Source organism: Protobothrops mucrosquamatus, unplaced genomic scaffold (assembly GCF_001527695.2).
Source record: "Protobothrops mucrosquamatus isolate PMUCROS unplaced genomic scaffold, P.Mucros_1.0 scaffold_186, whole genome shotgun sequence".
Classification (NCBI taxonomy): Eukaryota; Metazoa; Chordata; class Lepidosauria; order Squamata; family Viperidae; genus Protobothrops; species Protobothrops mucrosquamatus.
The window spans coordinates 1562871-1634959 of record NW_015386262.1 but is presented as its reverse complement, the minus strand read 5'-3'; the positions used below and the strand labels follow the sequence as shown (position 1 = coordinate 1634959).

At 37.4% G+C, this 72089-nt stretch overlaps 2 protein-coding genes across 2 annotated transcripts in view; both read right to left on the bottom strand.

Moving 5' to 3' along the window:
- Positions 1–29900: 29900 nt before the first annotated feature.
- Positions 29901–43337, bottom strand: CATSPER3 (cation channel sperm associated 3). Its single transcript, XM_029285790.1, has 8 exons — positions 43222–43337; positions 40388–40541; positions 38036–38275; positions 34590–34772; positions 32971–33111; positions 31297–31416; positions 30321–30478; positions 29901–30009 (listed from the first exon to the last, which is right to left on the bottom strand). The coding sequence occupies exons 1-8, from the start codon at positions 43335–43337 to the stop codon at positions 29901–29903; spliced, it is 1221 nt and encodes a 406-aa protein (XP_029141623.1).
- Positions 43338–52043: 8706 nt separating this feature from the next.
- The window catches only part of PCBD2 (pterin-4 alpha-carbinolamine dehydratase 2), a 28657-nt gene continuing 8611 nt past the window's right edge, over positions 52044–72089 (bottom strand). The window contains exons 3-4 of the mRNA XM_029285786.1: positions 55328–55408; positions 52044–52259 (exon numbers count right to left, since the gene is read on the bottom strand). Of these exons, the coding sequence (XP_029141619.1) occupies positions 52149–52259; positions 55328–55408 (192 nt within the window). The 3' untranslated portion in view covers positions 52044–52148. The remainder of the gene's footprint in view (positions 52260–55327; positions 55409–72089) is intronic.

The following is a 72089-nucleotide window of genomic DNA, read 5'->3' as shown; positions in this document are numbered from 1 at the left end:
ACCAGCAAGTCCTTGTCAACAGCAACAAAAGATGGCCACTTAGTGAAAATCTCAAAGCTGTCTATTGTTTGATAGATGACCCTGAAAGACTCCTAGTTAGTGCAATTAAGTGAGTTTGGACTGGGGGGGAGGAGTTTGACTTAAATTTGAGATTTACCACACTGAGAAGGGAGAGGTGTTTGTCCCTCAATGTTCCCCACATTCAAAGCTCCAAGCTTAAAGTCTGGAGTCTGTGTGTATGTATGTGTGTGTGTGTTTCAGAAAAGATTAAATTTCATCTTGCAGGATTATGGGGAAGACTTTTAGGGGCTCCTTTCTGGGGGCAAAAACAAAGCAAAGCAGCTGGGAGGGATTAGGCCAAGCTGCATTTCCAACGTGATTCAATTTAGTTCCACAAGACATTGTACCTGAATCCTACTCAAAGAAAATTGCAAAACAAAATAAAAAGGTACAAGCACTGTTCTTCAGTGGAAGTATCTTTAACAAAAGGACAAATTCAGCTTGCTTTTACAATTTCTCCCCCCCCCCTCCACACACACACACCTAAAAATAACAGATAAGAATCCTGACATGACTGCATCAAGGTCTTGCAGCTCTTAGTTATGTTTTCAAAGGGTTGCCACCAGTTATCAGATGGCTTTCTATTTTTGTTTTGCATAAATACAACAACTACAAAAAGAGATGAAAGCTCTCGTGCGTTGTGTGATCAAAAAGGGAAGGAAACACGCTTCTTACTACATTCCTGTGACAGCTAATATTGTTTTCCATTGGGTCAATGGGAAAGCAGGCAAAGAAATCACCTCATAGTAGTCTATGCAAGGGAATAAGTTCCCTTCCTTTCCTCCCTTACCAGCTGCTTGGTTAATCATGACAATGGGCATTTCCTCAAGGCCCCCTTGATATGCATTCTTTCTGTCCTTGAATGGGCAGACAAGTACGTCAACATAATTTGCACTACTCTCATAGCTGAGCTTTACAGTTTCTCAGCAATGAGGCTGGGGAGGGGGGCACTTTCTCAGGATTTAATTTTCAGGCAAATGTGTTCCCACCCAGAATCATCTATCAGCAGAAAAAGCAACCACCAATCAGGCTGCATCATTGGGCGTTTCCCTTCTTGACCGTGTCAGCAACGATACAGTCTGGCAGCAGATGGGCACTGCATAAATAAGAGAAAATGCAGGAAAAAATACCTACAGTGGTATGACCATGTTCTATGACCATGTTCTATCCCCCACTGTGACCTGCATTACATACCACTTTCAAATACCCTCATGAAAACCAAAGCAAAGATGGCAAGACACAATTAACACGGAAATGAAAACCATCCAGTTGCTGCATTTCATTGCATGAAATGGCATTTGTTGGTCTAAAAAGCAAACTTTGAACCTGTGGGAAAATGCTAGGATAAAGTAGAAGCCAGTTTAGTGATTTACCCAGTCTTGAAAGCGGGAGACCGTGAGTTCTAGTCCTGCCTTAGTCATGAAAGCCAACTGGGTGACCCTGAGCCAGTCCCTCTCTCTCACCTCACAGGATTGTTGTGGGGTAAATAGGTGGAGGAAAGGGTATTAGATATGTTCACAATCTCAAGTTATTTGTAAAAATAATAAAGGTTACAAATAAACAGATAAATAATGTGAGGTGAGATGAGATTGGAGAATTCTACAACCATTCTCCTCTTTGCCCCCTGGCCTCCTATGCCCATCAGTGAACCACCTGGATTTATCTCCCCTTATTGGCCTTCCAGATCAATAGTCCTCTTTCAAAAAAGTAAAATAAAAAATAAAAAGCATGACTTGTCATTTGGGATAGATAAAGCCACAACTCTCTTCTGCTTCAGCCAGGTCTCCTCATAGGCCCTTCCAAATCAAGCAGATTTGATTCAATTATAGGACAGTTCTGGGGTATTGCCAGCCCTGTATCATATATATGGCAAATAAACACAGTGTTCGGTGCAAGGCAAGAGGATAGATTGCTATTCTTAAAAATGTATTCTTGAGCAGGGCTTTTCAACCTTTTCATAGCTTGTATCAATTTTAGGACATGACTATATTCGAGTACCACCAGTGCTTAGCAAAGTGTCAAAAACATGATGACCAAAAATAGGGGGGAGGGGATTTGGGGTTTTACTGATTAGATTCATTTGTTGTTATGGAAATGGCTAGTTTATACTATTATGGAAAAATAAGGTTCGATGTTAATGCTTCATTCTACTGCAGCAGAGGAAGTCGGGCGTCAATGCCTTTTCTTTTTCCCTTCTCCCCCTCACTTTTTTCCCCTTCTTCCTCCCCACTATGTCCTACTATTTGCTTTTGTATTTTTGTATTTTATTCTATAATCTAATAAAATGTTACAAACAGTAAAAAAAAAAAAGCGGGGGGGGGGAGGAGAAAGTACCGGTTTTAATTTCTTCGGTAGCGGTTCCCTTTGCTGAATCACTTTCCCTTTGCACTGACAAATGTATGATGAATTTATCCATATTTATTAATACCACGTTTCCCCCAAAATAAGACTAGGTCTTTTTTATTTTACCTCCAAAAGAGGCACCAGGTCTTATTTTCGGAGGGTGTTTTTTCCACAGTCTCACCTTGCGGTGGCGGCACCCCAGCTCCGCCCAGCTGGCCCACTTCTTCTGCAGCCGAAGGAAATGCCTCTGCAGCTGAGAATGGAGCTCCGGCCTGCATTTTGCCATCAGCTACAGATTCAATCCGTAGCTCGGTTCTTGGCTGCAAAGACCTTTCCGGAAGGCTTCTGATGGTGAAATGCAGGCCAGGGGGGCACCACAGAAGAAGTGGGCTGGCAAGGTGAGGCAGGTGTCGATTGATGGAAGGCCTGGTTGCAACGGTAAGCAGGTGCAGGGCACATGGGGCAGCTCCACTCCCCCATCTCCACCCTAGCTTGATTTTTAGGTGTGTGCCTCACCTCAAACCTAGGGCTTATTTTTGGGTAGGGCTTATATTAGGCCCACCCCCAAAAAAATTAAGCTAGGGCTTATTTTCAGGGTAGGTCTTACTTTCAGGGAAATGCAGAATGCATCACTACCTTGGTGGTCAGCTGGCTGGTCAGCCCTTCTTCCTCTCTCCCTCTCCTATCTCTTTTTCCTCCCTGACTGCTGGGCTCTCTTTCCACAGCTTCTTCTCCGTCCCCTTCTCTTTCCCTGTTGTCTTTTTTTCCCTCTCCCTTTCCCACCAAAACCTCCTTTTATATCCTCTCCTCTCTCCTCCCCTCCTCCTTTTCCCTTTGGTGCACTTCCAGCTATGTGCTGCTTCCGGAAGCACCAATCAGCTGGAGCCTGGCACTGATCCTGGGGCTTCTGCCAAACCCCGATAGCCCTGCAGCTCCAGCAGTCTCTCCCTCAGGCTTGTGCGGCACTGCTGCCACTTCAGCTCATTCGCCTCCCCTGCTACACTTGTCTAGGATGGTTGAGTACCACCTGCCAGGTGCCAAAGTACCACCAATTGAAAAGCCCTGTTCTAGAAGACAGATACCTCCATTATAAAAAAAAAAACCAAACTCCTTGTTCTGTCATTTAGGAAGGTACTCACAGAGAGATTGATATATCTCCTTCCTGCTTCCTTTATAGTCCCTCCCAACTTCTACTAACCTAACAGCCAGAATTTTTTTTTTTACACACTTGGAATTCAGCAGTCCTATTTAAAATGACCCATGCCTTTCTAGGGAAGATATGGCAGAAACTGGTTATCAAGCTAATGTGATGAGTTGGAAGACATCTGGAAGATAAAATCATATTTGTTGGCTGCCAGATGCCAGTTGGGTAAATCTAATGAAGACGAAAGAGGCAATCCAAGGACAACAAACAGAAATTAAACTTGTGAGTAAGGTCATCTGAGTCCTCAGCTTCACCACTTATGGACTGTATATTTGTCCTAGTTAGTGAAAGCTACCAGGGAAGCTATAGAAAGTTGGATAATGAATGTGCATCCTTGGAAGAGAGAATAGTATTGCCTGTCTTGAAGAAGAAACCATCATTCACCCAACTGTTTTAAATAGGAATCTGCCTGTCTCTAACTTTATCTTCCTGTGGAATGTTGCAAAGAAGTGTTTGGCACTGCAATTTCAGAGAACCCTGGCTGAAATAGATTATCTGGACCCTTTTCAATCAGGGTTCAGGCCAGGGCATGGGACTGACATTTTCACTAGAAAATAATAATAGAACAGAACAGAACAGAACAGAACAGAACAGAGCTGGAAGGGACCTTGGAGATCTTCTAGTCCAGCCCGCTGCTCAAGCAGGAGAACCTATACCATTTCAGACAAATGACTGTCTAGCCCAGTGGTTCTCAACCTGTGGGTCGGGACCCCATTTGGGGTCGATCGACCATTTCATGGGGGTCGCCAAGCAAGGCTGTCTGCCATTTTTTTTGTCCGCCATTTTTTTTGTCCGCCATTTTTTTCCCCTTTTCCGGTGGGTGCCTTACCTCCCTTGGGCTGGGCCAGCTGGTGGTCGGCCTGCTCCGTCTCTGCCGCTTGCCAGCTACGCCTCGGCCGGCGCAGGGGGCGGAACCACGCATGCGCGGTGCTCCCGGGCAGGGAAAGTCCTCGATTTACGACCGGTTGGGTAGTCCTCGACTTACGACCGGTTTAGTCCTCGACTTACGACTGGTTTAGTCCTCGACTTACGACCGGTTTAGTCCTCGACTTACGGCCGGTTGGGGTCGCGGCATTAAAAAGGTTGAGAACCACTGGTCTAGCCTCTTTTTAAAAATCTCCAGTGATGGAGCGCCCATGATTTCTGGGGGCACGTAATTCCACTGGTTAATTGTCCTCACTGTCAGGAAGTTTCTCCTTAATTCCAGGTTGCTTGTGGTACCCCACTGCTTACTTCTCTCCATGTGGATGTAGTGCCGTTGAGGACTGCTTATTGAGTTCAGTTTGCCAGGCAGCTACAGATCCATCTGGTGGTGATGTTGTCTCTTCCACCTTTTTCTAGCTTACCAAGGAGTAGGTTGTGGTCTACTTTATCAAATGCCTTACTGAAGTCTAAGTATACTACGTCCACAGTATTTCGCTGGTCTATTAGCTTAGTCACTTTGTCGAAAAATGAAATAAGATTGGTTTGGCATGATTTGTTTTTAACAAACCCATGCTGGCTACTAGTTATGACTTTGTTTGCTTCTAGTTGTTCGCAGATCTGTTTTTTGATTATCTTTTCTAGGATCTTCCCAGGTATTGATGTTAAACTGATTGGTCTGTAGTTTCCTATGTCCATTTTTCCCCCCTTTCTTGAAGATAGGAATGCCATCAGCCCTTTTCCAATCCTCAGGTACTTCCGCTGTGCTCCAGGATTTTTTAAAGATGTGGTGCAGTGGTTCTGAGATAACATCTGCCAGCTCCTTCAGGACTCTGGGATGTAATCTATCGGGTCCTGGTGATTTATATTTGTCAAGGTCAGATAAGTGTTCTTACCATTTTCTTGCTTATTTTAATTTTTGTTTCTAATTTGTCTTTTTGTCTTTTGGTTTTTTTGGGCTATGGTTTCTTTTTATGTGAAGACTGATGTAAAGTATGAGTTAAGTAGCTCTGCTTTCTCCCTGTTGCCTGTTATTTCCTTGCCATCTTCTCTCTGTAGTAGACCTTGACTTTTTTCTTGTTGTTAATATGTTGGAAGAAATTTTTTCTATTATCCGTGATTTCTGTTGCAAGTCTTTGTTCATTCTGAGCCTTTGCTTTCCTGACTTCATCTTTACATGTTCTGGCTGTCTGGTGATAATCAGCCTTAGTTATGTGCCCCTCTTTCCATTTTTTGTATTTGTCCTTTTTGTCTTTCAGTTTGTCAGAGAGATCTCTGTGCAGCCATGCTGGTTTCTTCTTGAATTTCTTCTTTTTCTTTTTCAGTGGTATTGTGCTGGTATGGGCTTTTATGATTACATTTTTGAGAGTTTCTCATGCTTCTTGGGTTGTTTTCTGCTTTAGGATTTTCATCCATGGGATTTTTCCTAGGTTCTCTCTGAGTTTGTTAAAGTCAGCTCTTTTGAAGTTCAAGACACTGGTTGGATTGTTTTCTGTTGCTAGTGTTTGTGTTATATTAAATTCCAGTATGACATGATCACTTTTTCCCAAGGTTCCGGCAACTTCAACTCCCTCTATCATTTCTTCTCTATTAGTTAGAATTAAGTCCAGTATGCTTTACGTCTAGTTCCCTCCTCCACCTTTTGGATGACAAAGTTGTCGGCTAGGTTGATTAGGAATCTGTTTGATCTCCCACTCGCTGCAGAGTTTGTCTCCCCATTGATATCTGGATAGTTGAAATCTCCCATTACTATTATGGTATACTTGCTACATACATTTGTTAACTGGTTGGCAAAGAGTTCATCTATTTCTTCTGATTGGTTGGGTGGTCTGTAATATACATCTTTTTGGTAATGTCACTTTTTTTTCTCTTTTATATTGACCCATGTGCATTCTGGAGAGATTTTATCTTTGATCATGTGCATTTCTGTAGATATGTAGTGTTCTCTTACATATAGTGTAACTCCCCCTCCTCTTTTTTTAGACCTATTTCTTTTAAACAATTTGTATCCATCCATCAGTCCATTCCATTTATGGATTTCATCCCACCAGGTTTCTGTAATACCAATTATGTCATATCCACCCTCGTGTACTATTGCTTCTAGTTTGCGCTGTTTGTTCCCCAAGCTTTGAGCATTTGTATATAAGCATTTAAGGCTTTTGTGCCTCTGCGGGGTATGTTTCCTGCACCTCCTGAATGTTGCTTGAGTTTTTCTTTTTCTTTTTATCTCTGCCCACCTCATTGTTTGATTTGTTTTCTTGGGATTTATGATTGGTTTTGGGTTTTAGAGATTCTGAAGATTGGTCACCCTTCCCTCTCAATTTTAGTTTAAAGCCCTCCTGATGAGTTGGACCAGTCTTTTTCCAAGTATATTTTCCCCTGTTTTTGTGAGGTGCAGCCCATCCCTTGCCAAGAGTCCTTCACAAAGGAAATGTAATCCGTGATCCAGGAAACCAAAGTTTTCCTGGTGACACCAATCCTTTAGTGGTTTATTTCTAGAATTCTTTTTTCCTTCAATGGGTGTTGGCCTTTCTTTGGGAGTACTGATGAGAACACTACTTGTGCTCCTAGCTTCTTAACTTTATTGCCTAGTTGTTTGTAGTCACTCACTATTGTACTCAGGTTCTTTGTTATGTCATTCATCCCAATGTGGAGGAGGAGGAAGGGGTAGTCATCTGTAGGCCTAATTATTTTGGTTAGGTACTCAGCCACATCTTTGATTTTTGCTACAGAGAGACAACATACCTTCCTGGATTTAAATGTCCAGTCTGCAGATGGATGATTCCGTTCCTTTGAGGGTAGAATCTCTTATTACCAACACTCATCTTCTTTTGGGAGGGGGCTGCAGTCTGGGGTGCTTTTCTGTTTATCTCTGGCTCTTGTCATTGACCTGGAGCAGGACTAGGCTATGGATAGAGCAATCTTCCTGCTTTCTTTCCGAACCATCTTAGAAGGTTGAGAATGAGAGGCATAAGAGGTTTGGAGTATTCTCCTTCTTCCTAAGTAGGCAGTTTCCATCAATAGAATTCAAGAGGAGAGGTTGAATCCTTGGGCTCCCCAATGTGAGATGGCTTAGGACTCAAACTTTCCCCTGCTCCTATGTAACATCTTCAGGAAGCTACAGGGAGAGATCATCTGTTCGAATTGGGTGACAAATACCATCAGGTTCCTATCTCAGTATCTGAAGGCTGTTAAGATATGGATGAGGAAAAACAGGCTTAGGTGCTCCAGGATACAAAAAAAAAAAAAAACCACCTTGATTTCAATAGAATTTCATTTTTGTTCCTGGCTAAGATTGTGCTCCTCTGTTCAGAACAGTTCCATAATTTGTGAGCTCAGTCTGGTATGTTCATTTCACACCTCTAGTGTACTTTTAGAATTGCATTGGTTTATAGTAGATTTCCAGACCTTGGTTGATCACACTCTCTCTCATCCCTAGGAAGCAGGCAATGGGAAACCACTTCTGAAATCTTGCCAAGAAAATTGCAGGGACTTGTCCAGGCAGTTGCCAGGAGTCAACACAAACTCAAAGGCACACATACATATATGCATGACTTACCGTAGTACCTAAATACAGTATGTTCAAGAAAGCCTTGCCCAAATGAAATCTGCCCATCTGGTGTAATCTAGTTGGGATTTGCCGTGAATCCAGACCCCCTGAGAATGTTGTCCACAGAGACCTTAAGGGCAAGCCTTCTCTGTGGTTTCTGCTACTCCTCTTTAAGAAAGCATACCTCTAACCCTGGTCTTATTCCACAAAAGAATCACAACCTTACTTGCTAGATAGTTGAATGGTTTCTGAAAAAAACTCTGTCAGATTATAAAAAGAACTGCATGAATCATATGGTAAGAGATATTTGATTGTGTGCTATTTTATTCCTGAACTGTTCTTGTTACTGTTTTTTTAATCATGTTGTTGTAATGAAGAGTTATTCTGATTGGAGCACTCCTAGCAAATAAACAAAACCACACTGAAAAGGCTGTGCAAGTCAGGAGCCTAGTCCTTTACAAATCAGATCAAAATGCCCACAGAGGGTATTGCCCAATAATCAGATGGGAAGGAGGAATGGTCACTGCAGATCCAAGCAATCAGAAGTCCCAGAGACCCCTGTCCAGCCTTGTCAGGGTGGCATCATAGATTGATTATGTAGTAAGTATTGGTAGAAGGTAACAGAACAGCTAAATTTATTTAAAATTAGCAGAACAGCTAAATATTGCTACTGCTGCAGCAAATTGAGGAATGAGATGAAGATGACATCATAAGGGCATGCCCTGTATCAAATTCATTCCTTTATCAAGTTCAAACAAGTCTTTTATCGAGGCCATCAGAATAGGAGGATGAGGCCCTTAGCCAGATCCTGTGGAGTCATAGTGCAGTAGAACTCCAATGGCCACATAGACCATTAAGTCCAAGCCTTTGCTTAATTAAAGCAAAGTATAAAATTAAAGTATACTTGGCAAATGTGATTCCAGCCTCCTCTTGAAGACTGCAGTGGAGAGGAGTAGGATTGGTTGGGCTGGTTAAATAATGTTGCAATGTCATTTTGCTAATAGGCTTTCTATTAAAAAAAATGCAAAAAAAAATGAAGCCTTGCCAAGTTTCCTAATTTATCCTTAAACCAAGTTACTGGGCTGCACTGGTTTCCTAGTCACTCTATTCTCCTAGTCTGTTGTTCACTACAGACCTTGGAAAATGGGACACTTGATCAGATGTCTTCTCTCATTCAGTGCCTCATTAGGCGCAAGCTGCAGAGCTGATACCATCCCTGGCTAAGGAAGTGTTGACACCTGTGGTTTACCCAAGTATCAAAAAATATTTGGCAGCCATTCTCAACTCTCATGTTGTCAGAAAACAGAGACTTTCTGTGGTAAATTTTTCAATGTCAGCACAGTCTGAATATAAAGGCAGCAACTGATATACTTTCTAAACCACGGTGGTAGCCTACAGACTGTCCTTGGGAGAGTTATGATGTAGTGCTGGGGACAGATCAATATAGTGAGCATTTGGCAATTACCAATTACCAGGAGTAGAGTCCACCTAACTGGAACCATAACTAACTAAATGTGTTAGACCACTTAATACCTCTCCATCTCCACATTCAAGACTGTCAAAACCACAGTTGCTTAGACAGGGGTTGTGTCTCCCAGACCTGATACCTAATACCTAGCAGCTGGCTCCTGGCTAATAGCAGGACAAAATTTAGGAAATTAACATGTGGGAACAATCCCAGCTAGAGTGAGCAAGGAGGGGGGGGAAAAACCATTGGAACTCGTTAATCAGGCTTTGTATAGGATCCTTTGGAATAGGAAGAGGAAAAACTACATTGCCTGTTAATCTGCTGAAAGGTTTCTTCCCCTATTATCATTTCTTAACTGTCTCCTGAAATTACAAAATCCTTGGAACGAGACTGATGAATGAGATTTAAGATCTGTATTTTATGAGATTAGAATGTAGTACCGTCTTTAACTTGCTAAGGGGAAAGAGAAGGTTCACATGGAGACATTGATTTTCACTTTATTGAGTCACAAAAAATAATAGTGATCACAAGGAAAAAATGGAAAAGTAATTGGAAAGTCTCTTCCAACTTTCTTTTATCTATATTTTTTTATAACTGTAACTATTCTATACTTTTAAAAAATTGGTCACCATAATCTGTGTTTTTCAAGATGCAATGATTCCTTTCATACATACATTTTTCAAACTTTTGCCCTAGAAATCAGTGCTGGTAGTGCCATTGCTTAATAGTTCATTGTCATAATTCAGTAACAATGGCTCCAAAAAAAAGATTCAGGGAGTTTGAGAAACTCCATGCAGCTCTCAAATTGTATGTTGCTCACCCTCATTTTCCAACGATCACTAAGAAAAAGTGCTTCCCCCCCCCCGCTGAAATTAAAAACAAAAAGTTTAGTCTTGAACCACGTCAAGTCCAAAATTATAAACTATAATCCAATCAATAGTATATAAAAATTTTAGTTCAATTTTAATTTAGTCATGACTACAACTAACAATATTGAGCAGTCTTCATTTGCCAAGTCTGACGTAACCCCAGGTTAAACCTGGAAAATCATGAAAATGTATTTGAAAGCTCAAATGTAATTTAATAAGATATGTTAGGCAAAACATTTTCTTTAATTAATCAAAATAAGATAGTAAATCTGACTTTTCAATGGCCCCATGATGCATTCATATATCTTAAGTCTAGTTTTTAAACATGTCAGCCAACACCTATTTAAAATACTCATGTAGGTTGTTAACATATTTAAACATGCTAGTTCAGCCTCGGATATAATCCTTTTTATAGGATTATATCCTATAGAAGCCTGTCTATAGGATTATACCATAGCCTATAGCATTATAAATATTCATTTTAGGAGTTACTATACAAATATCTATAGCTGGCTGAAGAATCAAATGCACATGAATATTATACAGTATGTGCAATTCCTGCCCAAATTATTTGCCAAAATGTAAAACAATGGGTGAAGAGCACTAGGCTCTTGATTATTTCAGAATGGCTTTTCTCAATTCATTATTTTTCATGTTTGTCTTCTTTGCAGAATTGCAAAGAGCCTTGCACATACATTTTTTTTGTTTTTTATTGTACCACCCATACCAGTAAGCAGATTGTGTCACAATGTACTTGGACCTCTGCATAACTATCCCATTTATGTCAGCTTCTTTTTCTTTCCAATCATCACTTACACTGTGGTGGTGGTTAACAAGCATGTAGAGGTTCAATATAGCTCCATTTAATAACCCATTAAAAACAATCAGCATTCATGTTTTCAAACACATCGTCATGATTTCTCTGGATTTCTCTAGCAATGGGGAAAAAAACCACCTATGATCTGCAACACTGATTAACCTAGGAGAAGATATAGTTTGAAAATAGAAGCCTTTCAAACATTTAATGATAAAATGAGAATAGGTGTTCAGAATGACTCTTTAAAAAAAAAAAATCTGCAGCTGAGAGCCACAGAGAATGGGCTGATCATTTATTGACATCATAAGAAGTCACAAGGAAGGGATGGTCAGGCTAGGGTCCTCCTAACTTTCAAGATGTGTTATGCTAATTTGAGGTGTATTAATTAATACACTCCTTCCTTCCTTCTTTCCTTCCAATTTCCAACACATAGGACTAGTGGGATAGTTTGCTGCAGTTTGCTAGAGATGGTCTTCGACTTACAATTAATCATTAGTAACGGTTCGAAGGTTCAATGACAGCAAAAAATGACTTATGACTGTATTCTGTACTTATAACCATTGCAGCATCCCTGTGGTCATGGGATCAAAATGCAGATGCTTAGCAGCTGGCATGTATTTATGACGGTTGCAGTGTCCTGGAGTCAGGTGATCACCTTTTGTAAGCTTCTGGCAAGCAAAGTCAATGAGGAAGCCAGATTCACTTAATAACCATGTTAACTAACTTAATAACTGCAGTGATTCACTCAATAACTGTGGCCAAGAAAGGCTGTAAAGTGGGGCAAAATTTACTGAACATCAGTCTTTCTTAGCAACAAAAATTTTGGGCTCAGTGGTGGTCAGAAGTTGAAGATTATCTATATTAAATCTTGGCAGTTATCCAGGAAGGGTGTTCCAGGGACTGCAAAAAATATAGAGTGGGGGAGTCAAGGCGTGCAGTCCAGAAGTCGTACATGCATGTTCACAAGGACCAATTTGTTGGACGGAGTGATGGTCATTTCACCTGTTCAGCATCATCCTGCTTCTCCCCCACCCTCCAGAAAGAAAAGAAGATCCTAAAAGAAAAAAAATCCACCAATACAGCTACATTTCTGGAGCATTGTACTTCTGCTTTGGGTCTTTAGACCTAAATGGATTATCCAGATTATAGGATAACGGCTGCAAGTGAGACAAAACATAAGATGATAAGTAAAGGATGATATTTTCATTTGTGTGCTCAATAGATCTAACACAATGAACTCCTAGTTAAGATTATATTATCTGGACCAGAAAATTAATGCTACTTGGTTTGGCTTCTATTCTTTGTTTTTAAATCTAGCACAACATATTAAATTATCCCTAAGGATCTTAATATAAATGTTATCTAGTTTCCCACAATTTCTGTTTCTCCCTTACCTAAGAACTTATATGTTTTCCTGAAGGAAATGAGCAAGATTGAATAAACAGGTAGAATTTATATTTTCAGAAGTAGAAAATGAAAATTTCCTAATCTTGGAAAGATCCTAATTTCAACCAAAATTATTTTTAATCAGATAAGATCCATTGTACAACTTTACAGTCCACTCTAAATAGTTGATATGTGTATGAGCTTGTTCATAGGTCGTATTTTCCTTTCCCCTCCTTCCTACTTCTTTTCTTTCCCTTTTTAAACCTATCACACTTAGTGAAAAAGTCTTGGGAAAACTGAAATTGAAAATTACTTCATTACTTTGATTTAACCTTTACAGAACATTACAGATCATCACAGAATAACAGAGCTGGAAGGGAGCTTAGAGGTCTTCTAGTCCAACCTCCTGCTCAAGCAGGAAAGTATATCATTCCAGACAAATGGCTGTCCAATCTCTTCTTAAAAACCTCCAGTGTTGGAGCACCCATAACTTCTGGAGACAAGTCACATTACATTGATTAATACTTTATTTAATAACCTAATATGATGTTGCTTTTACACAGATTTTGGATTTTCTTTCTTACAACCAGTGCTGCTTTTTTTAAAAAAAGGAAAAATGATAGAAATGAGCTATTTCTTTTTAAGTACCATGCTTCTTAATGTTATAGCTGAAGTGAGGCTCATTCAATAGAAGGCAGGTTTTTTTAAATATAATTCCTGTGGTAAATGCAGTGCATATTGTGTTCAAATTTTGCCATACATTCATATGAAAGCAATTCAAACCTATAGATTTTCACAAGCAATATGTCTACAATATACGGAAATAGGACTATCTTATCTATCTATCTATCTATCTATCTATCTATCTATCTATCTATCTATCTATCTATCTATCTATCTATCTACTATCTATCTATTTTTATCCATCTATTTCCTTATACCTTGTAGTTGGCATTCTTTCAAAAATAATAACAAATCCTCTACATCAAATGTAAATCTAGTTCTATTAGTTCAGTTCAAGGAAACTATTTTTTTTTTTTGTTGAACATCACCATTGTCTTCACCAAAACAGTAAAACCTATTCATAAACAAGAACATTAAAATTCCATGGAAGTAAGGTAACTGGACTTTGCCTGAAGGCCAGGTAAGATAAGAGAAGAAACATCCTTCAATAATGAGGAGATGTTTTTAAAAATGGGACATGGTAGGATAATTTGTTTGACAAGCATTGTGTTGGTGAAGTAACTAAGATAGAGGGCAAAGGGTAAAAACTTCAAAGAAGGATAGCAGATATGGTAGTTTCAAGGCACATTTAAGCAGCTTTAATTCTACTCACAGAGTACTAATAAGATTCTTCAGTGCAGGAGAGATGCTAGCTCTAGATTGCAAATACCCAGATTATCACTTTGTTGTTGTTAGTTGCAAAGTCGTGACTGACCCATCATGACCCCATGGACAACGTTCCTCCAGGCCTTCCTGTCCTCTACCATCTTCTGGAGTCCATTTAAGCTCACGCCTACTGCTTCAGTGACTCCATCCAGCCACCTCATTCTCTGTCGTCCCCTTCTTCTAGTGCCCTCAATCTTTCCCAGCATTAGGCTGTTCTCGTAGCAACAGGATACAGCCAACTGGCTTTTTTAACAGTCCCAATTCAAAGAGTCATATCTATTCCATCTCAGTTATCTTTGCAATAATCCCATTTTGTAGGCTGGTACTAATGGATTGCAAAAATGGCCAAAGTTATAAAAAAAATCCTGAAAGTAGGGAAAAACCTACTGACTTCTCCATCCATAGTAAAATTTAAACAATAAGATAGAACAACGTCCACATAATAGAGTAACATAATAACAGAGTTGGAAGGGACCTTGGAGGTCTTCTAGTCCAACCTCCTGCTCAGGCAGAAAACCCTATACCATTTCAGACAAATGGTGGTCTAATCTGTTCTTAAAAAAAAAGAAAAAAGGAGAAAATACATGAAAAACACAATAATTTTAATATTGGAAGCATGGCTTTTCTGCAGGCTCTCAGAATCACTTAAATTCTCATTCATTTCAAACATACAAATTTAAAAGCCATCTATGTGCCATTTGGCTCCTGCTCTATCAATGCATTTGATGAATAGAAAACCAATCAGCAGGACAAGGAACTTCATATCTCTATCAAAGCATTGATATCTGAACAGCAATAAAGAATCAGCAGTTGTGCTGCTTGTTAAATATGTTGTAGAAACTTTACTGCTTGGAAAAAAGAAAAGCATTCTTGCCAGAAATAACCAAATTAGACATGGCTGCATTAAAATACTGTTCTCCGGTCCCAAAGTCAGTAGAGAAGTAAGCCAGTATAAATTGCTGTGCTTCTACTGCTGAGGCCCTTTCTACCTTACCACACAAGGCAAGCAAGTGGTATTGTCCTTAAACTTTTAGTATACCTTAAGACCATATTTAAAAAGACAGTTCATCAGCCATTTTGTTGCTCTATCAGCTCATCCTAATCACAAGCTTTCTAACAGTATTTTTTTATTTGTTTAAATTATTTATATACCTAGTTATTACAATATATCTCATGGCAATAGCTCTGGGCAACATAGAAAGATTAAAGCCAATAAGAAAAATCAAGAATCAAAATATTAAATATCCGAGGTTACAAAAATCATTGCAACTACAGAAAAGTACAAGAAAAACTAACCAACCAACAGTACTTGTTCTATCTAACTGCCAAATATTTTGGGGAACAGCCAGGTCTTCAAAGTCTTACCAAAGGCTAAGAGGTTGGGTCATTGGGATCTCTGGAGGGTTGCTGTTCCACAGGACAGGCATTGCAATAGAGAAGGCTCCTGGATCCAGGAAGACAATATTGCTTAATAAAAAAGGTCCAGAGCTTGCCCATCCTCTTAGTTCTGCCTGGGCAAGCAAAAACAATTGAAGACAGGTGGTCCCCAAGATAGCCCAACCCTGTCCATAATGAGCTTTATAAGTAATAACCTCATCTTGAATCACACTTGGAAGCCCATTGGGAGTCAGTGCAGCTTACAAAGCCCCATGAAACTCTCTCATAGCAAATCCCACACCATCCAGTCAGAGCTGAAGAAGCTTCTTGGATGAGAAGCAAAATGTCTTCCAAAAAAAGCAAGGAAGTCCAGCTACCTCCTGAAAAAGCACTTTTGGGACAACCATATGTGGATGACTGAGAATCTCTCATAGACATGTCTCATGCTACCGGGAAGAACCCAGCAGAGAGTCCTCCTTAGATCTTCTCAGGGAGAAACTCTTAGGGAATTGACCTCAGCAACCTGAAGCTAAGATGTTGGACAGATTTCCCTCTAGAGTGCATTGGGCAAACACCCTAAAATTGTTATTTCTTTATGCATCCCTTGCCTTTACAGTAAACTCTCATTAAACCCATATAGGTCATGGCTACACATGTGAGGAGGCACTGGAGAGAAGGTTAGAGGTCATCATCAAGAACATCTTTTTCAGTTTCTTCCTACAGCTGTGCTCTAAAGTAAATAAGATTATGCATATAATAATATAATATAATAATATACATAGAATCATGGGGAATCAAGTTGAAACTTAAGGCTTGGAATTCATACATTGGCACAGGCTATTGACATTTGTTTACTGTTTTATGGTGCATTGTTTCTTTATTTTATTTTTTGGAGTTCTTGGGATTCTTACTGTCAGCTTTTCACCAAAGAGCAAAATTCTAATGAACTTTGTCTCTTCATTTTTCTTCATCCAGGCATTAGCTCTCCCATACACAAAGCAAGTAGAAACCAAAACCCATTAGGTCTCACAGGAAGCTTCTACTTTGAAGCATATTGTCAGCTGCAGGACTTACCCTGATCTTCAGTATAGATTTGGGGGGGGGGAGGTGGCATTGAGGTGTATTGTTAGACCTTTAACTTGACAAATATGGGACAAGTTAATGGGAATAATTGTTCAAGTCTCCCAGTGTCAATTTATCTGCCAACAAGTGTCAGCAGGAAAAACATCCACCAGTCACGCTTCTTAATATGGGGCTGGGGGGGGGAGGTAGAGCTGGGCAAGAGTAGGTGGATGTTTGGAATGAAGAGCTGAGCCCTCTTTCAAATTGCTTGAGTGACAGCAGCTCCCAAGTCCAGAAGCACTGTTTAAAAAAAGGACCTAATACTCCACTGGATGAGAGTGGAAAAATAGCCAAATCAAATCCAAAAATAGCCAACCATCACTGGTATGGCACTTATAAGGCAAATTGGGGACCACCCTTTCACTTTACCCATCAGCCATGGGATTATTTCTGGCAGGAATTCAGCAATGATTCATTAGGAATATGTATATGCAGATGAATATGTCACTGGACATCTCAGATTATTCTGCAGGTTTCTGCAAGTTGCAATGCTGACAGAGAGAGGCCTTGACCTTGAATCTATCAGTACCATGTAGTAAGCAGCACATTACCCAGCCAGACTAATAAAAATGACAGTGATGTGAAATCCCTTATAGGCCAAAATTGCAGAAAACGTACAATGCACTCATTTGCAGAACCAGCACCATGCATCTGGGTGAATCCAGCTCTCATTCCTACTTCATGCAACTGTGGTTTTTTTTTTTCAAAACAGCACTAAATTCATGAATGTACACAGTCTGTGTAATGACTGGCTGGTGCTCTCCTATGGGCTGCTCAGGGATAACAAGCTCAGACAAAAAGATGCTCCTCCTCTTTTGATTTTTATTTCATTTTATTTATGAATCTTATGCGACCCATCTCATCAATCATTCTGTGCGGCTTACAATAAATTAACTTTTCCAAGTTAATTGCAAACACAATCTTTGCATCCAATATTAAAAAAGAGTTTGAAAGTTAGTTTTGTAAGCCTAGGATTAATAATGCCATTATTAAAGCTGCCATGTTTTAAAAACACTGAGTTATATCAACATTTTTTTTCATCCATGCTGATAGCCATTTTCATTCTCCTCTAGCTGTTGGATACATCATCTCCATTCATCAAATTGTTCCCTTTATGCTACAAGGAATCACCTGGTGTCCTCTGTTCTGCTGCTGTTATATAAATAAAAGGATTAAAGCTGAATCATCAAAGGCCCCTCCCTTTGGGATTTTCCATGCTAATTGCCCATAATATTGTTTCCGGTGACTCTGGAAAGTTTTGTATCATTTTAATATATAAATAACATTTCCCCCCCCCCCCCGTTTTTCTTTCTCTTTTTCTTCTTTCTTTTTCTTTCCCTCCTGCTTTGCTAGTCAACTGTCTTTGTTTTATTTTATTTTATTTCTGATGTTTTACAAATAAATATGAAGTTATATAAATGTTGCTAACTGATCTGAATATCATGGGTGCCTACTCTGATCTAGATATAGGGAATATGAAAATGAAAATACTTTTAAATGCAAAGAGAAAAAGAAGGCAATTTGGAAAATATTTGCTTAAAAGGATACCAAATATCACATATGAATAATTTTTTAAAAGCTCATTATTGGCTGTTCAAAGTACAATCAGAGACTGGACTTATTGGAAACAGAACTAATAAGAAGCATTCAAATCTGTATAAAACTTTTTAATTTCAAACATCCAAAGGCAGAGTACTGGGTCAAGTGGGAATGTACTGGGTGCAATATAATGTGGAAATTATCCATAATAATTGCCTGACACTATTGAGATATTGTAAATTTATGAAGTATTTAATAATGCTTCCTCAGGGGTTTTTTTTCTTTTTAGTATCAATTATTAGATCTCTCAGAACTTGTAAAAATGTACTCTGCCTTTGGATGTTTGAAATTAAAAAGTTTTATACAGATTTGAATGCTTCTTATTAGTTCTGTTTCCAATAAGTCTAGTCTCTGATTGTACTTTGAACAGCCAATAATGAGCTTTTAAAAAAATATTCATGTGTGATATTTGGTATCCTTTTAAGGAAATATTTTCCAAATTGCCTTCTTTTTCTCTTTGCATTTAAAAGTATTTTCATTTTGCTTCATTTTTTGGCTTTGCAAGCACAAATTAACTAGAAGATTGCTTAGTTTAATCAAATTCATGATAATAACTCCATATAAAATTGGCCATCCATTAATAGATGATATCTTCTGTGTAATCTACCATGCTGACATATCAATTTAAACAGAAAGTGTAAGAGTTTTCTATATACTTTAATTTGTTTTTTTAAAAAAAACTGGGACATCATTACATCTTTACTATTACGTAGGGCGTTTTTTTTTTCCTTTTTCAAAAGTCCTTTAAGGGAAACTCATTGGTATCAGTAAGTAAACAAGTAATACCTGTTAGTTTACAGACCTATTAATGCAATCTTTCTTAATCTGGGGCCCTTGAAATATTGGGGCCAACTCCCATATTTTCCTGACACTTGGAAGGAAGCAAACGCATCTGAAGATCACGAGACTAGGGAAGACTGCATTGATGCAATGAGGTGGCAGGTTATTATTAATACTTCATTCTACTATTAGAAACCTTCCTACAACCTAAATAAATCATATGAATCTCACATATCAAAAGAAATTGATGAGAATCTGCAGAATATTGGCTTTATCCCCTGCCTCGCTCAACCGGGAGAACATTTTTTTTCTGTACAAAGGATGCACATTGTGGATGAGACTTTCTCAGTAGAACTGGTTTCAAAGATTTTGTGAAATAATCACATCTCTCTCTCTCTCTCTGTCTCTCTCTCTCTCTCTTTCTCCCTCTCCCTCTCCCCCTCCCTCCCTCCCTCCCTCCCTGTGTGTGTGTGTGTGTGTGTGTGTGTGTGTATGTGTAAAATGAGCCCAAATTTTTGAATAGTAGGGATTATCTCAGGCATAATCTTTTGCAATGGCATTGATTTATAACTAAATTGTAAAGAATTTAAAAGTCTTAGGACAATTAAAAAAGAAACATCTATCCCTTAATACAGTGGTTCCTAAACTGTCTGATCCAATTACCACTTTTCTGGGTCTGAAATAGATAGTTTGCCTTCCAGAAGTTCTGGGTCAGGGGTAGGCAAACCTTGGCTCTTTTAGAACTTCAACTCCCAGAATTCCTGAGCCAGCCATGCTGAGGGGAAAGGGAGAGGTTTCCAAGCTGAACCATGCTGGCTCAGGAATTCTGGGAGTTGAAGTCCACGAGTCATAAAAGAGCCAAGGTTGCCTACCCCTGTTCTAGGTGCCCCATCGCAGGAGGTTTTCAAGAAAAGATTGGCCAGCCATTTGTCAGGGATGCAATATGGTCTCCTGCCTTGGGCAGGGGGTTGGACTAGAAGACCTCCAAGGTCCCTTTGTCTGATATAATTCTCTTACTATTTTTTCCCCAATATTTTTTATTTAGAACATTAAAATACGAACTCCAAAAAAGGGATAAAAAACCAAAGGAAAGTAAAACTATAAACAAGACAAAAAAAGAAAAAAATGTATATAAAAAAAATATACACATAAATTGTTCCCCTTAGTCACATACTGATAAATTATTTCAAGAATAACCATTTTCCCCCCTTGGGAAAAAGGCACATAGTTTATGAACTTCTACAACTCTGTTTATCCAACCCATTTAACCTGACATCTATGTACTATATCAAAAAGCATAGTTAACAAGTAAAACCAACAACAGAGTTAGACTTCAAAGCCTTTGTTAACAATCTATTGTATTTCACACACAGAAAGTCCACAATGGCTTCCAATATACCATAAGCCAGCACAATTGTTGTCTCGGCTCCATCCAGGATCAAATATACTTGATTGATTCATAACAACAAAGCTTTTCCTTAAAATTGTAACCCAGTTTTTTCCCAACTATTGGATCCCATTTCCCCAAATCATAAGTCTCTAATATACCCATAGCATTTGTTGTTCTAAAGACCTTCTACAATTGACTCTCAACATTTCTTTTCCACTTAGATATAATAAGTCCATTCCCCAATCTTAGAAATGTTTAGTTCATCACTCATCTGTCTGTCAATTTTGAATCTTTAGAATCCATGCTCCTTTCAGCCTTCTCCAAGCAGCCTGCATTTTTCAGACCAGACTCCTCCTCCTTCAAATCCGCCAGCAACAAATTAAATTCCAATCCATCCAATTGTAGGTTTGGTTTAGCTGCTGTTACTTGTATCTGAATATCATCTTTGGGTTGATTTAAAACCATTGTTATTTTATCAAACTTTTTATCTAAATGTTCAATTTGAAGTTGTAAGTTGAAAAGCATTTTTTTCAAAGGCTTCCCAGAGGGCTTTGTCCTTAAGTTGATGCATTGTTTGCATTTTAGAAATAGCATAAGACTCCTCTGTAACTGAACTTTTCCAGACAGATGCAAAAAGTGTTCCTCTCAAAGACCGGGAAGATAACATAACAAAATTACCTCAGAGAATATTGAGGTAATCTTTTCCACAATAAAAAATAAGAGGAAAAAACAGGAAAAATTTCCATAAAATAAGACCAGAGCTTTTAAAAATTAATAAAATGTGAAATCCATGTAGTGAAAATCCAATACAAATGTGAATCACATCAGATCACTTTCACTACCCAGGAAATTCCTGTTGACTTCCGTACAGAGAAAGAGAAAGTGATTTGCAGCAGCATAATAAACAATGAAAGAAAATACACAAAAAAGTTTAATATCCAGCAAGGAGAATAAATCAACATTCAACCAGTTGATTGACATTTAAAAGTAAGAATCAAAGTGAAAAAAGAAATATCAAAATGGGCAGTTAAAACTGAGGCATGCTTAAAACAGACAGCTGAAAGAAAAAGATGGAGACCCAAACCTCCAGCTGCACCTACTGAAAATTGCACTGATCAAGATTCCTCTTTTCAGGTAGGTTTACAATCATCCAAAGATCATCTTGGGTCATTCTAAGTGGCTCCCGTTCAAATTTGGTAGCCAAATCAGCTCTTTGTCAGCAGGAGAAAAAAAATTGCCTGCCACTCAGCATGCTATCTTTGGAGGATTCTGCTATGATTCTATGATTCTAAATAATGTTATTACCCTACAATTATATACATACATACAGTATGTATTGTTTTACACAAGCATCATGGCAGCGGAAGTCCCAAACTGGATTCTCAACTCACAAAAAATCAATCACAAATTGCTCCATTATCCGCGATATATGCCAAATCTCTCTCACTGTAAGAACTGCTGTCTTAATACCAAGTGACTAGCTTTTGGATAAAAAAAAGTATTTCACGTGATAACCATACATTTCCATTGCTATGTCATAAAATAAATAAATATGCGATCACATCCAATCTTAGTCTTCAATATTTCAAAAATGTTGCATGAGTTTGTAAAGTTAGATGACCTGCCAGACTTGACAGTGACAAAAACTCACTGGGGAAATTGCCAGCAGAGGAAACAATAACTCATAGGGACATAAATGGCTGGAGCAGAACATTAGGGGAGATGCTGTTTTCTGAAAGTTTACAAATATTGAGAAATTTGCTCTTATCGTTGAATCCATCCCTGTTGGTTCTTTGAAAGGCATGCTCTCAGTTTTGGGGCACATTACCTCCTACAGCATGGTAAAGAAAGGAACTTTAAAAATCTGACAGCCATTTTTCCCATAAAGACAACCAATGGTTATTAGGGATAAGTACTGGCCACAGCTTCTTCCGACCCTGCTTCAGAACCAGTAAAACTGTCCAGACTGGCTATCCAGTAAAACTGAAGAAGTTTTCCTGGACAGCCATTGTATTATTCCTAATAGTTCTCTTCAGGGACCAAATCCTGCCTTATCAAGAGTACTTGATAGGGGGGGAGGAGGGAAGGGGATGAAGGGGGTAAAGTTATATAAAATTTGGTGTATTAATACGTTATAGAGAAATAATGTAATTTTTTCTTTGTGAAGAGAAGGTGGTCGGCTAGTACCCCCAAACTGCATCCGAAGGTTGAGGAAAAGAAGGAGGTGGGATGTGTAGGGTAGTTGGAAGAGAAAGAGGAGAGAGGTGTGGGTAGGAGGGGAGGAAAGGAAGAGGGAAGTAGGTAGGAAGGGTGAAAGAGAGGGTGGATGCGGGGGGGGGCTGCCGATCACCTCTGAAAATATGATATTCAATAGGTTTTTTTTAAATGATGTGCACCATATTTGTATTAAGAATTTGTTTATTTGAAAATTAATAAAAATTTGTAAAACAGAAGAGTACTTTATGAGTCACAGGAAATAGGAAGCTCAGGTCAATGACCAAATTGTCTAGCATGGAACACAGCAAGACTACTGCATCAACAGCTAAGTTGCAACTGAACAGCTTAATGGGCAAGGATGCTGCTAATCTCTTCCTGGTTTGTAATATTTTATTTATTTTATTTTATTATCCCACCTTTATTATTTTTTGTAAATAACTCAAGGCCTTCTTCCTATGTCTTCTTCCTGTGAAGTGAGTTGGGCTAAAAAAAAATAACTGGCCCAAAGTCATCTAACTGACTTCCAGGCTTAAGGCAGGCTTAAAACTCACAATCTCCCAGTTTCTAGCCTGGGTGCTTTAACTATTAACCGTGCCCCTATTTCATTGCATGCTTCATCCTTATTAGTAAGAGAGAGGATTTGTTTCTATCTAGGTACACCCCCTTTGATTATGGTCCTTTGTCTAAACTTTTGTGCCTGTATTTCTAGATATGAGAGGCAGTTCAGACAAATAGATCCATTGTTCAACTTGATTGTTCTAATATTTTGACCTTGATGAGCAAACATTCCCCTCCCTCATGATCTCCTCTTTATTGAACCTTCTGATTCTCTTGAGTTCTTCCCATTCCACAGAGATCCTGTTCGTCCTTCCAAGAATTCATCCAGGGTGATAATACAGTAGTTGGAGAATGATAAGTCATTATACCAATTTGCACATCACTCAAGATTCGAGGTTTTACAATACCCATTGCCTATTGTGATTGTATTGTTTATACTTTTTACCAAAGTTCAATCATACTAGGAGTTGACTTTTTCAGCATGAGGAGTTGAGCCTGCTACATTGTAAAGGAACATGTCTAGCAGTTCTAATGTTAGGGATTCTTTATAATTAAGTTTTAAAAACACTTGTGATATTATTTTTGTTCTATCAAACATAGTTGCTTTTGATTGCCATCCTATTTTGATTAAATTAAGCCTTCTTAACTATATTCCAAATACATTTTATAAGGCTATGTGTAAATTTGATGTCCAACTTTTGAGGGTTAAAAATGTAACCTATAGAAAGATGTCAGTCTGGTCTAGGAACCACTTTCATTGTTAGAATGTCAATTTTTGTGACATTCTGGTCATTTATTCAAATAGATATCATGAATACCCTACAGTACCAGGATTTATCAGATGAAAACCATCTTGGATTGTAATCCTGATACATTTAGTGATGCCCACTTACTGTAGCACTATAACTAAAGTACAGGAGGATGGAAGAGAGATGTCACACTTTGAATCTGAGAAGTGGCACTTTGCTATGATACGATTGCCCCACTGTGTTTGGAGTGGAAAGTGAAAGCCATTTTTTCTCCCTAGCTGCAAATTTCAAAATATGTCTGAGTCATTTTGATTATTGCACTAATTTTGCTTTTGCTTTTACTCTGTGGTTGGTTAGTTTAGATTGAATGCTATATTTTGTTTTCGTTGTGTGTTTTCATTATGTTGCACAGAAATGCCTTAAGTAAATTATAATTCTTCATTTTTTTAAAAAAAATGGCTTCATTCATATATTCTAGTCTAGAACACAAAGGGAATAGCTTGAGGATTGTTTGGAATAAGGTTAAGAGGAAGGGAGAGCCTCGGTCAGTCTATTTGCAGCTGAAGAAATATGAACTCCCTACCCTGCCCTGCTGATTGAATGGCCATCTGTTACAAGTATTTGTGCACACCTTGATCAGAAGACTCAGAACCAGTTTTACTAGTCTATTGCACAGCAAGTTCTTTCACTTCTAAGTCTGTAGCTAATTACTTCCAATGTTGGCAAAGTTAATGTTGATTTTGTCCGTCTACTTTTTCAAAGTGTTTGGAGGAAGACTAGGAAGAGATATGATAGCACTCTTCCAATATTTAAGAAAGTAATTACACATAGGATAAAAGCTCTTTCTTTGCTGCCCCAGAAGGCAAGACTAAGGGCTCATCTCTATGGCCTCATTAATGTACATTCCACCAGGAGCTTGCTGAAAAATCTACAGGCACTTTTCGTTGCTCTTACTAACTGAGTCTATTCTGTCTCAGTAACAAGACTAACAGGCAGTGGTAGACTTAGTGTTTTACTGAGAGTCAAGTTATGGAAACATATCAGTAGATACCTTTGGCTTTGGTTCACTTCCACCAAGCTTTACCTACCTGCAGGAAAACCACCCACCAACAACTGGAAGAAAAGACTATAGGTGAGTGCTCTGAAAGGTGGCATAGTCCACTGCCAGATTGCCTAACAGGTTGTAGGTACAGACTTCCCTCTGTTCTCCACATCTGTGACCTGTCCCTCAGGCCATTTTGTGGTGACAAGTTACCTCAGCTTTCAAAAGATTATTAGACTATTATTCAAAGTAGCCCAATTGATAGTTCCCAGACACAAAGGATGGTATAAGCAAAGCATCTCACCTGCTTCATCATACATCCCTCCTCTGTGCTGGTCAATTGGACTATCTGATGGAGAAACACAGAGTGGAGTGGAAGGAAATGATTGAGAATGATGAAGCCCTATCTTTGATTCTGCTGCAGAGGAATTGTAGAGCTGGCAGTGGCTACAGTGAGTGAAATGGACAAAGTAAAGCAGGAACACGCATAACAGCGATATGATACAAACAATAAGAAGAATGATCATGTCAAATTCCTTGTTGACAAAAGACCTGTAGTACACTTATTGGTGACCGAAATGTCCTTGATCATGTCCAAGACAAAAAGTGTGTCGGTAGAAGTGGGGAAAACAATGCATTAAATTGGAGAAAGTTGAGTTGACTAATCAATGGCATGAGGACATGTCATTTTGGCCTGTTTAGTGAGGCTTATTCATCTCACAATTAGTGGATGTGAGGATGAACCCTAATGAGTTCAGTGTTGTTTGAACAGTAAGAGAGATTACTTAATTATAAGAGCAGTTAAACAGGGAAATTGATAGGTGGCTATATTGTGAAGGGTTGAGGATGCCCTACATTTCTTGCACTGAGTAGAGCAGAGGTGGACAACTGCGGTCCCTTTACAACCTGCGGACTTCAACTCTCAAAATTTCTGAGCCAGCCATGCTGGCTAAGGAATTCTGGAAGTTGAAGTCCACAGGTCATAAAGGGACCATAATTGCCCCTCCTACAGTTGCATGTTGTTCAACATTTATGAATGTTCAAATAATAGTTATAATGCACACAGGCCTATTTGGATGCTGCTCCTGCACAAAGTTTCCACCTCTGCATATTTGTAAATTCATAATAGGTAAAGCGTAACTGATTTGAGTTAAGTACACTTAAGTATATTTAATGTTGCTTAATCTAATAAGAGGTTTTTAGGATTCCATCAAGATTAATGCACTTTTCTTGCAACCACCTTCTGCAATATGTTTCTTGGGATAATTGTCAGTATCTCATCAGTAATTTATGCTCAGCTTTATTTTTACAATTTCATTTATTAGACTGGTGGGAAAGATAGTGGGTGTTTGATGGGCAGCAAATGAAACAAAGATTGGGAAGATATTGAGGAACAATTTTACTGGAATGTATGTATATTTCCTACAAAATTTTGATGAGAGTTGCACTGTTTTTAAACAGTAATAAAATTCTTCAGAACATTTGGATGGTTTTATTGATTAATTTATAATTTTAATTTCTCAACCAATTAATCTCAAATTATTCCTTAATTTTATAAACAAACATGTCATACTGATAATTGTTTTTTTAAAAAAACAACACTTGAAGTTACTTTTTCTTCAGTAAATGTTCCCTTTATGTCTATTTGGCAAATATACATTTTAGGTTTATTATTGGTCTGATTCCAGACACTGCATAACAAATTCAGAAAATTCTTGTTTTTATCAATACTTAAACACTGATTTTTCAAATTAAAACCAAACTTTTAGTATTTTACCTCAACTGTAAATGCTAGCTTTATTAAAAAAATGTTGCTGGTGCATTTTGAAACAAAATAAGTGCCTGAAGAAATTAAATAGTTTACTTTTTCCAATATTGTACTTGTTTCAGATGCTTTCCATTTTATTTGAGTTTTGTACTGCTTTTGTGCATATTCAGTTTTGTAGCCATGCTCATCTTGTTAATCCATTGTTTGAACTGCTTTCTTAAAAGTATTAAAATTGTACCTGTCTAAAAAAGGAACTGATTTGATGACAGCTCAGTAGCTCATAATGAGTTGAGAATTTTTGTGAGATGCTTCATTTTCTTGTTCAATTCTTTCTTACATCAAGCCCAACCACATGACAGCTTTTCTCACCCCGGAGCAGAAAACATCCCTGTCAGTTGTATGATTAATTTCAAACCAAGAACTGATCTCCAGTTCTTCACAATCCTCATCTCTCTATCTGTAAACCTATATTCCAGCAGACCCGTGTTTGTCTTTTTTACAGCGACCAGCACTGCTGATTTGAAATCAATTAGCAATCATCCATTATTCCAAGATTTTTTTCAACAATACCAAGCAATTTCTACCTCTGCATTTGATTATTTTTTTCCCTAAAAAAAGGAGTTTTGCAATTGTCTCTATTACATTTCATTCTGTTGATTTCAGCCCATTGCTCTAATCCATCAAGGTCAATTTGAATTTTCATTCTGCCTCCTAAAGTATTGGATTTCTACCCAATTTTTTTTGCCAAATTTGATAAGGATTTTTTTTCCACCACTAAAGTTACTTAAAAAACATACTGAAGAACAAAAGGCCCAATACAGCCTGTTCTGGCACTCTGCCTCTTTCTAGCTTGAAGCATCATTAATGAACACTTTTTGATTGCTTAATACTAACAAGGCAGCTTTCCATAATTTGAATCAAAATTAAAGATAATGTGGTAATGTACTGTAACTCCTAAAATAGACATATCACAATTGCAACAAAAACATTTGAAATACCTCTTCAAAATCATTTTTCACCCCCTTATACTAGTACCACTCATCTGCCCAAAATGGTCACGCATGGTTTTTGACCATCAGAAGATTGTCCCCGCCCACTATCACCACCACCTGCTTTGAATCATTTGCATATCACCAGTTCTTCAGGATCCCTCAAAAGCTACAAAAGTTTCAGACAATCAATCCACAACTTCCTTCATCAGTCTAGGATGCAATTCATCAGCTCCTAGAAATTTAAATCATTCAAAATAAGGAGATTAATCTCTAATCATGCTTCTGTCAATCGCATGCTTTAGTCCTGTCCTCCTCTTCATAATTTCTTTGGGGAACGCACACTTTCCTGCTGGAGAAGACTGAACCAAAATAGTAGCTCCACCTTTTCTTTTTACCTATTAGCATGTTGCTGTCTTCATTGCACAGTTTGTATGCCTAGCTTTATGTCTTGTATTGCCTTTGAGTGTATATGAATATGGCCTTTTCATTTTGAGCACTCTTCACTGATTTCTGTTTATTTTGAACTTTAGCCTTTCTGACATGCAATAAAGAGTAATAATTGAAGATACTAGAAGAGCTTCTAAATTTGGGGCATCCAGAGTTATATTGAAAAATTATATTTGTAATAGGTAAGAAAGCCAATTTCACATTTAAATGTAGATATTGTTTGTCAATGGAGGCAAGCACTTCATTCCTCGAGCCAAGTTGAACCAGATATGTAGTTTTCTTGACAGCAATAAAATACATAGTTATCACTGTCTTCTTACAGAATGTTTTATTATTTTCTAATCCACTCTCCGTCCCTGGGATTTTCTGGTGGTCTCCCATCCAAGTTATCATCAGGTCCAATTTCACTTAGCTTTTCTGAGATTAGTCAAGGTGAGGAACATACTGCCATCTACTGTACAGCTAACATATAATCCATATTGTATCTAATGTAGAATAGTCACATACTATTAGAATTAATGCTCTATGAAATATATCTATAATAGGACTATATGCAAAGAAAGGTATCTTAGATGTTACTGACAGTGAGGGTCTCAATGATTTACTATTGCAAACAAACCTTTAATGTGACTTCTATTCCCTCAAAATATATGCAGCATGATAAATGAACGTGTTCTGTTTTTTTTAAAAAAAAATGTTTCTCTGTTAGAAAGTGTCAATAATTGTGCTTTATAGCATCATTTTTCAAATGTTTAAGAGCCTAGAATCAGATACTGTTTAGGTCTGTTTCAAATTTATTTTACTGCTAAAAAGCCAGCAACTGACCCAGACTAACCACTTACTATTAAACAGGACATTTTTCAAGTATTTCTTTATGTAATATTATATACCAGTCCACTATATATAATCACAAAGGACTTCACAGCTATAATGTAAAAATATGCGAGCCAGAAAATTCAGCACCAACTGTGAGAATCCTTTCTGTTCCTTTAGGAGGGGAATTTAATCTGCATAGTTCTTAAATGAACTTCAAGAGCTGATGATTTCTCCGTTCAGTTGCATTATTAATCCTTTTTTCATACTTTGGCAATAATTCAGGAATGGTGTATGCTCAATATCTGATGATATATTCTCTGTGAATGGGCAATGCCTTCTGGCCAGAATAATGGACTTGACCACTAAAAAGGTCGCAATAGAAGGTCTGGCTTGAATTTCTCTTGGCATTCATCAACTTTAGGAAGTTTCATGCAGATACCAATTCCAACTCTTCTCTCACAAGAAGAATAAGAACACTCTCAAGTAGACACATTTGCCTGTATACATAGATCTATTGTGGGTATTTTGTGTATGTGTGTGTGGGATAGATAGATAGATAGATAGATAGATAGATAGATAGATAGATAGATAGATAGATAGATAGATAGATAGATAGATAGATAGATAGATAGATAGATAGATGGATGGATGGATGGATGGATGGACGGACGGACGGACGGACGGACGGACGGACGGACGGACGGACAGACAGACAGACAGACAGACAGACAGATAGATAGATAGATAGATAGATAGATATAAAATGCATCTGTGTATGTGTGTGTATGCTTTGCCATAAACCTATGAAAAATCAAAGAAATATCACCACCAACACCAAGATACATTAGCAAAGCAGTCATATTATGTTTCATTTTCAAAAAAAGGAACAAAATCAAAAATATCTTAGCTCATAGGAATTTAATCTGACTAGTTCTTAAACTTAAGTTTCTATTCTCCTTTATTTTTCAAATGCAAAGAAAATATTTTTGGCACATTAATGACAGTCAATGTCCTACTTTACTTTGATAACAATGGACTATTTAGATTTTCTCTTAGAGTACTGCAGAGACTGCAAAGCCTTTTCCTGGGAATGGTACAGCAGGGTACTCAAAATAGCAACCATTTCATAGTAGAGATCTTGCAGTCTGAAATTAAACATATGCAGTCATTATATCAGTATTGAAAGGCAAAAAAGCCAAGTTCATTCATTATCAGGGCAACATAGAATTATTCCACTCAGTTCTATATTTAACATGCAGCAAATGACTCTGAAAGTCATTTGGCTATGCCATCTCTAAACGTATTCCTTAACTACAGTGTTCGGGGTAACCATTTCAGATGCTTTAAAAAGAATGTTTTCTATTTGGTCTTAGGGTTTGAAGCATTTGATCATTGCTGAATGTTAGTATATGAGTAGGAGCTAAATCTCAGACTCTATTTAAGAAAAGTTACACACCTGTTCACAGTGGCATCCTGACGATCAAGGGATGCCAAATAGAGGTCAATGAATGGCAGGCTGGCACAGAAGTCTTCCAAGACAATAGGATCTGAATGAAGCAGGCTCTTTTTAAAGCTTTCCACCATTTCATCAAATGTTTTGTACTCAGTTGATTTCTAGGGTGAAAAGAGAAGTGTGAAGGTTAATTGCTCATTCAGAATTCATTCAGAAGCCAGTTTTAGTTTCGCAGAACCAAAAGTCACTTCTTCAAATAGCAGATAGCCACACTGGAAAGTATGGGGTGGCTCATCAGATTTAGAATTTGCCTCATGAATAACTCCTTTAACATTTACAAATTTTGTCCAGTCCCAATATTTAAGGATGTGGGTCCCCTCAAGTTATGCTATGCTATCTCAACATGGAGGGGACAGGATGTTCCTGGGAGGTATGAGCGAAGAACATTGGGAATGTAAGTTAAGAATTTGTAATGACACAAGGGTGCTCAAGGCATGATAGTCATTGCAGCTCTCCAGCTGAAGCATACAGTATATGGGGCAGCAGCAACATAGAAAGATGATAGAGGTGGATTTTAGTGACAATGGCAAAGGCTTCATTTCACACTGAGGTGGGATGGGGGGAGCCAGAAGAGAAGACAGTGGTAAACTACTGCTGTATTTTACCAAGAAAACCACATCAACAAAGTGATTGACAAGATAAGATGGCACTCAGATTACATTGAGGAACACCTGGGAAACTTTCAGAGTACTAATGATGTTTGTGATGTGACTGGATTAAAGCTTTTGAAATGTCTGGTTGCTGCTGATGCCATGACAAAAAGACATCACACTGCAGCAAAGACAGAATTTCAGTGAGAACATGGAAGATGTTTGAATGTGGAAAAAACTCAGTACAGTGAAAAATGGAATGAATCAACTACAACAAATGAACGGGAGGCTTATCTATTGAAAAACATTATATAAAATTCAGAGCCTACCTGCAGATTGAACAATTCATATATTTCTTCCTGTTGCCTTTTTAAGATGGCCTGCTTCTTTGCAATCAAAGTAACACGCCTTTCTTCTTTCAGCTTTCGCTCATATTGCTCAGTTGAGTTCTATATAGATCAAAGAATGTTGAGACAAAGGCCCCACTTTGTTCTAGCTTCCTACTAAGAATGGCCTCACTGGCTGCAGATGACAGGACAAAACTACAGAGCAGAATGGCCAGTTGGGATAATTCATTTACCACAATCTACAACCATACTGGTTAAGCCAATTCCGAGGAGCAACAGTTTGAAATCAACTGCTGCATTAGCCATGTCTCAAATGATAATTTTGTTTTCACTTTACAGCTTTAAGGAACTTCTGTCCATTGTCTACTCTCTCACCTCCCACTTCCTTGGTTTCTATGTTATCTGGCTCACCAGCTGACCTGGATGAATCTCTGATCATTTCCACACTTGTAACGTATGTCTTCAAGGCATCATCCAACACTTTGAAATTATAAAATCTTTTCTGGTTACAAGTAGTGCTTGTTTAGTGACCTCAATTCGGACTGGCAATCTGGTTGTTAAGTGAAACAACACCCACATGAAATCACAATTGTACTTAAAATCTTACTTCAGCTTTCCTTCGCTTTACACACCTGCTACACATTGTAATGTGAGGGTTGGTCATGCAGTTATTTTTCCATAACTATTATAATGAATAGTCGCTAAATGAGTCAGTCAGTAAACAAGGATTATTTTTTGTGCCTTTCAGTCAGTGTGGACTCCTGGTGACTGCTTGGACAAGTTCCTATAGCTTTCTTGGCAAGATTTCTTGGAAGTGGTTTGCCATTGTCTCTTTCTTAGGGCTGAGAGAGAGGGACTGGCCGAAGTTCACCCAGCTGGCTTTGTGCTGAAGATGAGATTAGAACTCACAGACTCCTGGTTTCTAGCCTGATGCATTAACACTACACCACACTGGTTCTCTAAACAAGGTTTACTTGTACTATTATTTTGACACAATCATGTGTCAAAATGATTGTGGGAAAATGATTTACCGGTGGGAAAATAACCTCTGAAATGGCTTATTGTTAGTGGATAAAACTTGTCCAATCTCATAGAATGTTTAAAACATAGTATTTTCATTAAGATCTCAGACTCAAAAATCTGAAAAACCACTATATGTCATAAAGTAAAGGTTCATTAGATACCTAAGAAATAGTTTGTAAATGATATTGTTCAAAGGAACATGCTCACTCACACACAAACACACGCACACGCACACACGCACACACAAATCTCTGGGTTTTTTTGTACTTATTTATTAGATTTATTTGCCACTCATCTCGCTTGGAGGTGACTCTAATTCTTTGTTTCTATCTACTGGTTGTCTGAAGTTCCACAGACCAGATCTGGTAGATGTAACATAAACACTTTTCAGCTAAGGTAAACCAGAATCAAGCAGGGGATTATATGCAGTCCAAGTTATGTTAAAAAACTCAACATTAAAAATATAGAAAAATAATATATATCCCAAAAGAGATTTCTACTGAACAGATGAGATGCTTTAATTTTGAAGTTCTGTAACCCTGTGGTAGTTGAGGCTATTTTTACACCCAATGTCTATTTCTAATAATTGGATTTGGAGTAGAAATTTTAAAATGCCATATAAAGGTCACTTACCTGGATATCCATAATGACAACTCCAATAAACATATTGAAAAATACAAAAAATCCTAAGAGAATGAATATTATTGTAAATGTTCGGCTTGTAACAAATTTTTTATCATCCAATTCTTCCTGCAAGTCTGTCCATCCGTCAACCTGAAATTTATCAATTCAACATTACAATCCAAATATACTTTTCTCAAGCTTCTGATAAATTATTTCTCTAATCCAGAGGTGGGGAACTATGGCCCCTTTATGACTTGTGGACTTCAATTCCCAGAATTCCTGAGCCAGCCACGCTGTGGACTTCAATTCTGGGAATTGAAGTCCACAAGTCATAAAAGGGCCATAGTTCCTCCACCCTGCTCTAGTCCAATGTATTTCCCCTTCCCCTGCAATACACAAACAAACCTAATCAGGTATAAATCAACTGCACTTGTTCATAAGTAACAAAAATTACCATTCTGGTCATAAAAATGTTTCATACATTTCACTGCATTTATGCCGTTTCATTTTTGCTGTTGCATTTATGCTGTTTCAGACATTTTGGTGTTTGTTTTATCTGCTATCTCCTATTGTGTTAAAAAAAAGATTAAGCAAGATGAAGGCTACAGAATTAAGCAGAAGCTGGGGAACATGAGAAAGTAGAAAGCTGCCTATGCTAATAATGCTTGCAGGAAGCAGGCTAAAAAGTCAAGATGGTGGCCACAATCAAAATATCACAGAGCACATAAACAAGGGGTAGAGCTTGGGTGCATTGTTGTGGTTGCTATCTTGATATTTTTGATCTCCTGGCCTATGTCCCACTTTGGGGCCTTCTATTAACATGTGATTGATCCTTCTGAAAAGAAAAGGTAGGCCAAATCAATTTGGCCTGATCCAGAGAGATTATGCTTATTCCTCCATGGATATTAGTGTGCTCACTCTACACACGTACAAGCTAGATTGAAAAGCACGATTTTTTTTCAAGCCAAACTAATAATGTTCACAAAGGGTACTTAGACATTATGATGACACTACAGGGAGTATCTTCTTGAGAAGCAAATTAAATCAAACTGTTCTAGCAACTACACCAGTTTTATTTAACCCTAGAAAAGCAATTAGTGGCATTATAGTCTGACTTTTCAGCAAAATGAGTAATTCCTAAATAGGTTCACAAACTATGAATTGTGATCCTCTGGAGCATCAGAGATAATTTAGAGGAGGGTCACAGTTTTAAAAAAAGCCTAGTCATGCACAATAGGCAAAGTCTGAGCACTGTCAAAGCTCACCCTGGGCTTTGGACCTTGTTTATCTATGTAAGTCCACAAAGCTTGAGTGATATCTAGATTAAAATTTAGTTCTTGAAAAATGACTTAAATCAAAGCAAACAGGATTGGAGAAAATACTAAGTGCAATCCTGACAAGTTAATAACCTTGATCTAAATAAATAAGGTCTTGCCCTTTGTTTCCCCTTTTATAAACACTCAAATGCTCTGTACCCCCTCTAGCTGTATTCCAAATTTTGTCTATCTATATTAATTTTGGTGGAGAACTAGCCTGGGGAAACTAAGTCTTCAATTCTGGCTCCCATTCTAAAACACTATTGTTAGTCTAAGCAGAGTTGACCACCATGTGAAATGCAGGGAAATTACCGTTACTAAGCTGAAGAGTGTAAAAAAGGCAGCTGCTAAAGTGCCCCAATTCTGCGGATCTCCATGTTGATAGTCTCCATACAAACCATGTCCCAGAATAGCAAAGATAAACATTAGCAAGAACAACAAGACAAGGACATAGATTACATTTTTCACAGTCTGGCCCATAGCTGCCATTAGATTCTGTAGAAGGGAGGAACAAAAGAAAGAAAAAACAAGTGAATACAATTTATGAGATTTTATGTCAATCTCTTCCAACCTGATGGTCACCAGGTGTGAGGACAACCATTTTCAGAATGGTCAACCACCTCTGGAGAACACCAGGACAGGAAGGATGATTTACAGGTAGTCCTTGATTTAGTAACTGTTGGAAGTTATGATGGTGCTAAAAAGTGACTTATAACCAGTCATTGCATGAACAACCATGGCAGCATCACTGTGATCAGGTACTCACGTGCTGAGTAATTGACATGTATTCATAATGGCTGCCATGTCCTGTCATGCGATTGCTATTTGTGGCCTTCTTAGCAGGCTTCTAACAAACAAAGTCAATAGGGAAGTGGGGAGGGAAGGTCGCAAATGACAATCACATGATGTTTCACATAATGACTATGGCAAAAAAGATGGCAAACTTGGGTGTGGACATGTGATATCTCACATTGACCACACCGCTTTCCTTTTCCAATTGTGGTGTAAGTAGAGGACTACTGCTACATGAAGGAAAAAAAGGAGACTCTAAACTAAAAATAATGGAACAATAGCATATAGAGTTGAATATATCTTTGCCCATCTGAAGCAGAGTTGCCATCTTACACAATGATTTTCAGTGGCATGGCATGCTTAATTGTGGAAAAAGAAATCACAATGAGCCAGCAGCCCCATAGGCTACTTCAGAGAAAGCAACTTAGAAAAAGCATATAGATCACAACTTCTTGAATTCCTCCAATCCCTTTATAGTAGTTCTATTTTGAATCACATGCCTGGGATGCAGGACTTAAAATGTCAGCAACATTGTGTACCGCTGTTCAGTGTTCGTTCTATAGGGATATATTGGGGAATTTTTTTCTGAGTATTTTTTCTCCACGGCCCCCAGCCTGATTTAGCCCATTTTTTTATTTGATTTTTTCTTTTGCTGGATTCTTCTCTCACACCAAATTTGGTCTCATTCTGTTTACTTTTCTGAGAGTTAGTGGGATGATAGACAGAATTCTGCATCCTTTACGTAATTTCTCTCCAACATTCAATTGAGTTGGAAATTATTTTTTAAAGAGCGTGGGTGAATGAAGGCTTTTCAGCTGCATGCAAGTTGATCTTTGCCTTTTCTAGTCACTGATTTTATTTATTTGGCCAGTGCATGTGAACATTATCATCATCATAATGAATAAATAGTACCATGTGCTTGTGTTTGGAACTCAGAAGTGGATTCTGAAGTACGAAAAGCAATGTGCAAATATGTCTGAAATGTGTTACTGGAGTTACCATCTCAATACTAAAAGACATGGGAGCCGCTAAGCTGGTATCGTCTTTGATCTGACATCACAAAATAATTCCTTTGCTATATCCAGAGGTAGCAATGAGCAGCTTATCCTGGCTTTGCAGAAATCCATTAAGTTTTTATCCATTAAACACCTGAATAGTCCAACAAATGGATTTGGGATTTGAAGTGTGAGATGTTTTTGGCCCACACAGATGTTTGTTCCGAAAGAACTAGCAGATTGCAAAGAGTCCCTCTGGCATCTGTATTTGGCATCTGTATGCTTGTAGTAAAGGAAAGGCAGCAAGCCTATTCTTTAGTCAGTCCCTGGAGTAAAATAGTATGTAGGCTGCATGGGCTTTTCTGTGGGTTTGAATTAATAGAAATATTGCAATGTTAGCCAAAATCCATAGCCAACACAATGAACTCAAGCAATGTTCTCAAGTTGGAATTCACATCTGTTCCTGAAGAATCTGCTGTACTAAAGTCATTTCAGTTCTTTATAAGAATTAGTTCTGTTTGGAGTCCTTAGTCGATGACCCCTTGCTTTTCAGTATTTCCTCTAAGGGCTTATTAAGTAAGAATTATTACACTGGAAAAGACCAAGAAAAATGACATCTAATAAATACTCTTGAAGAGTAGGAACAACAGCATTGTATTGTAGCAACTTTGTTTAAAAAGTAGAGGTTCTATAGAAATTATTACTTCTGTGAGGTCTTGGTGCTCTCTGAGCGTGGCTGTTTTCTTGCAGACATTTCATTACCATACTAGGTAATATCATCAGTGTTAGATGTTACCTAGTTTAGTAATGAAATATCTGCAAGAAAACAACCAAGCTCAGAGAGCACCAAGGACCCCACAGTTCAACCTTGAGTTACAAATATTCTCTTCTATCGGTATCACTGTCTTAAGTTTACTAATTCTGTGTGGGAATGCTAATTAAGAGAATCAGAACATCATTTATTCCAAGTTTAACTCAGAGCTGACCCCAATATATTTAAAGAAACCAGGAACAGCATTCTACTTCTGAAACTGGGTTTTGGGCTTAGGGTGTTAGCTTCCACAATGTTTCTCCACCTTGGCAACTTTCAGATGAGAATTCCCCAACCAGTAGAAAGATTCTTAATAAAAGATGAACAAAGTTGGGGCCTTATGAACCTCAGAGGTCAAGTTATTACATGGGACAATACCACAACAGTGGAGTAGACTTTCTGGGCCCCATTGCTGGATGAAAAGGATCCAGAGCATGCCAGTATTGTCAGATCTCAGTCGAGAGATTTTCTTTCTTATTCAGGAAATCTGGGAAATTAATACAGGAAAATCATATAGATTTCCTAGATATTTTTTAAAAATCTTCTAATGGTAAATTAGCATGCAAGGCTTAGTTTTTTTAAGAGCCAAGAGATACATAAAAATAGAGAGAAAGGCTGAGGGCGGAGGTTCATTCTCCAAGCTTGTGAGTTGGTTTCTGAACATTTCATTACCAGGCTAGGTAACATCTTCAGCAGAGTTTAGGGGATGCCAGTGCCGGTGTACTTCTGCCTATAAGGACTTTGTTTGCTCAGTAGGTCTTGTGATAGGGAGGTCACATCAGAGAGGGTCTTGTGATGGGTCAGCTGTGGGTAACCCCTCACTTGACGCGACCCTCACCTGACGTGACCTCCCCATCACAAGACCTACTGACCACACAAAGCCCTTATAAGCAGAAGAACACTGACAATGACATGCCCTAAACTCCGCTGAAGATGTTATCTAGCCTAGGAAACCAACCTACATGCTTGGAGAATGAACCTCCACCCTCATCCTACACCCGAGCTACAGATATTTGCCACTATTGCAGAGAGAAAGGCATTCCAATATATGATCTCTTCCCAAAGCCTGCAGGTGAATCTTGACAGCAACATCACACAAGTCTACAAGACAGATGAGAGGAACCTCTTCTGAACAGGTAAAGTTGTATCTGATTACTTACAGTTATCCCTGGACTATAGTAGAGCAGCTTGAGGACTCGGAGAGCTTGGAACCCTTTCAGCATGGTTACAACATGGTGCCTTTTTGGGTTGCTATGGTCAATGGTGTATGGGAGGTAAGCAAGCAAAAGGACAGCAGCATCAAAACGTTTATAACCATCCTTCCAATAATTAACTGGGTCCAAGTAAAGGTACATTAGAAATTCTGTAGTATAGATGGCTAAAATGATCAGATCTGCTACCTAAGAAAGAAATGGTTTGTAAGTGATATTGCTTAAAGGAACATGCTTACACACACACACACACACACATGATTCTTTTTCAAAGCTTATAAATTAGAGTTAGCCATTTTTTCCTGTTTGCCTGCTTATCTACCCTCCAGTTTTTGAATTAACTATTTACAACTAAATTATTTAATTTTACTGATGTTCTGCCAAACAGTGCAGTTTAAAGCAAGTAATTTTAAGAATGGTGGACACAATGTGCCCCTAGACGAGGCTGTCCTTGATAGTTGTGCCACTTGATTTCATTTTGAACAGTTATTTTAACAAAAAATAAATAAATGAGAAGTTACACAAACAAAGCAGAGCAGCCTTTAACTTCTTGATACCAGTGCTTCTAGACCTCACAAATAAGGCTTTACCTCAGCAGATAAATCCTGAGCATGCGCAGCTCACTCCTTCCTTTAGGAGTGGCTTTACATCGGGGTGTCCAATCTTGGCAACTTTAAGACTTGTGGACTTCAACTCCCAGAATTCTCCAGCCAGCCAAGTTGCCCAGGTTGAACACCCCTGCTTTACATACTGTATTTGCTACTGATAATACTGCTTTTGCTGGAGGTCTTTCCTGCTATTGAAGAACCCCTAGGCCAGTGGTGGCGAACCTATGGCACTAGTGCCAGAGGTGGCACTCGGAGCCCTCTCTATGGGCACGCATGCGCGCACGCTGTCACCCCAGCCCCGCCTCCCCCCATAGCCCCCTCCTCACTAGCAGCCCCTCTGGAGAAGAGTCACCCCTGGGTGCGGTCCATGCGGAGCTGCACAGCCAAGCACATGACAGCTGAGCAGCAGATGATGCTGCAGGGTGCAGGTGGAGGGTGTAGCCACCATGGCGCTGCAGGGCCACCTGGGCGATCTGCAGCGTACCGTGGATGGTCCTGAGGGTGGGCAGGTTGAGGCCGGAGCAGGGCGGGAGCAGGTGGAGCGGGGGCAGGGTGGTTTTTGGGCACTCGTGGTCTCTAAAAGGTTCGCCATCACTGCCCTAGGCCTACTTTAGAAATTAGCATAAATGGTACAATCAAAGACAAAAAAGGTGTTTCATGGTATGCAAGAGGGCTCTAACAACCCCTATCCACATCTCCTTAAAGCAGCTGTATCTTTTCCCAGAATTGCATCACTGTCTTCTACAGCTGTACCCCAAACCAGGGAAAAGAGTCAGCAAAACTGACTGTGCCTCAGTAACTATGCACCCTTTATAGGGCAGCATTGCTTAAAGAGGACTTGTTCTTGAGTTGTAGATGATATTATGAAAGACACGTATGCTCCATGTCTTATCACTTAAATCTCATTGCTTTCGAAGTAACTATTTGTTCTTTAAAGTTTGAACATAAAAGCACAGAAGCCTTGCTGGGTCTAACCAAAAGTCCACCTAGGCTAGCTAATTAGAAGTGGCTAACTTCTAGTTAGCTAACCTAACTTGATGGCTAACTAGAAATCCCTCATCAGCTTCCAAGCAGGCCCTGGGCTTAAGCCCTCTATTATATTCCATTATGACTAATGCTTACAGGCAGTCCTCGACTTATGACTACAATTGAGCCCAACATTTCTATTGCTAAGCAAGGCAGTTGTTTTGAGTGAATTTGGCCCCATGACTATTTTTAACACAGTTGTTAAGTGAATCACTGCAGTTATTAAGTGAATCTGTTTCCCCCACTGACTTTGTTTGTTGGAAGCTGGCTGGGAAGGGTTACACATAGTGATCACATGACCCTGGGAGACTGCAATCATCATAAATACATGCCAGTTGCCAAGCACCCAAATTTTGATTTCATGACCCACAGAGATGACGCAACCATCGTAAGTGTGAAAAAACCGTCATGAGTCACTTTTTTCAGTGCTATTGTAAACGAAAGGTTGTTAAGTCAAGGATTTTCTGTACAGTCATAACCGCCTTGCTAGGGATAAAACGTTCCTATCACATATTGATAGCGTTTTGCTCAATGAGCTGGTTGAAATCTCTTTAAAAACTTGATTTCTCCTCATCTTCCTTGTCTTTTCTTCTGAAAAAAAAATGTCTTCAGAACAATCAGTGCAAAATGAGGAATTGTGGCTATCTCAGTCCGCAGTTTTCATTACCTGCAGGAACAAATGCGACTCATAACGAACTTTATAATCAGTCTCTAAAACCAAGAATATCGCATTGAGCGTGATGCTGCTGATCATAACAGACTTGAATAGAGGATGATAGAATAAATTTTCAACAAACTTATACAGGTCAGGATCTCTTCTCCTGGAAAGAAAAATAGTAACCTGAAAAATCCTGTTTTCTTAAGCTACTGCTTGTTCAAACAAAAACAAATTTGTATCATGCAGAAGGTGTGGTTATATGAAATGCTTTGGATTAGATAGAAGCAGTCATATAGTTAAAACAACTAACTGCAAGTATAGACTCATTGGATTATCCTTCAATTGTGATGAAATAGCAAGAAAAGAATTTAGATGTCAAGTCAACTGGAGAGTAAAACTTAACATTTCCTTTGCTGGGAAGGGCCAAATGCTTTTAGAGGCAATTCTACACAGCCACCAGCCTCACCCCTTATATGCCCAGAAGCAGCTTTGGATAATTGCAGAAGGGTCCCTATAGCTGGAGCCCATCTTTCTATAGAGCTGGCCAACTGACTGACAGAAAGAATTGGGGGGGGAGGGAATGCCTCACCTCTGTTCATCTCTAACCAAATTTGCTTTTTTCCCCCACTGATAAAAAAAAAACCCTGGTTACTATGCAGTGGCAATGGCAAAGCTACACCTCTGGGTCCCTAGAGAAGAGGTCATACAAATACCCACATGCAGCGGGGCTGATGAAAATCCAATGGAAAACTACCCACCCCTCTATTTCAGAGGACTTGCTACAAAATTTTCTGGGATTCATCTCCTCTGGAATTGGAACAAAGCTAATAATCACGTTGGCTCAGAAGCCTCCTGGTGTTGTGGGAGTACAAGAGCATTATGTCTTCAGATTTGCCTGCACCAGGAGGTTTTACTGCTTGCAGGGACAGCCCCTAGGACAGTGGTGGCGAACCTATGGCACGCGTGCCAGAGGCGGCACTCAGAGCCCTCTCTGTGGGCAGACACGCCGTCACCCCAGCCCCGCCTCCCCCCATGGTCCCCTCCTCACCAGCAGCCCACCCAGCGGAGATTCATCCCCAAGCGCGGCCCACACAGAGCAGTGCAGCCAATGACATGGCGGCCGGGCAGCGGGGACAAGACTCCGCCCTCGTGCCCCATCGCACGCAGATGATGCTGTGGGGTGCAGACAGTGGGCGTGGCTGCCATGGCGCTGCTGGACTACCTGGGCGATCTGCGGCAGGCCATGGAGGCGGTGGCTGGGTGGGCGGGGCAGGGGCGGGGTGGGGGCAGAGTGGGGGTGGGCAGGGGCCAGTTTTTGGGCACTCGATCTCTAAAAGGTTCGCCATCACTGCCCTAGGAGAACACTTATATCTTTCTTCCCCCCCCAAAAAAAAAAACACTGTAAAGGAAGGGAATTTTGAAGAAAGTAGCAACTAAAGTGATTTGACCATTTTGAATTCCATAATGGAAAAAAGCCATAAGAGATGATTTATAACAGGAATGAAAAAATAAAGTACCCTAACCCCTCTCCCATGTAGATTTTCATTTTTTTAAAAAAAATAAAAGCCAAAAGTATTAGACTATGGTTGTATATAATTTGGTGTTTAAGAGTCTCTGAATATCTCATGCTTTAGTCCCTTCTCCCAGCATTCATGTTCCAATTACTGTCATATTGCCTTAATTGGGTCTCTCCCTTTCTAAAAAACTTAAACCTACTTCAAATTCTAGTTTCAAGTTCCTTCATAAGTAAGCCATGATTCAATTTTCTTCACTGTCAGACTCTTTTAACCAGAATACAGAATAAGCCTTGCTCAATTCCCCTGGTCAAGCAGGAGACTCTATAACCGTGGTGGTGAACCTATGGCACGCATGCCACAGGTGGCACGCAGAGCCCTTTCTGTGGCACATGTGCCCTCGCACCAGTCCTAAGCCTTCAGCTGAGTTTTTTTATAAAACCTTTTTGCTTTAGGCCTCCACCACCGTGTGCAAAAAAAAAGGGCAAAATCAATCAATCAATTTCAACTTCTCACGGGAAAAAAAGATCACTCAAAGTTGGAATTGATTGATTGAACTTTTTAGTCCCACCCAGTCTGCCATTACCACTGCAGCCACGCCCACCCAATTGGCCATGTCCACCCAATGAGCCACACCCACCCAATGAGCCACCCCTACCTGGCACCCCCAAAGTGGGTTTTGGGTTGCAGTTTGGGCACTCGGTCTCTAAAAGGTTCGCCATCACTGCCCTATAACATTCCAGAAAAATGGCTGTCCAATTTGTTCTTAAAAACTTCCAGTGTTGGAGCACCCACAACTCCTGAAGGCAAGCCATTCTACTGATTAATTGTTCTGTCAGGAAATGTCTCCTTATTTCAAGGCTGGCTCTCTCCTTGATTAATTTCCACCCATTGCTTCTTGCTTAACTTTTTCTAAAGTTTTCCTCCTTCTGAAAAAACTTTTTACCCTAGCCTTAAGGTGCTTGAGAATTTATTCCAAATTTTTGTTGTTGGTGCTTCTGAACTTTTTTTAGTACAGTAGATAACAAGTATCCTACTTCCGCTGCTGCCTTTTTCCATTATGTGCCTTCCCATGACTCTGAAGCCTCTCTGGCTGCTTACTATGTCTGAAAAAGCCCAATTGGAGAAGATCAATACCGTGTCTTACCTAGAGAGTTAAACAAAGTATGAAAATCCAGAAAGGCTGGGAGCTGCTCAAGAAAGGATTCTACACCACAATGAAGTATCCACACACAGAACTAAAAACAAATATTTCATTCATGACCTCGTAAAAATTACTCCAAAATTCATTAAAAAATCTCTTTTAAAAAATCCTGACTGAAATCCTACTGGTATCCAAACACATACCGTGCCACTTCAATTTCAGATGCTGACTTGAATGCCTCAAATGAGAGTTTCTCAGTCAGTCGAGATTTTTCAGGTAATTCTGCTGAATCCATAGCCATGCTTCCCAGAATATGAACTGTGCTTATCTTTTCACAACCAACACTGCAAATTAAGAGAAAGTCTACCTGGAAAAGAATGAATGTGCCAATATGACCTCGCTTACTTTGTGACCTCATAATTTTAGAATAGCTTATGCAAAATCTAAAATCTGCTGCTTGGGCTTTGACAGTTTAGACCAAAGCACATTAAATGTTCCTATCATTTTGATAGTGCTGTAATTTTTTTTATTTCTAGTATTAATACTGTACAGGAAATGATTCAGCTATCAATGTATGGAGGAAAATGATTAAGTACGATTGTTTGCCCAAAATAATTTGCCTGCTTTTTAGAATTTGCCTAAACTACTTTGAAATTAGTAAATTATTCAAGACTATGGTAGACTCAGGTCCCATAACTTGTTGTGATTCCGTGCCAGCCTGTGTTCCCAACAGCTGAGTTTGAGGAATCTGAGGAGGAGGTGGAGGAGGCCTTTGAGGGGCCGTCAGGGTCAGAGGGAGGCTCTGATGAATTACAGGACTCACGGCTTGATGAAGAGCCTGGCCCCTCCAGTCGTGTTTCTGATGAAGTTCAGCTGTGTGAGGAGCATGAGTCAGATTCGGAAGGCTCACACCTGGATGTGCTAATTGATGCTCGCAGGCATCGTCAATTAGCAAGAGAAAAACAACAGCAGTCTATGCGACAACTCCAAAGTAAACGGAGAAGGCAATGAGAGGCAACGCCCTGGGACTGCTGTATAAAAAGGGGAGGTGTGGGCGTTGCTGGTTGCTGAAGGCAACCGTTTGCAAAGTGCTTCTTGGAATCCTGGTCTGTTCATCTTGTTTGCAACGTGTTCCTGTGGACTATTTCCTTCCTTTGGACTTGAGTTTTGCTGTTTGTGTGTTGGACTTATTGACAGGTTTGTCACCCAAATAAAAGGGATTTTGTTTTGTTTTAAAGTCTCCAGCCTATTGTATCAGCAGGGGTTTGGCCCTTGTGCCTCTAACAAGGATGGCAATAGGCTGGGATAGAACATAACTAAGATGTAACTAGGTTATAACCTTCTCAAGGTTACACTTTTGTCTAGTTACCACTTGCATGAAAAATGCAACAGAGGCAGCTAAGAAGCTTCTTGTCTTAATTAAGGCAATTGTAAGCAGGCATATCTGCCTTCTAATGTTAAAAATGTTAAAAGGGCAGATTTGTCAGATAAAACACATGTCTCTTTGTGTTGGGTGTTTCTTTGTGGATTGGAGGTATTAAGCATTTATGAAGGGCAACTGAAGTTGCTGGAGGAAACCAGGCAACACAGTTAGAGGATCCTCAGAGGGAGAAGGAATGTGTAATTGAGAACCCAGCAGAAGCAAGTAGGATCAGAAGTGAAAATACTCTGTAGAGTGGACTGGCTTGTGAAAGGACTAAACCTGCATTGGAAAACAGAAGGAACAGTGTGAAAAAGGCTGAGCAGAAAGCTCAGGAAAAGATGTCCCTCTTCCTCCTCCTCTCCAGGAAAAGAGGAGGAAAGCTAAAATAAACCTTAGGAAGAGTTAACAAAGGAATGGTAAAGTTTAGCCACCCACTGTAGCCATTATAGCTTTCAGAGCATCAGTGTAATATACTACACTGTTCAATAAATGCATGGCCCACTGCATTTTGTGCTAACTAAAGTTTGCAAGTAGCCTTTAAAATCAGCTTCATATAAAGCAAATTATAAGTAAAGTACTCATTGACTTAGGACAATTGAGACCAGAATTTCCATCACTAAACAAGGCAGTTAAGTGAGCCACATCCTATTTTATGACCTTTTTGTCAGTTATTTAAGCAAATCATGGCAGTTATTAAGTGATTCATGTGGTCTTTAAACAAATCCAGCTCCCCCCATTGACTTTGCTTGTCAGAAGCCAGCTGGGAAGGTTGCAAATCACATGACCCCGGGATGCTACAACTGTCATAAATATGGGAATTCTGGGAGTTGAGAAACACTGACTTAGGAAGTCATCAAAACATAGAATAGAATAGAATAGAATAGAATAGAATAGAATAGAATGGAATGGAATGGAATGGAATGGAATGGAATGGAATAGAATAGAATAGAGCTGGAAGGGACCTTGGAGGTCTTCTAGTCCAGCCTCCTGCTCAAGCAGGAGAACCTATACCGTCTCTTCTTAAAAATCTCCAGTGATGGAGCACCCACGATTTCTTAAGGCAAGCTGTTCCACTGGTTGATTGTCCTCACTGTCAGGAAGTTTCCCCTTAATTCCAGGTTGCTTCTCTCTTTGATCAGTTTCCAACCATTGTTTCTCGTCCTTTCCTCTGGTGCTTTGGTGAAAAACCTGCCCCCCCTCTGCCTTGTGGCAGCCCCTCAGATACTGGAACACTATCATGTCTCCCCTATTTCTTTTTTTCTTTAGACTAGCCCAGGGATAGACAACCTTGGCTCTTTTATGACTTGTGGACTTCAACTCCCAGAATTCCTGAGCCAGACATGCTGAGGGGAAAGGGAGAGGTTTCCAAGCTGAGCCATGCTGGCTCAGGAATTCTGGGAGTTGAAGTCCACGAGTCATAAAAGAGCCAAAGTTGCCTACCCCTGCCCTAGCCAAACCCAAATCCCGTTACTGTACTTCATATGTTTTAGTCTCCAGGCCTTTGATCATCTTAGTTGCTCTTCTCTGAATTTTTTCCAAACTCTCAACATCTTTTTTGTGATATGGTGACCAAAGTTGGCAGCAGTATTCCAGGTGTGGTCTTACTAGGGTTTTATAAAGTGGTAATAATACTTCACGTGATCTTTATTCCATGCCTCTGTTTACACAACCCAGGATTGTATTAGCTTTTTTGGTTGCTGCTGCACACTGCTGGCTCATAGTCAAGTGATCGTCCACCAGGATTCCAAGGTCCCTGTTTTGCTATTGCTGTTTTTAAGCCAGGTTTCACCCAATCTGTATTTGTACCTTTAGTTTTTCCTGCCTAGATGTAAGACTTTGCTTTTCTCCACATTGAAATTCATTTTGTTCGATAGGGCCCATTGTTCAAGTTTGCCAAGATCTTTTTGGATCTTGAGTTTGTCTTCTGGGGTGTTGACTACTCTTGTCAGTTTGGTGTCATCTGCAAATTTGATGAGTTTCCCTTCAATTCCCTCATCTAAGTCATTGATGAAGATATTGAAGAGTACTGGGCCTAGGATGGAACCTTTTGGTACCCCACTGCTTACTTCTCTCCATGTGGATGTAGTGCCATTGAGGACTACTTGTTGAGTATAGTATGTCAGCCAGCTAGAGATCCATCTAGTGGTGATATTGTCTATTCCACCTTTTCCTAGCTTACCAAGGAGTAAGTTGTGGTCTACTTTGTCAAATGCCTTACTGAAATCTAAGTATACATGTCTACTGCATTTCACAGGTCTACTAGTTTAGTCACTTTATTGAAAAATGAGATAAGATTGGTTTGGCATGATCTGTTTTTAACAAACCCATGCTGGCTATTATGACTTTGTTTGCTTCTAGTTGTTCACAGATCTGTTTTTTGATTATCTTTTCTAGGATCTTCCCAGGTATTGTTGTTAAACTGATTTTCTGTATTTTCCTGGATCCGTTTCTTTCCCTTTCTTGAAGATGGGGACCACATCAGTCCTTTTCCAATCCTCAGATACTTCTCCTGTGCTCCAGTATTTTTTAAAGATGTGGTGCAGTGGTTCTGAGATAACATCTGCCAGATCCTTCAGAACTCTGGGATGAAGTCTGTTGGGTCCCGGTGATTTATATTCGTCAAGGTTAGATAGATGTTCCCTTACCATTTTTATTTTTGTTTCTAGAATGTCTTTTGCAGTGTTTCTTTTTATGTGTTGGGCTATAGTTCTTTTTGTGTGAAGACTGACGCAAAGTATGAGTTGAGCAGCTTTGCTTTCTCCCCGTTATCTGTAATTTCCTTGTCATCTTCTCTTTAGTGGGCCTATAGTTTCCTTGACTTTTTTCTTGTTAATGTGTTGGAAGAAACTTTTTTTTATTGTCCTTGATTTCTGTTGTAAGTCTTTGTTCGTTCTGAGCCTTTGCTTTCCTGACTTCATCTTTGCATGTTCTGCCTGTCTGCTGATAAGTTATGTGCCCCCCTTTCCATATTTTGTATTTGTCCTTTTTGTCTTTTAGTTTGTTAGAGAGATCTTTGTGCAGCCATGCTGGTTTCTTCTTGGATTTCTTGTTTTTCTTTCTCAGTGGTATTGTGCTGGTCTGGGCCATAATTATTGGTACCTCTAATGAAATATTTTGCAACATATTGTCTTTGGGGGCAGTAACTGCAATCAATCCCTTTCTGTAGCTTCAAATAACACTTCTACACTTGTCATCTAAATGGGGGTTCAATTTCTTTATTAATTCAGAAAGACAACCAATGAACGTACCTTGGAAGTCATCCTTCCATTACCATCTTTAAAAAATCTTTTATCATTTGAATAAAAAGTATTAAGAAATTAAAAAGTTTATTTGATTTTTAATTTCAATATTGACATGATTTTTCCACATTTAAAATGAAGTTGAGACACATTAAAATCCACACAAATATCTTTGACAAGTGTTTTAAACAAATTATTTGAAGTACTTGATTTCTTAAAGAGTGCAATGTTAACACACACCTTTCCAAAAGAATAAATCTAAAGCTTTTATCCGGGTCTTGGCTTGGATACTGAAGGGCTAAAAGTGGGAGGGGGGGCATGTATGTAAGCACTAATATTTAATTACTCATCCATTCCTGCAAGGGTAGGTTTCAGTCTGACCTTTGCAGATTCAGTGCATTGTTCTGAAAAGGATTTCTGGGTAGAAACTGAGTTCTCAGTTACTGAAGGATGCTTAGCTAAAATCTATTTTCAAGACCTTTATGTTGAATACATCAAAATCCGTAAAGAAGCTTGCATGTTGAATTATTCTCCAGTATACCTTTAACATCATGTTCTGACTACAGTGGGTTTTATTTCTAGGGCAGCATGTGCAGAAGTGTGCAATTTTTCACCAAAAACAGTCTTTCAGCTAAAACAATAGGTGCTTATAGAACCCATTAAAACATGGTCCATGTGTCATTTGTATTGGTGACCACTTGGAAATGTCAATCAAAATACTTTCGCAGATTTTTATCATTACGGAAAATAGGCACCATATGGAATTAGCAGAATCAGAAATCGGAGACAAGAGTTTAGAAAGAGTAATATTAATTGTTTATTCAAATTAAAATATAGCAAATTAAACAAAGTAAGCATGTAAATTACATGAATTGGGCAATATCAAATTCAGCCAATAACAGTGGGCCCATCTCTGGATGAAGATTGTATAGGATCAGGAGCTTCAACTTTACTTTTAAGGTTGTGACCTCTCCAGATTCTACCTTAAATTATCCAGTTTGATTTCCATTTCTGACCTGCTACCAACAATATACTTAACTTTGTCAACAGAAATGAAAAATATGCAAAAACTGCTCAGTTTTTATATTTATCAAGGAACCTATATATTTTGCCTGAGAACTTATTCTATTAAATCTGTAATTAAATAGCAACCTATTGCTTCAAGACTCAACAATTTGTTTTCTGCAAACTTTCTTACTTGTCAAAGAGTGCTTGAGAACTCAGCACATACAAGCTATTTTGTTATTCAATGTGATCTCATGAATATATTGCCCTAATATGGCATAGACAATGTAATATAGTGAATGGGCAAATATTCACTCACTCACTCACTCTCACTCACTCACTCACTCACTCACGGCAGGCCCTTTTCTCCCCTACATTCATCCAGATTTTCCCAATCTAGGCTGAACACAAGCCAGGCAGGGAAGCCTGAAACCAGTCAATATACATATCCTAGATGTCTGACCAGACTGGTGTAAGAATTCATATTGACTGCAAAATCCAAGTCTCAAGAGCAAAGAAACTTGCCTTGGCTTGTCCAACAGGTTCTCAGCTCAGCCCTGAGAAATCTGAGACCTGTACTAAGAGCAGTTATCTATTTCTAGGCTGCGGGTAAGATAACGTGCCAAACTACTATCCGGATATCTCTAGGGAGTCAATACTCCTAAAACTTTGATTCAAAATTGCAATCTTTCAGAGACAGGGACTAGTCAGAATCAGCTTTCTGGAGAAGGTGGGTGAATTTCTCTCCTCTAAGGCAGGGCTTTTCAACCAGTGGTACGGGTACCACCTGTGGTACATTGGCACCTGGCAGGTAGTACGAGACCATCCTAGAAAAGTGGTAGCGGGGGAGGGGAATGAGCTGAACTGGTGGCAGCACCGCACAAGCCTGAGCAAGAGAAGGCTGGAGCTGCAGGGCTGTCAGGGCTCAGCGGAAGCGCCAGGATCAGTGCCGCTTTCCAGCTGATTGGCGCTTCTTCGGGGCTGTCAGGGCTCAGTGGAAGCACCAGGATCAGTGCCAGGCTCCAGCTGGAGCTCGGCGCTGATTCCGGTGCTTCTGCTGAGCCCTGAAGAAGCGCCAATCAGCTGGAATGTTGCAGCATCTCCAGGGTCTTGTGATTTGCATTCAGATGCTATGCAACTGATTCATATTTATGACGGTCACAGTGTCCCAGAGTCATGTGAAGTGACCAAAACCTGCTGCAGCCACCCAGCAGACGGGTGGAATAAAAACCAAACACCCCCCCCACCCCACCTCCACTGCCAATCCTCAACAGAAACGCTCACAACAATGAAAACCTCGGACAGGAGGAAGAGCGCCGCCGGGTGGGCAGGCAGGTGTCTTGCTCGGCTGTGGCTTGGGGGGCACTTTTTTCAGTGCCATTGTAACTTCAAACAGTCACTAAGCGAACTGTTGTAAGTCGAGGACTATCTGTACTTCATCACTGTTTTCCTTTTTTTTTTTGTCATCAAGTTTTTGACACTTTGTTAGGCAACTGGTGGTACTCGGATGTTGCCATATCCTAAAAGTGGTACAATGGGTGAAAAGGTTGAAAAGCCCTGCTCTAAGGTAAAGCAAAAGTGAGGCAAAGACTTGAGAACAAGGTATGCTAATCTGCTCTTTCAAAGAATTTGTGATTTTTACATCAGGTCTTTTGTGCTAACTCAAGTCTTGCAAGTGTTGTACCATCCTAAGTCTGTTGAGCCTCAGATTCTGTCCATCGTGGATTCATGCCTAGCCTTTTCAGAGCATTTTATGGAAGAATCTTGTTTGAATCCCTAGTTGTGCTCTTACCAGTATTAAATTACTTTTTCCCATCCAGTCGTAATTGTTTAGGGCTTGACTACCTAAAGCTAATATAACTTTTCCCCTTATTATTTTTCATCAAACTATTTTTCCTGCCACCTGCCAATGTGCACCCCTCCTGTACATGTGACTGTTTTCCCCAAACAACATTCTCCTGAATAAATGCATATGCTTTTTCCACTGCAAAATTGGTAAATAGCTAGCAATATTCTTCCCTATTAAAATTGGACTTAGAATGCATGCAGGTGAACAAATAATTGGGGGAAAAGTGATAGCCCAGATAATTTCCATTAGTGCAAGGCTAACTACATCGAACTAAAAGGTTTGGTTCATTGAAAAGTGCTGCATTTTTTCATAGTACTTTTCATCCAAAGTAGAGCAAAATACACAGGTTATGAGACTGAACAATATCATTTTTCTTTCCATATTCTCTTCTGATGCCACTGAAAAAAATCAATGTAACTTCTTCAAACAAATGCCCCAAGTGAATTCCTCCGGATGGACACATGTAGGAGAAAGAAATGGCATTTATTGAATCAGAGAGGTTAAGAATCTCCTTTACCATTATCAATTTTTGGCTCTAAACTGTCTTTTTAATAGTTGAATTTTGGCTTAAATAAACATAACAAGGAAATGATACCTCCCTGTTATTTGGCCATAATAAATAAGATTTGTTTAGTTTTAATTATAAATGTGTGTGCCTACAATAAACTTGAAAAATAGTCTACGGCCGAGGCGTAGCAGGCAAGCGGCAGAGACAGAGCAGGCCAACCACCAGCTGGCCCAGCTCAAGGGGGGTAAGGCACCCACCGGAAAAGGGGAAAAAATGGCGGACAGCCTTGCTTGGCGACCCCCGTGAAATGGTCGATCGACCCCAAATGGGGTCGCGACCCATAGGTTGAGAACCGCTGGTCTAGAAAGAGCCAGATCTGTGCCTTAGGAAACAGGAGAGTGGGAATCCCCCTTGGATCTACTCTAAAGTTGAAAGCATATGGAATCAATATGACAAATATGCTTAGCTCAATATAAAGAATCACCAGAGTTTTTTTACAATCATTGTGATTATTGTATTATGCTGACCAAGATTTCCAAGAATATTACATGATTTTTGTCACACAGAGAATACTTGAAAGTTTAAGCCAGTGGAAAGTGCATCTGTACACCCACAGCAAGGGAGATTTTTCTCTCAGTTATATTCCTCGGTATATTAATATAGGGTCACTGGAGCCTCCTCCCATTAATTATTGAGAAAAAATTCAGGCTCTAGTGTTCTAATGGAACTGTGTCTCTGTCATTGTCTATAGAATCTAAAATACAATATACAGCACAGGGTACATAAGATGCAAGCCTGACCTACTAATAAGCCCAAATCACTGGTACTTTGAGCATTCTTCTTTGGAGGAATTCCTGCCCAAATGGTCAGTGTTACTGAAGGCAGATGACCACAGGAGAATCGTCACCGATACATAGAATAGACAATCAACTTTTTAATGCAGCAATTCTAGCATTTTACCTACTTGATAAAAAAAACTTTATGTATCTATGCAAAAGCTTCTACAACAATGGGGAAATTTGAGGATTAACTTTTTTAAGAGGGAAGACTAAATAAACACATTGTAGATTTTTTTTTTAATTATTACTTTAGCACCCAGTTGTTAGACAAGACGCAGCAGCTTTGTCAATAAATTGAGCCAGCTTGACATCTCGCTTTGTCAGGCCACCACAGTCATGGGAAATGAGCGTTATCTGGACCTTTGAACAAGAAAGAAGAAAGATGAACAGTTCATCACACATAAAAAAAATTACAAGTAAATACATTTTTAAAAAAGAACAGAACCATTCATAATTTAATGTATTTCCTTGCAGACTAGATTTAGTTTGAAAATTTCAAATACATCTTAATTTGTATATTTAGTTTAAAAAGCACCTGTGTGCTGTTCGAAAACTGGAATGGTGTTGATCTTTTTTTATATATCTCAGCAGTCAGGTACAGAACTTGGAGACAGTTCTACCACAAAACATGTTTGTAAAAAGCTTCTCTAAAAAGTCCATTTATTTATTTACGTCATCTGTAGCCTGCCCCAAACGTAATAGACTCTGGGGTATAACTAGACAACATACAATATAAAAGTTAAAATTATCAATAATCAAACATCAAAGGTACTAAATAATTGAAGCTACTTAGGAGTCAAATTCATATCAGAGGACGGCTATCTTAAACTATTTACAAAAAAAATCAGGCTTGCGGTCTCCATATCTCTCAGGGTGAAAGCATTCAATAAAGTGGCACGCTACCGAGATTTGATATAGCTGTAGTCTCCAAGTCAGCTCCAAATGTAGAACCATGTTGAATGTATTACAATAGTCCAGGTAATTAGTGATCAGCATGAGTTACTGTTGCCAGGCATCTCACTCCAAGTAGAGATGCAATTGGTATGCTAGCCAAAGCTGGAAGAAAATTCCCCTGACCACAGCTTCAGGAGAAATCCAAGGTTACAAACCAACTCTTGGTGTGAAGGATGGGGAGTATGAACAGCCTAGCCAATGTTGCCAAAGTATCTATTGATAACTAACAACTCTACCTTGGTAGAATTTAACCTAGGGTTATTCTACCCAATTGTCACAGCATCCAGGCACCACTTAAAGACTTCTATGACATTTTTGGCTGGCAATGCATAACTGGGTATCAGCAACATATTGATGATGCCTCAGTTCAAAGTGATAAATGACCCATGGTATATGTATATTCTGTATCCAATAACAGGGGAGAGAGTTCTGGGACTCTCCACATTGGAATTTGCAAAGGGCTACCTCCCCATAATGCCAGTTGGAATTGGCCACTTGGGAGGGAGAAGAATTAGCATAAAATTGTTCCAGATTACCAATCCCCACAGACAGTCTCAAAGGGTACCATGGTTGATGGCAATGAATGCCACTGAGGGTCACAGCAAAAGTCACTGAGAACAGGTGACCAAGGCTGTTTTGTCCCGAATTCTGACTGAAATCCTGTACTATTTAGGATCTCTGATTTGCCGTCACTTTCTAACCCACTTTTACAAGGAAGGACAGGTTGGAAAGTTGGTGAACATTGTGAAAGATAGCCAGACCTAGTGAAGGCCCCTTCAGAAGACAGACTATTGCCTCTTTCAAGGCAAGTGGCATTAAGTCTAAACCCTGGAGCCTGCTGCTCATGCCCCCTCCCCTCCCATCCAAAAAAGCCAGGAGGACCACAGATCAAACCCACAAGTGGCAGAATTCATATTACCAAGGACCCGATTTCTTTCTTTGGGCTTCAGAAGATCAACAGTGGATACTGTCCAATTGATCTTGTGTTTTCTTTAAAAAGTACTTGCACATATTCACTGCACAAGAATATTGGATTATAACCAATTGCAAGCGAGAAACTATTCAGTTGAAAATAAACGTGAAGAGCCTGACAATACTTTGCAGACCAACTGTTGTTTCATCCAAGGGATTATTCATATATCTCCAGCAGAACACTATGTTCTGCTTTGCTAAATTTCTTTGTGTCATCATTCTACTGGGGGAGGAGAAAAATATTAAGTCTAGATATTTAATTCTCAGAAATTAAAATTGTATCAGGAGTATCTAGAAATACACACACGTTAGAATAGAAATTGTTATCAAAACTCCTGTCTGCCCATGTTGCCACAAAAATATCTTGTTTAAAATTATGTTAAGTACAGATTTAAAAGCAAGAATTTCTCATTAAGAAATGAGAACTGTTAATAAAATTGACAATATTCTAATTGTGAGTCTATCCATATGAAAATTTCAAGATCCTTAATTTAACTTAGGGTTGATTCCTCAGAGACCAATATACTCATTCAGAAATGTTATTTTATTACTTAATCTGAATATATATTTTGAAACTACACCAAGAAATCTAGAATTCTCAAAAATATTTCTTGGCTTTGTAATTTGGAATATTAACTTGCAATATCAGAAAGCAGAAATAACTAATACTATTATTTTTCTTTAGTTTTAAAAGGGCCTGCTCCTGAAGACAGGAGAAAAAGCTAATCAATCTGGAGAGCCAGTAAAAATCTGCTGCTGCTAGTAGCTTGCAAAGTTTGAACAACAGGGATCACAAATACCTAATATCAGTTCCTAAAGATCTCAAAAATTTGCTACCAAATTAAAATGTATATATGGCAGAAGGGGAATAATTAAATACCATTTGGGGCATAATCATAATAACTCTAATTTAATTTAATATGATTGTAAATAAAATTATTTTTTTTGCCCACTACTTTCTGATGTGAGGCCCTGGTGTACATTTCAAAGGTCAAGAATGGCCCACAAAAGTTAGGCATAATCGAAATAAACGACTTCTGGAGGGAACATAAGGGAGATGGGGGAGGCAGAGTGACATAAGCAGTGTTATGTCACAATGTAAGCCCTGCTCATTTCTTGCATGTGTCACTACATCACACAACCACACAAATGGGTGGAGCTTCTGTGTTATGTTTCTTTCTGCACTATGACAAAGGTATTGAGATAATGAAGTTGCCACTGCCTGGAATATAGGATTATCATACTTTCAAGTTTGATAAAACAGAATTTATGGATATTTTCTATTATTTCAATAAGCCAACCCCAGCTATATGAGGGAAGATGAATATAGAACCGAGCAATCATTGCAAAAATGGGGGGAATGAAAGTGACATAATTTGAAAAAGATTACAACAAACAGAATGAGACTGATTTTTAATCTATGGGGGGTTAAAAATATAATTGGAGCCTGGTATTCACCAATGAAAAGAGAAACTATTTGTTCATTAATATTAGGTCATTACCTTGTTGTACACATTAAACCACTCAGGATGATGATTCATCTTTTCAGCCTGAAGAGCTACCCGAGTCATAAAACCAAAGGCCTGCATAAAGAAAAAAGATGAAATGCATGTGTAATTCTTAAAATAAAGCATTTTATTATATTTTGCATGTGCAAGAAAGGAAAAGTGTCAAAATGTAACAGTGAAAAAAAGCAAACAGTTTTTTTAAAAAAAATCTTGGTTAAATTTTACTAGTAATGGAGAATGATACCAAGAAAGTGTGTCACAGAGATTATTTCAGAAATTGTTACAGAATCTGATGAAGCAGGCAAGTGTTTGTATCCTTATATTGCAGATTAAAAAAAAATCTGAGTTAAGAACAGGGTGTGATTTGATTCAAATCAAACAAAGCAAAATTGTATGTGCTCTATTTCACCCACTTTGTCTTGTGCAAAACAAATTCTACAGTTTACATACATCCACATAGTATATGAGTGCTTAAAGTATCAAGAATCCAATATTATATAGTGATTTTCCCTTGCTAAAACCAAACAAACTGATCTCAAAATAAGACTAAAAACCTAATTGAAAGATTATTTTAACAGCAATAAATCTGTGATACATTAAGTATGATCTTTCAAAGTGCATGTATCCATCAATATACTAAAGTCTTGTTATAAAAAGTTTGCAGGGGGAAAAAAACATGTTCAACCCTATGACAGCAATTTTGACTAAACATATAATCAAGAAGTAGTATAATAGTTCATAATAGTTTCAGTATTTTTTCCTTTACCTCTGCTGACTGAAGTATGACTCTGCAAATCACTTCGCCAGTCAAATGAATGCAATCATTACAATCAGAGCAAATTATTCCAACAAAGTTTTTCATGTACAAATTATCAAAATGTTGGCAATTGAAATTATTTGCTCTCAAGTGAATCACAGAATTGCAGCCATTGGTTCACTTGATTTTGAATTAAATCTCAAAGTCAAACCACTGTAAATAGTTTTGAAACTTAAAAGTTTTGAAACTATTTTTGAAATACTATGCACTTTAGTTTTCAATAGTGATAAAATAAGGCATTCTCTACAATTCTGCAATTTAATGAATGGCATGATTTAGAGCATTTACTTTATTACTCTTTAAAAGAAATTTACTAATGTTTCCATTGTGATTATTTATTTACTAGAATGTGTATGTAATCTCACTTCCAGGTTGCAGTACTACAATACAATACAAAAAAAGATAAAATCAAAATAATCAGTAATTTTCAGTATAATTAACTACATCAACTTCCATATTGCAAAAAACCTCCTAATGAATACAGCAACTAAACAAAGCAGGCATCAGACTGGCTGTCCCTTTCACACTGAGATTATTTATGAACTTAATCCCTGCATTTTGAAGTTATATTGTCTTTATTCTATAAAGAGATGGAAGGAAGCCAGCTCTAATAGATAGGGCACAAATGTTATCTGTTCTTTGCTTGAGAGATCATCAAGAAAATCCACAGTAATAGTTGAAAAAAAACAACCAACCAATCAATACAGAAGTTGACAATAGTAAATTGCAACTACAAACTACAGCTACATGGATGTGTCCATGAAGTCATCAAACCTCATTCTTGATTTGAGGGACTTTTCCTTTCACTTAAACTTGAAAATGTTCTAACATTTGAGTAATACCATTAGATCCTTACCTATAGCTGTATCAAACTTTTTTTCTTCAAATTCCATAAACAGATTGATCACATGACCGGTCACAACATAGAAGTTGTTTTTCCTCAACCATATAACTACCTACCATTGACTTTCAACCATGAATATTGTCCAATGCATAACTATCAATATTTAATTCAGTCCCTAAAACATTACTTATGACCCATGAAAATGGTAATTATGGTGCAAACATTATATAGTTTAATTAGAAAACTTCCCTACCTGCTAATAAAAATGTGTTTGGAAATATAACATTTGGGAATAATCTCTACTGGAATTATCTGAAAGTTTGCTATGGTCAGCAACAAATCTAGTGTGCCAATAGCCCTAACACTAAATCTTGCTTAGCCCTGGGATTTATGGGCAAAATGATTAGACAGTAAGTGATTAAAAAAAATATCTGCTTGAGATACTGGAAAGATACTGGCAGCAACAGTACAAGTCAGTTCCTTTTTTCCCCAATATTCTTTGGATTGAGGGCAATGCATCTTTAGTTCCTGTCCAGGGAACTAATTAATTAATTTAATCCATATTCCTCTGCCTTAAGATTTCCACTAATATTGTGAGGATACTAATATTACACTATAGATCCCCATTTACTTAGTTTATTTTTATCTAGCTAGCTAGCTATCTAGCTATCTATCATCTATTTTAATTTATTTTAATATGGAAATCTCTTTGCTTGAGTAGTTAGCCATGCTGGTGAAGAAAGTGCTTCAACTATCAATTAGAGTTATACAAAAAGAAAGTTTTGTTTAAAAGACCAATGGTGGCACACTTAGTTCAGGGACCACTAGTGATCCACAAAGGCAACGCAGTTAGCCTCTAATATAGGCATCCAAAAATAATAATAAAAGAGCAAAAATATCATGAGATTATTAAATGTCCCTAGGTTTGGGGGTTCCAACCAATATCTTATGAGATTTTGGGTAAGAATGCCAAAAAAAACCCTGTGAGATCCTGTAAGCTACTTAGTTTTTTCAATCCTATGTTTAGGTCCCAATATTGCTCAGAGAGAATCATGCATGTCATGTTGTCCACAGACCCATGCTGTTAATCCTAGATCATATTACAGTCCTCAAAAGGAAAAGATTGGAAATTGTTGATGTAAATCACAATAAGCAAATCAAAGGTTTAACAGTAGTAGCCTAACAAGTGGGGTATTTTGTTTGTTTTTTAAGTATTAGGAGTTTGATTGTGTTTGGAAATTTAATTTTATAGAGTAGACCATTGAATGCAAGCTAAAAACAAGTTAATTACATTAAAGTCCCAATGAGACTGTTAATGTCACTCAATTTATTAACTACAATAATTTTTAAAAGAACTCTTGCTCAAAGGTTCTATGACATTTTAAAATATTTTATGGATCTTGTAGAATTTCAAACAGTGTAAAAATTTACCTTGCTGCAGTCAGGTTTATATGTACATCTAACAGACTCATACCTTTACAGTCCATTTTAAACCCGGACAGCTGTCTCCCCCTTACATATATTTTTTACCAAGAAAATGAAAAGCAGGTCTGTTGAAGTAATTTCGGCAGAGCAATCTCCATTAAGCTTCCTAAATACTTCCCTTGCTAATTAAATGAAATCAGAACTTTATTGTTTATGGATCACCTTTTGTATCTGTAGGCTTACAACCTTCTCTTTTTTTATAAAATACAATTGAGAATGGGGGGAAAAGCTATTTAGGATTGATTATATATGAAAACATTATTACATAATCAGTTTGGACATTTCTTCACGTCTTGAAACATAATCAGTAATTGGATGTAATTGGTGATCAAGGAAACTATCTGGTGATCAATTAAAGTAATTACTAGATTCCGGCAACACAACCAATCTTAATTTGAGCAAGAGTCTGCAATTCTTCAACTTTAATTTAAAATAATGAATATTATTAAGCAGTCTGTGAGCCAAGATCATGGTCAAGCCTACATTGTATGTAGTAGTCAAATTAGTTTTGGTAAGTTTTTGTTTACCAGCAAGCGAAACACTTCATGTTAAAAAGTGTTTTGTTTATTTGGGGGGAAAAATGCACCGTGGTCTTGACCTTCATATCAGCACTATTGTTAAGCCTTCCACAACAAGGATATTTTAACATCTGGAATTTTTTTTCCAACTCATTGAGCAAGTCTTAAAATAATTCAATAGAAAAAGAGCACCAAGTAGTGAATAAGCCTACATCTTAAAGACCATTTTTCCCCTAAGAATAAAAAATTATCTTGGAGAACATTCTGGGACAATCTTATTACAGTAGCAAAGGTATAGGATGTATAAAAAAAAATACAATTTGCACATTTGTATTATACAATTTGCATTCAATTACATTTTTCTCAGGAAGTTTGACCAACACAACTGCTATACCTTTTCAGCTTACTTCCAAAATTAACCTCTCACCAGAACAAGCCTTTTCTCCTCCTCAAAGAATTCCTTCCAACTTGAGAAAAGTTCTCCCTTTTGCACATCTTGTTCCTTAAATTTTATATATTACAGCTTGCATCTTTCCTACATTCTGCATTTACATTTCTGCATTGCTACACTCAAGTACAAAGTCTTCCTGTTTCCTTTTGATCCCAATATTTTCATTACAAATTACCTAATAACTCAGCTAAAGTGCTATGTAATTTCTTTAAAAGAAAGAATTCTCAAAGAAAAATAGTAACAATATAAATATTTATTCATTATTCATTTCTTGATTTTGTTTAAGCATTCAATAGGCAAAAGAACATTAATCCCATGTTACTTAACTTGTAGCTTCCATCAGGTCAATATTCCATTGATTGTTGTATTAATTTTGACAGCAAAGATTAAATTTCTTGATAATTTTCTAAATAATTGAAGTTGCTGGTATATTATCATGAGTCTTTAGGCATACTATGTCGGAATAATTTTTACTTAAAAGTATGTACTATCATGATGCATCTACTTCTATATTAGCATTACTGCGCCACTTTATATCTAATTAAATATGAAACACATATACTACTCAATCTCAGGGTTAGTAAAGTTTCTGAGAAAATATCACAAATCTTCTGAAGGTTATACTATGTTTAGAAGGTTAATTATTTCATTGTTATCTTTCACAAAATTGGATTCAACTAACTTTACAATATTCTTTTTGTATTAACAATTACTGTGATTAAACATATTGCTGGAATTAAGCTTAATTAAAATAATATTAAATATGTTTATATATAAATGGCAGATAGACTGTATAATACCAGTATTTTACAATATTCCTAATATCAGTAGTAGGAATAAATATATTATATTCACTGTACTATAAATCTTTTATAACTAATGATCAGATACAACTTAAATGTGTCAGTGAGCTTCAGCAGTGTTAGGTCTACTCAATGAACACATCCAGAAAATAAGAGGAAACATTATATTAAACAGAAATGAATTGTTAATATATTATGCAGAGCAAAGGTTCAAATTGTCCATTATTTTCTTCTGGGCAGAGACCAAATGAATGGCTTTAGGAAATTATCAAGAAAAATATGAAAAATACAGAAATGCCCTATTTTCTACGCAAACCTCTATACAGGAATTTTTTAAATTGGATTTTATGAGGCTTTATAATGTTTATAATTACATTTCCTTAAACTATGCAAGCAGTACCATTTCTGCATCTAGATACAAGGGGGGCCCACATTACTAAAAATGGTAGATTATGGATATGTTTGACCAACACAAAGACATAAGGAAATAGGGGGGGAAATGGCAATAATATAGACCAGTGTTTCTAAAAGAGGGATCAAGCACCCATCGGGGTACCCCAAGATCCTCTCAGGGATCTGAGAAATAAAAGTTATTTGCCAGGTATTGAAAATATTGGCAAAAATTTAAAACAATATCACTCTTCTCCTTACTATTTTTATTTATGAAAAATAAAGTTTTAATGAAAAATATTTTATTTATGTTAATATCTAGTTTAACATTATCCTATTTTAATATTCTTGCATTATAGTAATATATTATTTGACTAGATTCACTAAATCATAAGTCTCTTGTTCAGATGGGCAGTCATATGCATTGAATAAAGAAATATTCCAAGAATGCATCAATTATAATGTGGTAAAAATTGATAAATATAAAAAAATACAAATAAAAGGACCTCTTTTGGGGTCCTCCATAATTTTAAAAGTGGAAAGGGGTCCTAACAGCAAAATGTTTAAGAAACTGTGATCTAGACAATTAGCCCACTGTGGAAACATGGGTTCTGCAAGCTTCCATGTAGACTACGTTTTAAATGGTTCATTTTCAGGTAAAGGATAAAGATAAAGGAGTTCCTGCAGATTTTACTCCGCTTGTCTTTGCCAACTATGGGGGGGGGGGGGTGTATCTCCATTTCATTTTCAGAAGAACATACAAATTAATCATGAATTCACTGTATTTTAACTTGTTGTACCTACTAAATCATTCTGAACTCTAAATATAGATTATTTCATTCTAATGGTGACCTTATTTTCATAGCTTATTCCTATATTATATAAGAGAGATTCTATAAATTAACATCTGATGAAAGATCAGACAGAACCTAACCTAACTTAATCTAAGCTAACCTAAACCTTAAACTCTATTTCTATGTTCTTCCAAGAGCTTACGCAGAAAAGGCTTTACCCTTTTTACTACATCTATAGGCTATGGTTTCCAACTTGTTTACAATTATTATGGTGAAGAAACAAGCTAGTCAGTTCTGTATCAAACATTTTGACAGCAAAAGCACAAACTCTGATCTATTTTAAGAACTTTGCCACTCTGTGTAATCTTGTGAAAGCCATTCTTGCCTTTGATATTTAGAATGTTTACACTTCATATGTTAATCAAACAATGTTTTACATATTAACAAATAATGTGAACAAAACTTCATGTTAGATCAAATTCTTCAACAAGTGTCTTGCCAAAATGCTGTGATTTTCCTATAAAATTATTCCAATTTGTTGATCTTATATTGGATGAAACATACTGTAACAATCTTCATAATTTCTGTCCTTTTGGGACACTGTGATTTAAAGTAACATAATACAGACCAGCACCACTGCTAATCTAAACCACCTGACCAGATAAACAACAGTTTCCCCTTCTCTCTTCACTGAGGACATTTCTGTTTATTGTCATATGATTTGCTAATTTTCAAGAAATGAAGAATAAATGCAGCCAAGTCAAACTGTGGGTAAGAAGAATTGACTATTACACACTGGAATATCTTTACATTTAGGTATTAACATAATGTCAAAAGTTTCATGAGTTTCAAGGAAAAGTAGGTTAAATGGTTACAAGCATTTATGCAAAAAAATATCAGTTAAGTGAAGAATAAAATAGTTTAAATCAATATAATTTAATCTCAGTTAGTTTTAGAAACTACATATTTCAAAGGCCATCCAAACAATGCATTCCCATAAGACATTTTTACCAGGTCCCACAGTGACTTAAAACAGTGAATCAGAAATCAGGTATTTAAGGCAGTAAAATTAGCATACAATTGGCATTAGGTAGAGTGCAAATGAGTACCAATTTTATATCAGAGTAGTGGAGAAAATGGTCAAGAGGGGAGAAATATGTTTAAGAATGTTTTGCGATTATAACTTTATTTTTTATTATTATTGGAAAGAATATTGGTTCCATTTTAGACCATAAGAAGAATTGTAAATTCCTTTTATTTATCACCAGAAGAAGCAACTGGCAATGATTAGAATATTTTACTTTATAAAGTAGAATTCCATAAATTATATATACCTACTCAATTCTCACAATCATTTAGATATACCTGACATAATACATCATCTAAACAACAAAAAGAAAGAAATTTGCAAAGTATGAACAATTTTAAGTAAAAGACAGACCAAACATCATATGCAGTTAATCTTTGAACACAAATGCTTTATTCAGACTACATTCCTTTTTCTCCATCTCCAACCAATGATACCAAACGGTCTTTAATAAAACTGAGACAATGTATGGTATGATTTGAAGGTCAGCTCTCTGCAGATACATCTGAATGAGCCTAAATATGGGTGGTTGTGTTTGTTTTCCTGCTCACATTTTAAACTCCTAAATTCTACTGTTGTTTAGAAGAGTTGTGAAGACACGGTTCTTCCCCTAGGGCCTAGGCTTTTGGCAAGGGAGAATGAAGCCCCTTTGTTTGTTTCCATCTATTCTCTCAATTATTATCTTTTTTCTTCTTTTTAACTGATTTTATTGTAATTGTCTTGTTTTGATTTTGGAGAGTCACACAGAGTTGTTGGGAGTCAGGAGGGGATGCAAGCTAAATAAATGAATAGATTTTCTAGAATACTATTTTGACATATCATATTCATCTTTAAGTTTATTGCCCAAATACATATTTATTTTTCTTAAATGATTTGCATTTCTTCAAAACAAGACATTTTCCAGATTCAAGGAAAGGTTTTTTTTAGTTTATATTCTTATTTAAAGCATTTAAAATAAACCTTCTAATAGAAAAATAGTGAAAACACCAGATAAAGCTTTAAAAAACTAAATGCAAACATTAGATGTTCCAGGTCTCATCATAGAATATCTCCTGCCATTTCAGGCATTCATTTCTCCATATGTTAGTTATCATGCATTACACTTAGAATCAGAATCAAAAAATAAAGATAACTTTTTCTTCGGAAATACAAGAAATGGGTGAATGTTTGTATTTTTGTTACAATAAATGGACTTTTCAGTTTCTAACCAAAATACTGTACCTCAGAGTTTGCCAATATAAATTTCCAAGTTCTAAGCAGGAAAGCACCTGTTCACGTAATCAGTTGCTTTACATAATGAAGTCTGTGTTAAATTCAAAAAAATACAGTTCAAAGTTTACCGGATAATTAACTCCAAGGGATGCTTTGTTACATCTTTCCAGGAAAAATAAAACATTTGAGATCTTCTTCTGATTACAGTATAAGCTTTTGAACAAAGCTTTCGCATGACTTACAGTATTTACCAGAATATTCTATATGTTACAACAAAACATTACCTTATGTTGATTTTAACTAAGTCCTGTTTGATAGAAGTATACAAAATATTTCAAATTATCAGCTATTCTAACATTACTGGAAGTGCTCCAAATCTATTCTAATCATTCCAGACTGTTCTAAGCTCAATCTTAAGACTCAGGTATAAAATTCAGTTAGTTTTACATTATACGGTATTTCATTATTGAATTCTGAGAAAAATAGAATAGCATTTTATTTATTTATTCAATTAATATAGTCATCAATCTCACATACATGACACTAGGGCCTACCTAATAGACATTAAACTTAATTTATTTACTTAAGGTACAACATTCTCAGTGTAATATTGCCCTTCCTTCACAAAAAACATTAAAAAGGCCCTACAAAAATTATGATAGGTACTAATATACAGACAAAAATATAAAGAGACAGATATAAAACACATTCAATCCATTTGGATTTATATGAAAAGCATATGAAAAATATCAAGCATATCAATCAAGAAAATAGACAAACATATTTGGGGGCAAATTATTCATGCAAATACCTTCGGGCCACTTCCATTCCATCTGGCCAGAGGTTAAGCTGAGGGGTTGCAGAATTTACATTCAGACAGCATACTCCCAATCACAATTCTGAATTCTAAGCACAAATTTTCCAATTTTCTATTTCCACCTTTAATTATCCGAAACTTATTCCAATCCATAAATTAGTAGAATGTGTAGGTGCCATGACCTTTTCACACTTACAGACTAAGGCTGACTTGAAGCTGCATAGTGCAAATTTCTTCCATTAGTTTGCTATGTGCAAAAATATTGTATTATGTTTTGATCTCAACAGAGTCTCAACAGAGACTTGGATTCATCTTTATGGCCACTAGTTAGAATTGGTTTTCGTTCCAATTGATTTAACTGTTAATCCTAGCTGACTATTTCAAATTGAAGTGGAAGAAAATTCTATCTCTAAAATTCTAAACTCTCCAGATTCTGTAATGAACTGAAGCTCAATTCAGAAAAGCCAGATATTGTTAGTAGATAGTTTCTACTAAGGAGTGGGATTCAATTTGCTCTAGATGGGACCCCCTTCCCCCAAAACAATCTGATGCACGGTGATAAATTTCACCAGCTTAGGGTGATTCACCAGCTACAGCCCCATGATAATCCATCTCTTGGTAATCTCCCTTTCAGATTATGACAATGTTTTTTACATGGGCCATTTCAGAGATCTAAGCAGGCTACACAATTCTCTAGAACTGGTAATATGAACATATCATATCAATTCCTCCCAGTTCAGTGTGCTGGTTTTAACCTATAAAGATTTTCCTTATGTTGGAACACAGCACCTGAGGAAATGCATTATTATTATTTTTTATTTATCTTATTTTTTTAAAAAACTACTTTGATGTAGTGGTTAAGGTTCTTATCCCAAAACCAAGAGACTGTGAGTTCTAGTCTCACCTTAGACATGAACACCAACTGGGTGCTTTTGAGCCAGTCACTCTCTCTCACTGTGGGGAAAAAGAGGAGGAGGAAGGAGTATTATGTATGTTTGCCACCTAGAGTTATTTATAAAGTAATACATGTGGGATAAAAATCTATTCAATAAATAACTAATAAATTGTTTGGCAGGATATTTTCATTTTTCCAAGCATCTTAACGATTTTGTTCTTCTAATGCTAGTTTTATAATTGCTTTATTTCTTATTTTAAAATGTTACAAATTTTATATCATTTATATTTGAACTGTGGTAAATTGAGATTTAAGTGCTGATTTCTTAACTGTAAAGTGCTGTGAGGTTTTTAAAATACGAGTCTTTAATCAATTTTTACTCCTGATGACTATAGGGAAAAGTCCATACAATTTTCTTGGAGTTTTCTTTTTGGCAAGGTGATTTGCTATTACCTTCTTCCTAGGACTGAAAGTAAGGAACCCAAAATCAACCAGAACTCACAATGTCCCAGTTTCTAGCCCAGTGCCTTTAATCAGAACACCAAGCTGGCTGTCTCTTTAATAAGTAACAAATTCAATCTCACTCAGTCTGAAGAAGGCAAGAAAATGATAAATATATATATGGAATTCTGATCTATAGTTATTTGAGTGTTGCCTGTAAATAATATCTACACCTGGGAATAAAGTGATGTTTTAATCCAGCTGCTTGTCTATAGCCTGCTACACTGCACTGATTTTTCATACTAGTTGAGTTCATAATTTTGCACGTGATAATATCTGTGAGGGCAGATTCATGAGCCATGACTGGGGTTTGAAACGGAAACAATGGAACACGTCTTGCTTTGCTACTCCCCAATTCTTAAAAACCTTACAAACTAATTTCATGGTCCTTTACTGAGGAATAGATAATATTGTATGTGTGTTTAAGAATGATTAAAGTTTGTGTGGCTGCCACACGAACTTGTTTTTAAAGCTATACTGAATTTTATATGTTATAAAAACATACTTTGTAACTTTATAGCCCCTTTTTAGTGAGCGGTAAAAAGAATCTTTTTGTGAACTTTTAATTTTCAAGTTTACTTCTAGATGGGTAGTACTAGTAACATTTGTGTTTCTACAAGTATTTTATATTCTGGCTGCTTCTCCTCTCTTGTATGCTTTTGTGACGCTATTTGCTACGCAGAAGACAGTACTAAACAATCATTCATATGAATGTACTCAACTGATTATAGCCATCAAAAAGCAAACTAATACTATTTTAAGCAAGATTAAAAATACAAATGTTGCAATAGTTACAACTTTATAGGAGCCAAAGATTGCTTTGGAAACTTTTATTCCAAATATATTTCAACTAATGTTAACGCTGCTCTCTAAAATGAATTGCCTGAGAAATGCCATCTTTGTTAAATTAATTAAATTAAATTAAATTAATTCACTTGTGCTAAAAACAGATCTTAGACCTCTCTATGGCAGGTTTGTCCAAAATTATCTGCTTTTGGAATTCAGCTCAAGTAATGAAAAAAAAAATCCAATATATTTCCCAGAATGGGACTGTCCCCATCGCATATAACCAATCCTTGGCTCAGATCCTTCAAACATTCTCAAGTCTATGTAGAATAGCTAACCTAGATCGCTTTCTGAAAAATAGGAGAAATTATAATTGCTGTCCCACAGCTTGCTGAGATAGTACAAATCTGCCACACTGGTTCACTGGAGGTTGACAGAAATGGTACTAGAATCTATCTGGAGTGTAGGGGGGGGTTCACACCAATATTCTTCTAGTGAATACCTTATATATATAACTGGCTGAACCTACATTCAAAGCTGGATGACACCAACACACTAAACCATAATATAGTTTGTTTGGCTTTGTCTTACTGTATCTTGTAAACTCAGCCACTATAGTTTGTAATATATAAATCATAGTTTATCATTCAGTGTGGCATATGAACATAGACAAAAAAATCTTAGTAAACAAATCCTACCATTATGTTATGTGAACCTATTTATGACTATACTTAGGTTAGACTGACTGGAATACATTTTAATTAAATTGTTTATAACTAACTTAAATCCTGTTAATTTCAATGGATATGTTTACTATATGTCTGGATGCAATTTAATATTTAATCAAAGCATGAAATATATGAGTTATATCTCAGAATACATCCAAATGTATTCTGAGATCCAAATAAAATAAGCAATCAGGAAAGGCAAAGTTAGACAAACCCAGCATTATATGTGTGTTTTTTCTTCTTTAGCATCCATAAAAATATTCAATGAAATCTGTCTGTCTGTCTGTCTGTCTGTCTGTCTCTCTCAGGATGTTTCTTTGTACAGTTTTTTTAGCATCCTATCTAAATTTAAATGAGATTTTTTACAAAAAAAATTGATGTGTCCTGTGTAATACAAGACAAACAGGGAAAGTCTGACAAGCCTTATCTTGAGGAGGTAAGGTGGAAAGAAGAGTCAAAACAAAGACATTTCATTACCTTTACAGATTTTTTATTGGATTCAAAGATACAGGCATTTAGTTCACTAAAATCAATCACTCTTAAGCAAGTTATGACTAATTTTTATACCAATTTTCTTGGGACACAACTGTAACTAATTCATTCTGTGTTCCACATATTATCAGTTTGATTACTCAAGTAAAATATTTAAGATGTGATTCTATCACTATTGACTAGAAAATCAGCTCTGCTGATACTTACTGTCTTCAATCCTATCTGAGTGATGTAACAGATAAACAAAAATTCTCATATTTGGAATCTCTAACAAACGGACTAAACAGCAAATATTTTGCATGATATACTGTTTCTCTTTTATGTTAATGAAACTAAAAATAAAAAAACTACAATTGTTCAGGAATCTAAAACATCCTTTGCGATTCTAAAATATATTTAATTGAATAAGTGAATATAATCCACCACATGTATAGCAAGCCATATGAAAACTAACAAATATGTCTTAAATTAAAGGATATCAGTTAAAGAAATATGTTGTTTTTGTGAAGAAAGCAACTCTAATTCACCTCTAGTTGTCCAATTTGAATCAATTTCTAACTATTAATGTAGCATTTTCTTCAAGGAAATAGAACCAAACCATAAGTAAAAATGCCTCTTAAAAACTGCAAATGGTAGTAATTTCTATGCTGTTTCACTCCCAACACCTCAGATCAGCACACAAAGAAAAACATCCAAAAATTAAAAATAACCAAACAACATGCAAGAGTATGTTAAATGTAATGGCACTGATCAACATAGGTGGATATTAGTTACCACTATTTATAGAGACTTTATCTTCATAATATTAAAAACAAATCAAGGAACTATAGTTGTAATTCATTAGATTTTGAATATATCATAATTATAATAATATAATTATAACTTTGAATTGGTCCTCAGTTTCAAAAGGAAAAAAATATATAATCCACCTCACCGCCCTCACTCCCAATTTTAGATATGTTTATGTTACTTTGACATAGCAGCAAGTTGTCTTCCTCAGTCTTGCCAAAACAAATATATTGAAACACAAAAGGGCAGGAAACAACAAAAATGGTGAGCTCTAGCAAACATATCTAAGGCTGATTTACAGCTTTCTGAAAACTCAAAATGAAAAACTGTAGTTGATCTTAACTGATAAACTGTGGTGCTGCCAGTGGTTTTGCAGAGCAGATGTAACATTTTAGCAAACGTGATTGTTTGTGAAAGAAATAATTTTGATCAAAAACAAAATTGCAGCCAGCAGAAGTTCTGCACTTTGTCATTGTAATCTGCTCTGACAGGAAGCTGTAAGTGGAGATTCCTACTGTGAAAGGAGCAGATGTGAAAGGTCAGCCATGGCCTGGAACTTCAAAACCGTTAACGTGTAAAACAGTGTGCATTAAAGCCTGAAACAGCTAACCACTGGATTAACGGATGTCCGCTAAGTGGGTTTGATGTTCTTTTGGCAAGTAATGGTTAATTTTTAAAATAGGTATAATTGCAGTTTTCTCTCTCCCCCCCTCCCTTCCAATATCTTTTTACTGGCCAGAATCCATTTAATTACAAAGTAGATTTTTTAAAACAATGTTTTTAAGAAAAAAGAAAAAAAATCTACATAATCTTTATTAACTTGTTCATGACCACCATTTCAAAGTAAGTGAAAGGGATTAAAGAAAATTAGACACAGCACTTGCGTTAAAAGATATATATAAAATATCAGATATTTATTCCAAAGTGCTTGTTAAATCTAAAAGACAAAATATTTAACTTTGTTTAAATGTCCAGTTGAGATACTGCTGGAAAACAGAGACAATGGAAGTATTATTCAATATTACACAGTGGAAGCAAAGCAGCTGAATATAATGCACAGTAAAGATGGAAGAAACACTGATGGGTTTTTCAGACATGGCAGAAGTCCAAATTTTAGTTAGTTAATCAAGTCATCTTACAAGTATTCAGCAGCTCAAATTAAGAATAAATAGCTGCCTTCATTCTGCAACTGACTCAACCATATGTGCTTTCTTCTGAATGTAATGAGGAATGGTAAGAAAACAACTACTGAGATATTTGCAAACATCTGTTAGAAGCTGAAAGGTGAATTTAAAAATAAATAACTGTTAAATTTTCTCTGTTAAATCCAGAACATTAAATCTATCATTCAGAAATACTCCATTCCTAATCCTTTCAAATAAACTGAGAATGAAAAACTATTTCAACAGATAGCTAGAAGGACTTTTTCCTCATTTAAACAAAATATATATATACCAAGTTCAAAAATCCCCCAAATGTCATAGAATGACACAGAATGGAGGCTTTCGGGCCATTTATTCTAATTCCCTGCATTGCTATCAAGTTGTCCTTCTAACAACCATTGGTTTATCTTTACATGAAGCTTGTGAATACTTTAGGTTGCTAATGAGCTTTATGGTAGAATTGGTAGAATTTTCCAACTCTTTTCCAACCATTTATCCTTACTGGTTTTCCAAAGGAAACAATGTTTTTTTAATGGATGCAGCTCTTTTAAAAAAAATTCTTCAAATTTGATTAATATTTTAACACACATTTAAATTCCTTAAAAAATAAATATTAATCTATAAACATCTTTATAATGTGTAATTGGTTAAACCAGGTACAAAAGCCTGGTTAACATATATTATCTTTTAATAATATATTGATTTGGTTGATTTGGTTTTGCTTAATGAGAAGAACCATCCCAAGAAAGAAGCCACAATTTATAAACCATTATAAATTGGTTCATGTTTCACACTAAGGAAAAATAAACTGTGTAAGTCTTAGGACCATATAAATAGGGTATGAATAAGTCTCCATATTACACATAAAAGTTTCAAATTCAAATCACTGTTCTGATGCAAAACTCTCAAGGTACCCTGTGTAAGATACTATATCTAAGATTAATAAATACATGTACCGGTAGTTATATAATTAAATATTCCTTTGAGCTTCATTCTGATAAGGAAGAAATAGATGTATTGCTTATTCATGTTTCAGGTATAAGAAGGAAATCAACGTGTAATGTTAACTGTAAAGAATTCAGAGGTACAGTATATCATATAAAAACAGATAGTTTAAACATTCTCAACTTACAACCACAATGGAGCCCAGAATTTTGGCCATAAGTTGTTGCAATTGTAGGTCAAGACACCACATGATCAAATTCAACTGTTTTTACAATAGTCTTAAAGTGAGTCACTGCAATTATAAATCAAATCACATAGTCATCAACCAAATCCATTCTTCCAAATGGACATTTTTTTTACTTGAAACTGGGAAAAAGTATCACAAATCATACTCATATGATTGTGAGATGCTGCAATTGGTCGTAAATGTGAGCCAGTTGCCAAGTGCTCAAAATATGATCATGTGACCATGGGGGAACAGCAGTCATAACTTCGAGGACAGGTTGTTAAGTAGCCTTTCCAAAGTGGATCATAATTTTGAACAAAATAAAGCTTATAACACAACTGTATAAGACAGCAATTTCTTCAGGAAGAATATAAATTGATATATTTGGGTCACATTAAAGTTGTACATTATGAATCTTAATTTGCGGCTTTCCCCTCATTTTTATATATTTTGGTGGAGTGGTATCACGTAGAAATAATCTCTGCTTGCCATGCCTTAGAACAAGGGTTCCCAACCAGGGGTGCTCACACCCCCTGGGGGTGCGAGACGGTATTCCAGGGGGTGCGAAAACTTGGGTTTTCTATATTATAGCGTATATGCATAATTTGTTGCCGTTATTTTGAACTTTTGTAAGGGGTGCGAGAATATATCAGAAGCGTTCTAGGGGCGCGGGGTACAGAAAAGGTTGGGAACCGCTGCCTTAGAACCTTGCTGTAGATTTCAAACAGATTTTCCTAAATCAATTGCCTCCTGCATGAAATTTTTCTCAACTATCATTTATCAGTGAAGAAAGAATCCACACAGTCTCCTTTTCCAGTCAGGATTCCAACCCAGGTATGGAATAGAAATCATGCTGGTTGTTTATCTAAATGACACACTTGGATAGGGAGATTGCAATCCTTTTGTTCCTGCTGACTCTCTGCACAGCTTCCAATTGTGGACCATCTGCAAGGTTAGGATTAGAGAACACTGTTCTGCCATTGTTCTACTTCTTCCACAGCAGGCACTTCCAA

Coding starts and splice junctions, on each gene's coding strand:
- CATSPER3 (XM_029285790.1), bottom strand. CDS start 43,337: ATGGCTATGGATTCAGCAGAATTACCTGAAAAATCTCGACTGACTGAG. Junction 30,479..31,296: donor ATGAATTGTTCAATCTGCAG/GTAGGCTCTGAA, acceptor TTTTCACCCTAG/AAATCAACTGAGTACAAAAC. Junction 30,010..30,320: donor CAGGATGCCACTGTGAACAG/GTGTGTAACTTT, acceptor GTTTAATTTCAG/ACTGCAAGATCTCTACTATG.